Source organism: Cupressus sempervirens, chromosome 5 (assembly GCF_028749045.1).
Source record: "Cupressus sempervirens isolate cs-2001-9-10 chromosome 5, ASM2874904v1, whole genome shotgun sequence".
Taxonomy (NCBI): Eukaryota; Viridiplantae; Streptophyta; class Pinopsida; order Cupressales; family Cupressaceae; genus Cupressus; species Cupressus sempervirens.
This window is the reverse complement of record NC_143122.1, coordinates 889,143,976-889,216,064: the sequence shown is the minus strand read 5'-3', so window position 1 is coordinate 889,216,064 and position 72,089 is coordinate 889,143,976. Positions and strand designations below refer to the sequence as shown.

Genomic DNA, 72,089 nt, shown 5'->3' with positions numbered 1-72,089 from the left:
AAACATAAATACATTCAACATGAACATAACATGTACATCTACAAAATAGCACATCTATGAAATAATGGACCCATGTAAAATGTATCCAAAATACCACATCAATTGTCTCTAAAATGGCACATCACATGTATCCAAATAACATATAAACAACATCAAGGTCTCCAAATCAAAGTATCTGAAATAACATGTATATATATAATGTCCCAACAAATCAATGAAATAGACATCTAGAATGAGATTAACCACATTCCCCTCTAATCCATGATCCCAAGAGGCACTATGATTTGGGTCTGAACCCTGTGTCAAATGAACGAAATTTGTTATATTATATAAAATTATGTACGTGCATGTATTATATCATATATATATATATATGAATCAAATATATATTAAAAAATGCAACATACCTGTGACTCATGTTGTGCAGGATCTATTGGGGTCTGAAGATCTCAAAAATCCAACGCACTATCACTAAGACCCTATAGAACAAATGTATGTACACAAGTCAGATTTAATCACTTGAATATATGTATGTCTTTAAGTACATGCATAAAAGCTCAAGTACACGTTAAACTTATAAGTGTAAATTATAGTAACAAGTAAATTTAAACATATATAAATTTATATTTACCATAGCATCATGTAATGCTTTGCCAATCTGATTGATATCTGAATCATAAAGTGATAAAGTAGCTTGGTCCAGGTTGACTACCTCATCTGAAAGCATAGTGGTAAATAGACTTCGTTGTACTGTGGGGGCTCTATTATGGGGGGGTGCTTTAGGAGGTGGTACAAGATCCTGAGCAATAGGTGGGGGTGGGTGCTGTAGGGCCCTGTATAGAGCAGGTGTTGTAGAAGGCGCAAGGATATCCTCCTGTCTCTGTGAACCCAGTGATCTTGCTATGCGTGAGAGAATATGGCTGATGTGTCCACCAATGTCACTAAGAGTGATATAAACCAAGAAGATCAGATGTTAAATAGGATGCCATACAACACAATTCATCCACATCTAATATAGTAGAAACCTTCAGTGGAGATGTTATATCTGCTATCACATACACATCATCAACTCCTGTGCTAGAGGGTGTAGCTCTCAGAATGGTACCACGAGATCATAACATATATCTACCACATCGATCTAAAGACATCTCCTGTAACTGTGTAGTAACTGTGGCAATGCTAGAATAGATTTGAGTTGGATTGTATCATCTAGAATAGTCATACCTACAACAACCATCTGTGGAGCTCTTAGCATGACCAAAAGGTTTGGACCCATCATTGCTCGTTTACTAACGAGTGTAGGGGTGTCCGCAGGTCTAAATCTCTTTAATAATCTATCGAGGCCCTGTCCAACATGACCTGAAAAATTTGTATAATCTACATCATGATGTAAATAAAATTTTGCAAACAATTGTTTGCATAAATAAAGAGGAAACTCATCCATCTATAGCCACCTGTGATGAGTAACTAACCAACGAGGATATATAAATGGTGCAACAAGCTAATCCATACACTTCAAAGCCAAATAACCTCCAAGCCTAGACCTATTTGTATAAAAGGGAAACATACTCTTCACCATAGCGATGGAGACCTCTCTAACAATCTGTGTATACTTCACAGTGCCAGTGACACTGTGAGAAAGAGAAGAGTAAAAAGCCTCAATACTAATTTCATCATATGGGTTGTATGCCTCTATCGTCTAAATCATATGGCATAACTCATCTCTCATAGAAACAATTTTCTCCCTATTAGGGAGAGTGGTAGAAGCCAAAAGTGTAGAATCAAGAAACTCTACAGCATGAGATAATCTAGCAACTGTATCTCTAAATAAATGTTGTCTCTCCTTAGAGGATGATGTAGGTCTACATGTTGTACCTGACTCAACACTATGACCCCCTCCCTGAACACTAGCCTCCTTTGAGGATGTAGGTGCACCACTAGTACCAGATGTCATAATGATATGCAAAGAAGATCTATGCCGATAAATGCAGAGTTAAGATATATGTAAGTACATATAAAATTGAAAATTTAATTTAATTTAAAAGGTGTATAAAGTTGAATGTAACTAAAAAATATAGATCATTGTTTTATTTAACACACTTGTTAAATATATATCAACTTGATGTGTCTAGCTCATATATGTGAACAAAAAATATGCACATGTGTATGTGTGATAAAAAACTAATTTGAAATTAAGTCAACTTTCTTCTACCTAATTTTTGACTACATGTTAAAGTACATAGGTTTACTATGTTAATGCTTTCTAAAATGTAACTAATTTTTAGCTATCTTGAGGTCTGAACAAGATTTTTAAGTTTCATGTACATGTATGTTGAATTATAGTTTCCAAGTTTTCTAAATTTGAAATTGGTTAAATTTTAAGTTTTCAAGTTTGAACAACTATCTAAGTTATTATAGTTTAGTCCTACCTAATGTTTCACTGCATGTTAACTTTATCTATATAGGTTTCTACTATGTTAATTTTTTCTCAAATGTAATTAATTTAGTTATCTAGGTCTCAACTTGAGTTTTCTATGTTTGATGTAAAATCTACATTTATGAAATTAAGTAAATACTTAATTAAAAAATACTATATAGCTCTTTATCTAACATATGATCTAACTATATTAAAAAAATTAACTAATCTAAATAATCAACTACTAAAACACTTAAAATAATATTAATTTGATTACTAAAACACTTTAAAATAATTAATTTGATTACTAAAACACTTAAAAAACAATTAATTTAATTACTAAAATACTTAAAATACAATTAATTTAAGTAATACTCATGGTTGTGCAAAGATTTGGGATGGAAGATTGTCACAAAGTGTTAAGTGAATGCCGCCTTTGTCAAGGCTCTTTAAGCAATGATGTTGGGGTGATATTAGAGTGGATGCAAAACTCCATTAATGGGTCTTAAATATATCTTTATATATGTATTACTTATACTCTAAGATGTATGTGGGCATGTTTTGGAAGAGGGCAGCCAGATCATCTCACATGTTAATTTTGTAGTAGAATTTATAGGTAGTCTAAGGCCATCACTCTATTATCAAATTTATATTATGTTCTCCTTTTTTTCTTAATGTTGGGTATATTTTGTTGTTACAATACTTGGAGGATTCCACTCCAGTATTGTGTTTGGTCTATCATTTTGTACATTTTTTAGATATATCATATCTTTTTATCATTGAATATTTTGCCTAAATATAAACTGTAAGATCGTAATTCCAATGCAGCATTCACCTGAGTTTTTGGTTCTGCAGCTTTTTGTCTCCATTCCTCTCAAATTGCCTACACCAAACCCTGCATGGAATTATCCGAACTCTGTACAATTGAAGCTTTGGCATTATCGGTGGTCACAAGCATAACTATGACTGATTTTTATGATTTATCTATGCTCATCATACCTACTTAAATGCTTACCTTGTTATAAAAGATGGCATGCTAGGTTAGCTTCCTCCTGAGCTTTACTTAAGGTAGGGTGTTAGAGTAATTATTTGTTTCTCTTATTAATTTATAGATCATGTGTATTTAATTAATCAAGTTCTTTATTACTCTAGTTACTTAAGCTTTCTCTTAGGTGCATATAATTAATATTTTATATTAATTATAATGTGCAAACCTAGTTTTCTTTCCCTTTAGGGTTTCGTTCACCATTAAGGTTGAACTTTTGTACTTTTTGTTTTCATAACTTGGAATACAATTTTGCTCTCACACCATTGAGATTTTCCAAACTCTATTTTTTTCCTTTTCTGGCTTCTCTTCAGTACAGGTTATTTGCATGGAGGTGTTTTTTGTGATCTATGAAGTTGGTTTTCATAACTTCTACATGTGTAACATGCATGTATATATAATTTAAAAAAAATTAAATCTGTGTGTGTGGGTGTGTGCACGCGCACGTGTGTCTCTCTAGACATAATCTATACATGTATATATTCTATAAGTAGATCAAGAACACACTAAAAGTATGTACATATGTACCTACAAATTCATGTTGTTTAAGTGCGCACTTTATACATGCTCTTGCTCCATCGTGCTCCCCTTTTCCATGTCCACTTTCAAAGCAGTTCCACAAAAAACTAACATTGCTTCTAGCAAGTTGCATGGCTAACCAATTAAATCCTTTTGCAGATTTAAGTTGTCTTGTGAGTTCATGAAATGAGATTATTAAAAATAAAAATATATAGAAATCAAATTGAAATATGTGTACAAATCAATATAAGTTTTGAATTTAAAGTTAAATAAAAATTTACACATACATACACTAACCTACACAACCACCAGACCAGATCCATTGCTCTGAAACATTTATTCGACAATTTCTAAGATCTTGAGAGATCGTTGCAAAAAATGAGCAACATAGCTCCTATCATGAACTCTATCATCACTAATATAGAAATGAACCTCCTTGATGATAATGTGTTCATTTTTCTCTGAACTTTCTATCTCATCCACCTCAAATTTTGCATGTCTATAAACCACTTGCACAAATATTGCAACTTGTTCAAAATGAAAATATTTTCCTTGAAGCTCTGTTTGAGGTGAAAATGTATAGTTCTCAGAGAAATCTACAACTAGAATACAACCAAGTGGAAAACAATTTTTTGAATCACAAAATTGTCTAGCTTTCCATCGTGCACCGTGACAATGTTGGATATGTAGATATATCAATGGACGAAACTTGTTCGCAAACTCATCATACCGCATTTCACTCTCCTTCAATACATTTTTTTTGGATTCAACTCCTGTCTTATTTTGGTATGTCTCATATTCATATCTCATGCATGAAACTGTTGTTGATTCATCAATATTCTCAATTTGCGATGGAAATTTAGATAAATCTCCATAATCTGGACATTGATTTATGATGCACTGTACTTTGAACTCATCTAAATCTTCTAGTATATCACACAACATAGACTTCACAAATTGGGACGTACTGCTAAGGATGACCAAATTTGGATCAAGTACTGCCATAACTTTTTTTTATGATTACAAGTGTAGACCAAATTCAATATGGTTTTGACAACACCAAGTTTACGTTTCTTATTTATGCATACAAAGGAAGGATGTAGGCTCTCAAACATTCTCTAACATATTTTCACATTTGAAATTTTTTGCTTGAATATTTGAAATAATTCACTTTGTGTTATATCTATAAAATGTTTTGGATGTTCAATTTTTACCCCTGTCTCTTGATCTTTAATTTGTAGAGTATCATGTCTATTGGAAGAAACACGAGACAATGTGGTCCCAAATTCAATAATCTATATTTTTTTATATCTTCAAAAATTCTGTCTTTTCGAGGAGCTCTGCAAATATTCACCCAAATATTCTCAATGTTTTCATCTAACATATTTCTCCTCCTAATGTATCTCTGAATAGTTCTAGATATATGTAGTAAATCAGAAATTGCACGTACTTGTTTTCTATGTGTTAACTTTCTACTAGATATAATAGTCATCAACGCTCTATTTGTAGCACTCAAATCACCTCCTCGAGTTGTGTTGTCAATTTTGTTATAAGCAGTTTGCAAATTTTTAACTATTGTTTTATTAACATTATGTGCATGGTTTTTCCTGTTATCAACACCCAACAACTCCAAAACAGGCCTCATATATTTTCTCCTAAATAACTTGACAAATAATTGTGTCTTTCCAAATATACTTTTGTTTTTGAAATATTCATCCCACATGTTTTGACAATGCTTTTTAATAGTGTTCTCTTTTGCCATTTTTGTAGATGGAATTCGACTATAAAATAGGTCCTCATCCATATCCATCAAATTTCCTACACCTAATAATATGTTTCTATCATTAAAACTATCAATTTGTTCATCTTCATGAATCTCGTCCTCTTCATGAATCTCATCTTCTTCATTAACTTCAATAGGTTGGTTTTGATTACGTTTTGTATGACCCTTCATTTTGTCATCTCTTATTCTGTCGTATTTCCTTGATCTAGCCTTTTTATTACCTATTCAATACTTTGACGATCCTTTAATTTAGATTCCACTAGAAATATATTTCAATACTTCAATATAGAGTACATAAAAATAACTAGGTGAAAAAAAATACCTTATTGACGATCCTTTGTAATTGTCATTAAACTCCACGAAACAATTGATAAACACGGCTTCAAAAAAATATTTATTTTTGAAAATGCTCCTTTAAATTTTGCAATTTATTGTGCAATTATTATAAATGGAAATTAAAAGAAAATTATTTTATATGAAACCACCAATGTAACCAGTAGCGATTTTTTGGGGCCAATAAGGGTTACGGCCGAAACCGTTACAGCCAAAAGAGTTGCGGTCGAAAGGGGTTTGGTCATAACTGTCTATGTGTCATCCTAAGTGGCAGCCACACAAACAAAAGATGCAATTTCTCAAAACTTTTCACTTTCAATACTAATTTCTCCATACAAAATGAAGTTTTTCTAAAAACTAAAAATACCCTTTTGAAGAGCTTGGAGTCAAGATTATGTTCATATAAATTTTGTGGCATTTTGATTATTTTAAATATGTTATATTTATAAAATATTACGAGTAGGTCTTTTAAAATTCAACAAAATGTTGGTTCAAAAAAAGGAAAAAAATAGTAAATCATGTTCAAAAAATAAAAACTTTATGTGTACCTCTACAGGAGAGAGTCATCTTCAAGAATATGTAATTTTTTTTTTTAAAATGTGTATATTTGATAGAAAAAGTTTGGCGGGGAAAAAAACTGTCAATTTCTGACAAGTTCGACTTTGAACACTTATAACTTGAAACATATAAGTTTAAAATCTTTTTTTGTCCTCTAGGTATACAAGTCCACTATAACATAGTTTAAATTAGACCAACATATGATCATTTTCATATATTTGTTTGGTGCGAAGGAAACTGTATATTTTCAACATTTTAAAATAATTTAAAAATAGACTTAAAATTTTTTTTAAATGATAAAAATTTCACTCAATTAAAAAATAAAAAATTATAGGCATAAACTTCATCCAATTTTACACATTTCATTAGTTTACATCATCTTCAAATTTTAAACACAAATGTCCCTTTTTTGTCATTAAATTTGAACAGTTTAAATTTTGATATCATTTTCCTTTATAAAAGGGTGACACAGGTTTGTGCTTTTACCCTTAAGTCTAAGTAAACCCACAAAGGATCAAGAACAAGAAGGAACCAAGACTGGTAGGAAGTAATGATGATGTTATGAAGATGTTTTCATTGATGTCAAGGCATAAGAAGGAACCAAGATTGGTAGGAAGTAATGATGATGTTATGAAGATGTTTTCATTGATGTCAAGGCACAAAAAGGAACCAAGACTAGTAGGAAGTAATGGCCAAAAAGGCACATTAATCTTATAGGTGTGACTCTAGTTCACAGGGGTGATCAAAGAAAGATGAAGTACAAGCCTAGTAGAGGCAATGACAAAGGAGATCCACTTAGATGGAATTATGCTAAGTGAAGAGAGAATCTGTTGAAGGATGTCAAGCAGAAAGAATGTCAGATCAACTAGTGACTATGAAAGATGGCTTGGCCAAGTTAGCAAGAAAAACATGAAGCAAGATACCAATGACTGCGATGTCACCAAGTGGGTAGAACTGCACTCATCATTGCACTTAATGGTGATGGGGTTGACATATCAAGGAACGGTGGAAAGAATTCAAATTTGAATTCTTTCCAACAAAAGAAAGTCATCGAAGACACAAGACACCCATGACTCCTATACAAACGTACTACATCTAACAAGAGTGACACACTACTGCAACGAGATTGTTGATTGATTAGCCAAAGAGTCAAGATAAGTGTAATCTAAAAGTGTGAAGAAAGTGACAAAGTGAGGGAAGATCTTACACCTAAGAATGTGTTGAGGATAATGTAGTGAGCCAAAACAACACAAGTGTGATCATGTGCGAGAGTGAGCAGAGCCAAGTCCACAAGTGATCGTGTATGAAGTTGATTAGCCAAGAGAAGATGGAGCATAGTTCCAAATGTGTCAGAATGGCTGAAGAGGGATCTATTTCCAAGCTAAGTGTAGTAGCTATTTTATTAGATCAATCCCTATTGTTTACTAATCTCTATAACAGAAAATCTCATTGAGAGTGGACCCTAATAGGGTTCTTGCGTCAAATTCCCTAACAGGGTGACACATTAACTTGTGTTCCAAAGTCCTTTGACAGGGTTGCTCCTAATAGGGCAAGATTTTTATAGGCCTCATCAAAATCCCTTAACAATGTCTTTGTAATCTTTTAACACAGATAAGATTGACCAGGCGCACTTTAGGAGAGTGCAAGCTTTGTGAGGATCGACTTACACACTGTAGTTTTTACCCTAGCCAGATTTCCATGAGATAAATATTGTGTTATGTGTTGCTATGTTCATGTTCATTGTTTTTACTTAATTCTAACTAGTTAAGTTGTAGCAAGCACAAACCTGTAGACTAGTGTGAAGTGTGATATAAGCAAAAAAGTTGAAACTAGTATAGTATATTAATTCACCCCCCTCCCCCTCTCAGTATACTAATTTGTGTTTGGGCCAATTGTATTATCAGTTGATAAACTGATGTGGGCAAGAATAAAAATACAATTGTTAAAATACTTGATAAAGTAGTTAAGTATGGTATCTTAGTTCCTATTAAAGTGTAATCAATTGTCTAATGAAGAGGATAAAAGAAAGTTAGAGAAATGAGTTATTGATCAATTGATAAATTTTAGTAGAACCTTGGTTGAAATTGAAGATCAATTACTTGAGCATTGATATGGTATATTGGAGGAGAGATCGATTGCTTTAGACAAAAATTGGAAGATTAGTGAAGCATCACTACCTATAATGCTCCATTTAATCACTATTGATGAGATATGTAACATGTTGGAGCAAGCTAAAAGAAGAATAAGTATTTTCACAATTGAGAAGCAAAGGAAGTTACCGCAAAATTGATGATGTTATACATAGAATGATTGGGGAAGTTAGACCAGATGTTCCAAGGAAGAAAGAGCCAAGAACTAAGAGGAACAAAGACAATAAATTTGTTGATGATCAATTCTTTCACAGTTAGAGAATCAAATTTGTTTATAGCTAGAATCCTTGTTACAATTCATTCACATGAGGATATCAATTTTGAGATGAATGAGCTCAAAGATGTAGAAATTAATAAAGGCCAATCTTTAATTGACCCTATAAATATTGATTCTAGACCATAAAGTAATGTGCCTAATGTATTAGACAATTTGAGATCCATTTTAGTCATTTTAAATTGTCATTTTCAACTCAATGAAGTAGTATCTAATTCACCTTCTGCTAAAACCTTTTCAATCAAATATGAGCTTGAACCAAGTGGGTCCACTTTCCTTGGTGTAATCAAAGGATATAGCTCTATTTCCTAGTTCGCATAAATAAACTCAGGAACACATTATCCAACATTATAACTACTATCAACAATCATAATTAATCTTACATATAAACAAGATTTATTGGAAGAATAACACAACACATGAGCATAACACATTGCCTGAGAAATTGTATGTCATCTCTAAGTCCTATAAGTCTGAGCATACAATAAGAATCACCAACCAACAAATGACAAAATCACAATGAAGATAAGTGCAAGCATCCATGTTAGATCTCTTAAGATCATTACTCACTTTCAACTGAGAAATGTTGTCCTTGCTCAAACTTAGATGCAATGTGTGTAACCTCAATTGGATAGTCAACTGTGTAGTGGTTTGGGGCAACCTCTTAACACCGAGTTGCAACAAACTTTTCATTGGATTTGGGATTAGGGCAATCAATGACCACGTGCCTAATGGTGTAACATCACCAACAACAAATGTGTAGTTCTTTGCTGGTACATGAGAAACCTAATTTGGTCATCCACACTGGGCTTTAATTTTGTGGTAGATCCTTTTATATGTTTAAATCTACCAAAATATATGTAAATGTTGTGGATGAAATATGGAGTAATTGTCAATATCCAAATGTAACCTAATGCATCACCAATCACCTCAAAACAAGAATCACTACAATAATGTAGTGGGAGATGTTGAACCCAAACCAAATTGAATATAGAATGATTCTACAGAAAGATCAAAAAAATGGTCACAGTTTGACCAAAAGATATTGTTCCCATGCCTTTAGATTGTGGAGAATTGCATTACAGTCCTCAATATGATCACAAGACACAATTGAGAAGCCACTAACACAAGGATAAATTTCTAAGATTTCCTTCAAAATAAGCTTCTGGATATTAGTGATCCATTGATATATAGCAAAAAGAGAATGTCAAAAAATTAAGTGAACAAGAAAGTCATACAAGCCTTGGTCGATTAGCATCACCATTGTTGAGTCCCTTGCGTTATCTTTAAATATCAAGTATTCCCCAAGCTTTTCAAAAGAAATGATCACATAAGACTTTAGATACTATATCAACACAAATCCAGATCATATAGTAAATTTAAGATACTGTTAGATTACTTGAATAATTATATTGATGTGCTCTATAAAAACTTTAAAATAAAAACATCCTAAGAAAACAATCTTTTTACATATTGTTTTTAATACTTACATTATAGAAATTATTCAAATTTGATACTAATTATACTTGATAAAACAAATAAGAATTTATATCTATAAATGCAAGATAACTTTCCATTCTCCAACCATAGTAAAGAGATCCACTAAAGGACTAAAGGCGATGGGATGTCAACATCGGTCTTAATATGTACCTTTCTAAGATTAGGCAATCCAATCTTCCTTCGAATGGAAGAATTATTCAAAAATAAATATCTCGAGAAGGATAGATAAGTTCAAATAATGGAAGACATTATGACGTAGATAGAGATGAGGAAAATAACAATCCAATGAATACAAATTATTTAGGTGGATGACTTTATTAATTGAAAGGCGTATAAAAGAGAAATATTAGTTTTCCCATATTCAACGTGATTTTAGAGAAATTACTAAGAGTACAAATCTTAAATAAAAGAGTAAGGCACAAAACATAAAGCAGGTATATATGTACATCAATATATTTAAAAATATTGATGGTTATGGTACAATCCTTATTTTACTTTATTGATTTATGTGCGTCTGGTGTTTTATTATTAAATGATAATAATAAATTATTTAATTTAGGTTTGATTCTATTTGTACTTTTTTAAAATTTATATGTAAAATATCAATTATGTTTATATATATATATATATATGTATATTAATTAACTTATTTGGTAGTCACGAATTGATTGGCTTGTGAGAATATTTAAATTGTGTGCTATATTTATGGAGGAAAAAATTTATTTTATTTTAAACATTGAAATGAGAGAGCATAGGTCATTTATAATCCATTGCACAAGCCTACCTCATACTTCAATATGTAGGAGACATCTGATTGCACTTCCAATATTAGTTGTACAAACCCTATCTCTCATACATTTGAATTCGTGACTTCTCTTACAAGAACACAAGTTTCTCACCATCTAGAGTTGGAGTATTTAAATTGTATGCTATGTTTATGAAGGATGAACTTTATTTTATTTTGAACATTGAAATGGCATAGCACATAGGTCATTTATAATCCATTATACAAGACTGCCTCATACTTAAATATCTAGGAGACATGTTATTGCACCTCTAATATAAGGTGTGCAAACCCTATCTCCTATACATTTTAACTCGTGACCTCTCTTACAAGAACACAAGTTTCCCACCATCTAAAGATGAGTATTGAATCATTGTTTTAGCTTTTTTTAACATTCAAAGAATATGATATTAACATTATTTCATCACTTATGCTTCTTCCAATGTGTATAGCACCACTTATGCTCAGATCCTAGTTGAGGTCAACATCTCCAAAGGTCTCTCAGCGAAGATTTGTTTGGCCTCTCTAATTGGATCTTGGATCCAGTGTCTTGATTACGAAGGTATCCCTTTTCGATGCAGGAAGTGCCACAAGACCGGTCACCTTGCTGCTCCTCTGAAAAACCTAGACAGAAGAAGTCTCCTTGGTGGAAGAATGTGTCGAATGATCATTACACTATCCTCAAAGCCCCCTCTGTTGGGGATGGTGACTCTCCTTAGGACTCTTTGGTGGCTGCCATGACTGTTGTCTCAAATGGCTCTCTTGTGGCCCCTTCTTTGGAGACCTCCTCTGTTCTACCCTTGTCTACGAATGTCTCCCTTGCAGATGATTCTTCGGTGAAGGAGTTTGTTGTTCCTCGTGGTCCTATTGGGGGCCAGGACCCTGTTCCTTCTCTTGGCCCCGCCCTTGTTCTGGACTTTCCTCCTGTTTCAGTGGGGGGCCAACTGGCTTTGGGTTCTTCTAGGGAGATTGTTGTTTTCTCAAATTCTCTTGGGTTCCATTGTTCTGTTTCTTCTGGAGATCGGATTGCTGAAGCAACTAAGGTGGAGGATAGTTGGAATCCAGTAAAAAGAAAGAAAACTAGGCCATCTGCTCCTTAAAAATGAATCTTTGATCATGCAAGGGAGGCTCTAAATCAAAGGGCAAATCGTGATGTATCTGGCCCTGCCTCCTAGCTGGATCTTCTCTTTTGGCTGGTGACTGGCTTTTTGTCACCATGGTTACCCTTAGATTGGGGGGTGACTAGTTCTGCATTTATTTATTGTACCTTTTGTTTATGCACTCATTGAAAACTTTAGGCTTGTACAAGGTTTCAAGATCCCTTCAAACCCTATTTTAGTTAATCAAAAACATTATTTCATCACCCTAGGATAGTACTGTTTGGTCGATTGCTATTCTTATTGTGCTTATATTAATGCTTTTAATATAAGGTGTACAACCCCTCCCCACTACAGATTTGAACTTTTGACCTCTTACAAGAGCACAAGTTCTCTACCATCCACAATTGGCAAAGTATCAATTCATTTTTCACTTTCTGTATCATTCAAAGAATATGATATTAACATTATTTCATCATCCTAGGGCAAACAATTTGGATTATTATCATCCTTCATCTTTGCTCCAGGCCTTTAAATCTATTCATCTCAAGGTTTGATGAATGGAGAAACTAACCTTGCCTAGTTTTTGTATGTGCGTGTCATCATTTACAATTTGATGAAGCAAATTATGTCATGCCCTTACACATCAACAACAATGATTTTAAGTGATTGTCACTATTTTTGCACCAATAGACTCAACAAGACTTTGCATAAAAGCATGCAAATCAAAAGCCAACTAATGTTGTCAATCTTCAAATGTATAGCTATGGAAATAGCATGCAAATAAGCTCAAAATGTAAAATCATAAAGTTCACCCCACATGCAATATTCTGATATGTGCAGTTCTCTACCACTGAGTGGAACTTCGCTTCTTTGTGTAATGTGGAATACTATTGGTTATTGTCGTGATCGGCACTCATTGTATTCTCTAATAGCCACGGTGAATTGTAACTCCTTGCATGTGTGCCATACAGTGCCCATTGCTTATTTTACTGCACTTGAACTCCAAATTTAACATTAATCTAAATTGCAAAAAGTATAAAACATATAGTTACAATGAAAATTGACACCAATTGATTTAAACTTGAAAAGGATGCCATCCGTGCAGTGCAATGTGGTCTTCACCTGACAAAGAACTACATATTTAACTTTGATCTACATTACACATTATATAACACCATTACGTTAAAATGCCAAAAATAATACAATGATTGATTTCAGCATAAAAGGTGCCACACATGCAGTAACATACAGCCATTCAATTTATCACCAGCTCCTGATTATGGTTTCATGAGTTATATGTTACAGCACATTGCATTTTTATGTTGTGAAATCCATTCTTTAATTTTTTGCGACTTTAATGTAATTTTGTACTACCAACCTCATGTGTCAGTCACCTTGTTTGACAATTTGATGACATAATTCTTTATGATACAAGTAAAGATCGAGCACATTTTCTATATTACAGAAAAGTTAAATATGAGAAATGCCAAAATACATAATGTTCAGTAGAATCCAACTCCACTAAATAATGAGACATGCACTGATAGGCCATACAATTCACCTTCTATGTAAAATTATTTTGCAAGGCCCATTTAGATATAGCCTAAAATTTGATAAAATCTGGCGAATTTGCATGGCACCTGATGTAGATTCAGGTTTCTCAAAATTGACCTCAAGAAGGCAACTTCTAGAGGTGTATTAAAAAGATTAAATCATTAAGCAATTTTTTTCATATCTACTACAAAATTACATTGGCTTTACAACAAATAAAAGAATGCATAGATTGAGAGGACAAAATTAGAAAATTCTCTCTGCACTAAGTCTCATGCCAAGCCAACTTCCTAAAAATACATTTGATATATTCCCGAATAAAATATTCTGGTCAGCCACAGTTAGGGGTCAGAACGATCTTGGTGCTTGAAACTTGAAATGCGGCAGACGACCTTAGACATAAAGCAAACATTAACAAATCAGGAGAATGTGTTGCTATAAAGGATTTCCCAAAACATGCACCAAGTTCTCCTATACACTAATGTACATACCAGGCATATCACTGAGAGAAGCAACAAAGATATGATACGATAATTCCAATTTTCTCCTCATGCTCATCATGAAATATCTATAGGGTACAAAGCAACACCGTTGCGAGCAGCTTGAATGCGACCCCATCTACCTAACCGAGGCTCCTGTTTAAGAAATTTCCAATTAGATAATTAGTGCTTGCTCTAACTGTTGATTTTAATGATTGATAAAACAACTTGAATTGTAATATATGAAGGAATCCGTACAGAATTCAAAATGAAAAGATATGCAGATGAATGTGAAAAATTGTACATTTAGCATTGGTTTGTAGCTATAAATCAACAAGAAAGGAAGCAAAAGTATAGGAGCAAATAGGATTTATTGAAACCAGAGCCCTCCCTTTCCCAAAGACATGTAACACCATATCCAGTACATTTAGTTTGGATATGTATTAACTTGTTAAATGTATTGGATATAGTATCACCAAAAAAATCAAGCCATGAACTAATTAACAATAGTGCAATGCAGTCTTTTATAACAAGGTAAGCATTTAAGTAGGTACGATGAGCATAGATAAATCAAAAAAATCAGTCATAATTATGCTTGTGACCACCGATAATGCTAAAGCTTGAAATGTACAGAGTTTGGATAATTCCATGCAGGGTCTGGTGCAGGCAATTTTAGAGGAATGGAGACAAAAAGCTGCAGAACCAAAAACTCAGGTGAATGCTGCATTGGAATTACGATCTTACAGTTTCTATTTAAGCAAAATATTCAATGATAAACAGATATGATATATCTAAAAAATGTACAAAATGATAGACCAAACGCAATACTGGAGTGGAATCCTCCAAGTATTGTAACAACAAAATATACTCAACATTAAGAAAAAAAGGAGAACAAAATATAAATTTGATAATAGAGTGATGGCCTTAGACTACCTATAAATTCTACTACAAAATTAACATGTGAGATGAGCTGGCTACCCTCTTCCAAAACATGCCCACATACATCTTAGAGTATAAGTAATACATATATAAAGATATATTTAAGACCCATTAATGGAGTTTTGCATCCACTCTAATATCACCCCAACATCATTGCTTAAAGAGCCTTGACAAAGGCGGCACTCACTTAACACTTTGTGACAATCTTCCATCCCAAAACTTTGCACAGCCATGAGTACTACTCCCTTGCACTAATTACAAAAAACAAGTTGCAATGAAAGATGTCCCAATAGAAATGCGGTTAAATTAGCATATAAAGGTAGAATCATATAAAGCGATTGGGAAGCATGAAACTATTGGAAGTAACCTAGAACCCTAATAAAAACACTTATATATTGTATGCAGAACTTCGCAGAGAATTATGTATCCTCTTTGCCATAAGTCACAACATGAATGAATGCATGTCTCAAGGTTCGCCTTTTTAAGCTTATTATTTGAGTCTGTAAGACATGATTAAACTCTCCTTTCGAAACAGTACAACAACTTAAGGACAATGAATTAGTGAACAGTAACCAGCCAGGAAGAATGGCACACATTAAAGTAATTTAAGCATAAGAAGAAGTTTCGTGCAGTAAAACTGAAACACAAAATAGTAATGCGTAACAGAGGAGTATATGTCCGTCAATGGAAGGGTGGTTTTTAGGCCTTATTTCTAGATCTGAAATCCTTTGACCTCTTTGCCGTTTCAAATTTCTTGTAGTGTTACTTTTAATATTTTATTGATCTGTGTTAGTATTTCTTTATTTAGTTATTAAATTTTATTTTTATTTCTATTGAATTGACCCACAAATCAGTCAGCAACCTTGGTTAAAAGCCAGCAACAATTCTTTCCAGCATATAATCTGATAGAAACTTATCTTCAAAATCAGACACGGTAGCTGAATGCAGAACATTAATTGAACCTTTGTGCAGATGCACAAGGTAATTGCAAGCATTTCTATCATTGGTTAAAATGAAGCTTCTGTACAGTAATACTTACAAATGTTTAACAGGATAAACTCAACCTTAATGTGTATTGATTTCAGCATCTGTGTAATTAGTAGACATGTATTAAAGAGCTCAGGAAATATTGAACTCAACCGCAGTGTTTTCAGAATTACAAATTTTATGGTAAAATTGTCAGTGTAGCATAAAACTTCCAAAAGATTCTACAAAAAAAAATGGTTTGACGGTGAAATGTTTGCAAATTAATGATAGACTACTTAATTTGGTACAAGCAGTTCTATGTCTTGTCTGAGATGCATGAGTTGATTTCTAGCACCACAATGCACAACATGGAAAAAAATTATCCTGTTTTTTGAGACAATTTGGTACGTATTGCCATCTCACATCAGAGTTAGGCAGTGAAAATGTCTTAAGGTTGTTCGATCCCAGTGATCTCTGCCCTTTTTTTTTTCTGGCATTGGTACTAACCAGTAATTGCTATTGGTGTGTGATGGGTACGCCAAAGAGGAGTGGAAGGTGAAATGGGGAAAATTTTGGTCTATTTTTGACATACGTTTTTGATGTCCATGAGAGAGAGAGAGAGAGATACAGAGGTTGAGGAAGAGGAAGCTAGAGAGGGAGAGAAAGAGATGAGAGGAGAGATGAATGGGCAAAGAGACTATGACATGTCTAGAAGTAGATGCAGATAGAGCGAGAGAGGAAAAGAGAGACAAATAGATAGATGTAGAGAGAGAGATAGAAAGAGAGAAGGGGAAAAGGGAGATAGAGAGGGAGAGGGAGAGCATAATGTTCCCTATTAGAACTTCACTTAATTTTCACTAGGACCCCTAAACGAGGTCTGGATTAATACCTTGGTTTAAGGCCCGCACCAAGTTAGTTATCAATAGCTAAACAAACACATACTTCAACAATGTTCCAAAGAAAATTCTAATCATTATTATATAATCCTAATGTACACGAGATTTCCTTAAGGCTTTTTCAAAGAACCCATCCTCATTATGAAGCACCATGGGAGATCGTACAGGGCACATGGAACCTATCCATCAAGCCCAAGAGCGAGAAAGTGACAGCCACCATTCAACCTCCCTGCCCCACTCAGGGTTACCACTCTCAAATGGATCTTATACTACTTACAATCCCTATATGTACACTCCCCTCCATGATGGAATGGTAGATTAAGCTTATTGGAATCTTCATTATTAATTATACATTAGAAGCAATAGAATATCGGCACACATTCCCACTTCCCATCAAATGAACGTCCAATAACAAAAATTAGCCAATTGATATTGTAAACCATTCTTGCTTACTTTGAGTGGATACTCATACATTCCCATAGATGATCAGAAATCGTGACCTCTTGTATGGTTATAACTGTTATACAGGCGTGATTGGGCTATTTGCATTGTTTTGAATATTGGATTCATAATACATCTTTGATCCATTGTTGGCAGAATTCGTGATCAAGTTACCGATTCACAAAATGGGCAGCGTGATGGGCATTATATTTACCCCATGCTTGATTTGTTTCAAGGTCACTGTTTTAGCAAAATTATTCTAGAATCACAACTAAAAATGAGATCCATAAATATGATGCAATGGACAAATTTTATGGCATTTAATTGACAAATGTTGGAGTCCATTATGAATAGCCCTATGATCGACTATGCAAAGAACATTGGGAAGTAGGAGAAACACTTCTTTCTTATAATCCTTGGTTAATTTATGATGTAGATATTATTGGGTGGCTAGTGAGTTTCAAAGAAAAGCCCGACAAGAACGCCCAAAGTTATATTTTCTCCCGAAAGTTTATAAAGGCTTTGGAATAGCTGAGATAAGCAGAGGATCGGGCTCTTTCTTAAGTTCAAAAAAAATGCATGCAACTCCAATGCCGAGCTCCAGCTCTTACGGTCAATCTCCGAAGTTGCAAAAACAGAGGATTATGAGGCAAAATAGTGGTTGAATTATCTATGCATGTGACTGTATCATGGTTACTCTAGAGAGAGCTCAAGAAATGGTGGTTGCTGCAATTGGAATGTCTGAAGCACATCATCAAACCATTCTGTTGTGACTTCTCTATTGGAACATTTCCCAGTTGGCTATACTGCACCGGTAGATTGGACTTCGTGACACAGTGATAGATATTCACTGTGTCTTCAGTACCTTTGAAGAGAATGTCACATGTCATAAAAGAATGCTTATTGATTTTGAAGCCCAAGGGGATGCTGTTTTTCAGAGACTGTGGTCTTTATGACATGGCAATGCTATGATTTCCTTCTGTTCAAAACATTGCAGATCGTCATTATGTACAAGGTGACAGTGTAAGGCCTATGGATACTCTACATGTTTTATTTTCTGACATTTATCAAGCAATTCATGAAATTGTGACGCTGAATGGGAAGACTGGGGCAGATCATACAAATTGCCAATGTCTGGTTGAACGATTGAAGCTTTTGAAGCCTCTGTTGGATGATGGTAAGGACTCAAAGATAGCTTTGATGGGATCAGTTGTCAGGGTATTTGAAGAACTATATTCTTCTTTGAAGAAGGCTCGAGAACTTATAGAAAGATGTAGTACAAAAGGGAGTCAAGTTTATAGGGTACTTTGCAGCCAGCAGAATATCACTAAATTTCAAGAAAAATCTTTGGATATCTATCATGTCCTGAATTCCTTGCCTCTTCTCTACATACTCCAGACCAGTTACAACTTCAAGTTGAAATTTGTGCTGAGGAATTGCGCAGGTTAAGATACACTATCTCAAACATAATGCCATTATAGGAATTGACACAGTTGGTAAAGGAGAAGCTCCATGAATGGTTATTCAAGGTTAGGGCGCAACTTCTGCGGGAGATGCAGGATACAAGTTTTGAGTTTGTTCTTCAAGATATAAATAAGGCAAAGAAGGCAATGGATAAGGCTCCTTCTGGGAGTATTATCAAAGTTATTGAAAACATGCTAAATACTGGAAATCTCAATACTCAATCTGGTCTTGATCTTCAATAGAGTTCTGTAATGACTGTCATTGCAGAGAAGCTCAACTTTTTCCATTTTCTTTCACATTTCCGATCTTTTCACAGGGGAGCATAGTTTGCACAAATGCAACCAGTACAGTGTGCAAGATGCTTCCAGAGTCATGGGGCTTTATGTGTCTTGTGCACACACACCAGATGATCACACTCCAAACCGAAGTGTTAATAATGTTAACCTGATCACCTACAGGTCTGATAGTACATACCATAAATGTTCTTCTCAATATAATATATCTCTAAATTAGCATTTTATATAGGACTCTAAGGGCCAGAGACTTCTTAGGAAACAATATTATAATGTTTAACCAAACTAACAATTAGTTTGTTAAGTGCTATTAATTATATCTTCATGAATCGCCGACTAGGAAGGAGTTTGATTAGTGCTCATTTAGGAAAGGTTATGTCCCTCTAAGGGACATATCCTTTAGAAAGGATATATAGTAGTTTGTAAATGTAGTTTATATGACACACAGTTACAGCAGTCTGCTCCTCCAAGCATTTTACATCTAGCGTATTCTAAATCAGAGATATTCTAATTCAATCAAGATCGATTGTAGAGTACTGGATCTGCATTTAGGATAAGTGTTAAATTCCTCAACAATCTGAATATTCATAATATTTAGAAGACCATTCTCAGCAATTCAAGACTGAACTAATAGTCTGATCCAAAGAACAAAGAATTAGCAGAAACTTTACATGGTATCAGAGCCAAGTTATCAGTTCTAGGGCTCTGCAAAACTCAGTTATCAAACTTCATATATATTTAGTAGCTTTCTCCTATCTTCAGTGGCATACACAATCAGACTTGAGGACAAGTTTGATGGAAAAGAACACTTTGAAGCCTGGAAATTCAGAATCTTGATGATTCTTGAAGAGAACAATGTTAAACAATTCGTTGACGGAGCATCCAAACAACCCCCAGTTGAACCTCACAAATCTATATGGCGAAAAGAAAATAGAAAAGCTATTCAAATCATCTTGGATGGAGTTAAAAATGATATTGTACCTATGCTTACAAAACATCAAACTGCCTTTGATATGATGAACGTATTACAAAATGCATATGAAATAAAAAATGCAACCAGGGTTCTTGCACTAAAAAGGCAACTAAATCACATTCAAATAAAGAAAGGAGAATCGATAAATTCTTATTTCCTAAGAGTTTCTGGCATTAGAGATGAACTATCAAGCATAGGAACCATCATTAGTGACACAAAATTAATACTTATGGCTATACATGGATTGCCAAATTCATGGGAGACATTCGCACAAAGAATAAGTGCGAGAGATCAGCTTCTGGACTTTAACAAACTCAAGAATAGTTGTCTTCAAGAGGAATCTAGAAAACTAAAGAAAAGAGGGAAACCAAAAGTAGAAGATGAAGAACTTTACGTTCTTAATACAAACTCTTATAAGGGCAAGAAGAAGCATTTCAAGAAGAAAAAGGGAAATCAAAAAAATGTGAAGCCCAAGAAAGATCTATCTAAAATAAATAGTTTCAAATGCGAAAAATTTGGACACTATAGATCTAATTGTCTTAAAAATTCCAAACAACAGGCAAATTGTACATATGTCACTAAAGAAGAAGATACTAATGATCCTGAGAACCGTGTTTTGTATTCCTCTCTATCAAATGAAATTTCAAATAAAGCATGGGTAATTGATAGTGGATCTTCTAGACATATAACGAGATATAAAGAAACTCTAGATTTTTTATCAGAGAAGGTTAATAGTGAAGCTAACATTGGTGATAACTCAGCACACCCCGTTGAAGGAATTGGAAATTGTACTTTGAAACTAAGATCAAGAAATACTCTTCTTCTTAAAGGTGTACTCTATGTACCAGGGATTAAAAGAAACCTAATCTCAATTACAGCACTTGAAGATGATGGACATAATGTTGCATTCATAGATGGAAAAGTATTAACTTGGGCTAATAACTCTTCTATCAAAAAAGCAAAGTTAATTGGTCAAAGAAAAGAATATTTGTATGAATTAAATACAGAATCTAGTCAATCCACTCAAGCCCTAGTCCATGAAGCTATAGATACAAATGAAATATGGCACAGAAGATTAGGGCATCTAAATTTTAAAACCTTATCAACTATGGAGAAGATGGTTACTGGATTACCCAAATTAAATAAAGACCATCCTAGTATTTGCAAAGGGCGTGCTCTGGGTAAAAGCACCAGAAGTCCCTTTCATTATAGTACTAGAAAAACAAATAATGTACTAGAATTAATTCATTCCAATTTATATGGACCTATGTCTATTCCTTCTCTTGGAGAATTTTGGTATTATATCTTGTTCATATATGACTTCTCTAGGAAAACATGGATTTACTTTTTAAAATGCAAGGAATTAGAAAAAATCCTACAAAGATTTAAAGAATTCAAAGCATTAACTAAAAAAATTTCAAGACATAAAATTAAAACCCTTAGAACTGATAACGGAGGAGAATATACCTCAGACTTGTTTAAAAGTTTTGTAACGAATCAGGAATTAAGAGGGAGTACATTGTTCCTTATAACCCAGAGCAAAATAGGGTAGCAGAAAGAAAGAATAGGACAATTATAGAAGCTGCTAGGGCTATGATTTTTGACCAAAATCTAGAATACTATCTTTGGGCAGAAGCCTCTTGTACTGCAAAACAGAAGCCCTCACTCCTATCTTTAAGATAAAATCCCTGAAAAAGTATTTACTAAAGTAAAACCCAATATAAGTCCTCTTAGAATTTTTGGACGTCCTGTATATATCCATATTCCAAAAGAAAATAGAACCAAGTTAGAACCCTCTGGGAGGAAAGGTATTTTTGTAGGGTATAGTGAAACTTCTAAAGCATATAGGATTTTCATACCTGGACAAAAAACTATTGAACTTAGCAGAGATGTAATCTTTGACGAAGATCTTGCATTCAAAAGAGTCATAAGTTCTGATGAACCTTCTTCTTTATCTATTTTTGAAAGAAATAGTGACTTTGGGTCCCAGAGGGAGAACTTAGAAGAAATCAAAGATGACATTCAAAATATGAACCTTAAAGAAAATTCAAAGAAAAGACCACTTTGGGCCATTAAAACAATTGAAGCAGCCCAAGACTTTGTTGCACCTTCCGAAACAGTCAGAGAAAGCAAAAGACCTAAAAGATTCTCTGGTTATACAGCTAACATGAGTGACTTATCCAAAACAAAGCCAACCAATCCCTCTGATGCTATTAAACAGATAGCTTGGAAAGAAGCTATGACAGAAGAATACCAATCTATCATAAAAAATGATGTTTGGGAAATTGTTCCAAGACCTAAAGAAAAACCTGTTGTTTCTTCTAAGTGGATATTTAGAATAAAGCATGTTGTTGACAGTAGTATTGAGAAGTATAAAGTCATATTTGTAGCCAGAGGATTTTCTCAGAAAGAAGGGATTGATTATGAAGAAACCTTTGCTCCTATTGCCAAATATACCTCCGTAAGAGCAGTCTTAGCAATTGCCGCATCAAAGGGATGGAAGGTACATCAGATGGATGTAAAAACAACATTCCTAAATGGAAAGATTTAAGAAGAAGTCTATCTAGAGCAACCGGAAGGATTTGAAACTCATGATCCTAACGCTTTTGTTTGCAAGCTCAAGAAAGCTCTTTATGGGCTTAAACAAGCTCCCAGGGCCTGGTATGAAATAATTGATAAATATCTCACCGGCTTAGGATTCTCCAAGAATGAAGCCGATTCAAACTTGTATTATAAAAGAGATAAAAATGATATGGTAATTCTGATATTGTATGTTGATGAATTATTAATCAAGGTGATGATCATCTTATAGATCAATGCAAGAAAGATCTAACTAGAGAATTCGAGATGAAAGACTTGGGGCTTCTCCATTACTTCCTAGGATTAGAAGTACGACAGTATTCTGACAGTATCATACTTAATCAAGGGAAGTACACATCAGACATTTTGAACAGATTTAGAATGTGGAATTGCAAGTCTATGTCTTCTGTAATGGAGACTAATTTACATAAACTTAAAGAAGTAGTAGCAGAATCACCTTCCATAGATTCTACTCTCTACATACAGATGATTGGATCACTTATGTACTTCGTAAATACAAGACCAGATATTTGCTATGCAGTTAATGCCTTAAATCAGTTTATGTGTGAACCAAAGGAGATTCACCTAGTTGCGATTAAACACACTATGAGATACTTACAAGGCACCCTTAATTTTGGACTCAAATATGAGAAAGTTGCTTTAGATTTGCATGGATTCACCGATTCAGATTGGGGTGGAAGTGTTAAAGACGGGAAAAGCACTTCAAGATGCTGTTTCAATTTAGGATCAACTCTAATATCTTGGATATGCAAAAAGCAGTCTTTAGTTGCTCAGAGCTCCATAGAAGCAGAATACATTGCAACAGCAATGGCCTCTCATGAAGCAGTCTGGCTGAGGAAGTTACTTGTAGGATTATTAATTTACTTGGGCAAGCCATGAATCCTACGATTATTCATTGTGATAATCAGAGTTCCATCAAACTCTTAGTGAATCCAGTTTTCCATGACAGGTTTTAACATATTGAAATTTCTTACCATTATGTAAGAGATATGATAGACAGGAATTCTGTAAAATTGGAATACATTTGTACTGCAAATCAGATAGCAAACATACTCACCAAACCTCTATCTAGAGTAAAGATAGAACATTTCGAGAGGAGACTTGGTATGGTTGAGTTGTAATCCATTTGTACTCTTTTGATTATTAATAAAATAATTTTATTTTTGTCAAGCTATCGACTGTTATGGCTCCACCATTTGTATTCATTATTTTAAGAGGTGATGATCTCTGAAAAATAATGGACACTTGTACAAAACATTATGAGAGATGACTATCTCTTAGATAATGTGTTAAACATAAGAGTTCTACTGTAAGATCTAGATGAGTTCAAGATCATATTGTGATGTAGACATTGCTATGTTTATGAGTCACAAATTGGATAAAGGGAGAATTTTATTCTTCTCTGAGGTTATCCTGTTTTTTGATAGATCTTAAACTCTAGATATTGTTGTGATACTAGTTTCTATGAAATCACAATTTGGATAAACGAAGAGATTACTCTTCAGATTTATCCTGTATAATATCACTAGTAGTAGTGATTTGTCATACCACAGGTTTAGTAATATGACTTTGTATCATGTGTTCTATGATACCATATACTAAGAAGAATCAAACAGATAGAGAGTATTAATTCTTCTGTATTGGTGTTGCTAGATATAATATCCCTCTATAGGATTATCAGTTTAAGAGGGAGTGTTAATAATGTTAACCTGATCACCTACAGGTTTGATAGTACAGACCATAAATGTTCTTCTCAGTATAATATATCTCTAAATTAGCATTTTATATATGACTCTAAGGGCCAGCGACTTCTTAGGAAACAAGATTATAATGTTTAACCAAACTAACAATTAGTTTGTTAAGTGCTATTAATTATATCTTCATGAATCGCAGACTAGGAAGGAGTTTGATTAGTGCTCATTTAGGAAGGGTTATGTCCCTCTAAGGGACATACCCTTTAGAAAGGATATATAGTAGGTTGTAAATGTAATTTATAGGACACACAATTACAGCAGTCTGCTCCTCTAAGCATTTTACATCCAACGAATTCTAAATCAGAGATATTCTAATTCAATCAAGATCGATTGTAGATTATTGGATCTACATTTAAGATAAGTGTTAAATTCCTCAACAATTTGAATATTCATAATATTTAGAAGACCATTCTCAGCAATTCAAGACTGAACTAATAGTTTGATCAAAAGAACAAAGAATTAGCAGAAACTTTACACAAAGTGGGTTCAACTTTCCTAAATTTACCCTTGAATGGCAAAGGTACATCAAAAAATTAAAAATTATACCCATTTCCAGAAGTAAAGGGAATTAAAGGCAAAATTTTACATGAAGTATGGTATTGAGAATTAAAAAATTATAGTTCTCTCTAGGCCCAACAATATGCCAAGTGAGTATTGCTACTCAATTGAAAATATTTACACAAAGTTCTGAAAGATGAAATTCACTGTACAGGAAACCTGGATATATATTTGCGATCTCAAGTGAAACTATATTCACCCAGATTAGCAATTTTTAATATCTATTAAGAGATTAAATCTTTTCATTAAAGGTGAAAATTATGTTCACGGGAGAGTTAACGTAAGTGTTAGCCATTTTTGCCTCCCATTCAACCCACCATCAATAACCGATCAGGGATATCTTCAATGGACTATTTTCTTTTTGTGGGTTAACACATAATTAGGTTGGGGTTAACATTTTGTGTTAACTCGGTCTCTTCATGAACCAAATTGACTCGATTCCTTCATCAATCGAGCTAGTTCAGTGTGTTCTTTGACCTAGTGAACTAGGTCGTCTCATTTGTCAAGTTGCGGGTTAACACACGTTTTCTGTCAGGGTTAACCATTTTCGCCATTTTAGAGAATGACTTTGCTCCTCTTTCCAAAATAACGAAATTTGCTATTTCGGAAGGCTTACCCTTTTGCTTTCATGAAATCGCATGCTGCCTCCTCCACCGTGCAATTGGGAATGTGTTGACCAACTGATTCATGCCACATGGAAAATTCTTCTTATGTTGGGTTGCTTTTGATCCAATGGTTTTTGTATTTTTGCATAGCTGCCTTAGATCTAGACGCATCTTTTAAAATTTATGTATGCATCTCAGCCATCCATTTGTTATGAAGATCTTGATCTACAGTTGGGTTTTATTCACTTGTTGAGGAGATTTCTTGCAGCATTTGGGCCGTCTATTTCAAAATGAAGATCTACATCGAGGATTCATCTTTTTTGGGGCAAATCAGATTTATTCCACGCGGGTTAACTCTACAATTTTGCTGCAGGTTAACAGTGCATGTTATTCCATCACGCGTTTTCTAACAGTGGTGTGAATTCATTTGTTGCGGCCATGACACATTACAAGGATTGTTCTTTAATGCTAAACTACACTCTTAGGCCTTGTTTGCACAACACCTTTGCATCTCCATGCCTCTTTATTGAATGTAATGATCAAATCTCATGGGATTTGATTTCTTACGGCTGGGTGCATTTGTTTTGCCCTTCTTGTCACTTCACTACACCAAGCTGATTTTAAGATCAGATTTTACTTTGATATTCATTTATTGCTCTCTGCAATTCAACTCCACTTAAGTTGGGGTTTGAACTCCATAGTTTAGATCCGAGTTATGCCTGCTCTATAAAGACAAGTTGTAAATACTTTTTCTGAGTTCTTCTCTGTTCTTCTCTGGTTCATGACAACAGCCTTGTGCACTATTATTGTAACTGCAACTTTGCCTTCCATTAATAAAACTTGTCATTTTCTTACCTATTCTTACCATTCTGCTCTCTAGTGCATGTATTTGCCTTGTAGTGAATAGTTCCTTTCTGTTTTCTTGATTCATATGTTGTGTTAAGTCTATTAGTAATTGTTGCATAGTGAAATATCTTTCCTTTCAGCACTTCAATCAGTTCCAAACCTGCATGTGGTTCCTTTGACATAGAATAGAGTCAAGACTAGAGTATTCCGGATTTTCATTGTTGTGTAGTGCAGTCATAGGCAGAGCTGTGACCACACTTCTATCTCGGAGCATCACCCCCTTTCCCTTTCTACATTCTCTTTCAGTTCTCCTTCTCCCTTTTCCTTGCCAGTTTTAGTTTGGGTGCATAATAGTAAGGAAGCCAGCCTTCTCCGAAGATTCAGCCTCAGAGCGCAAGTCACACTTTTGAAGGTTGTTTCCATGTTACACAAGGTCGCTTGAGGGTCATACCTCAAGCAAGGGTGCAGACTTTTTTTTCAATAGTAAAGAAATTGGTAAAAATAAAATGATATTTCCTTACAGCAAAGGTAAACATAAGGGTCAGATATTTTAAAATAGGGAAAAGTGAGAAACCAATGAAGAGGGACCTTTTCAAGATTCAGTTGCAAAACTGAATAATGTTTTCCAGGGGAATCTGTTTATTGAAAAAGATGGGCCAGAAAAGGTTGCTTCTTTCTCGAAAGTCTGTAGGCTACAGGGAAGAGAAGATGGTTTTCGAAGTTCTGATTATAACAGAGAGAAAGGGGAATTATATTTGTGTTTTCTGCAGCTAGATTTTAATGGCAGGGTTAAAAGTGATCCAAGGATCATTTTTGTTGTGTATTGAAAATAAAAGAGAAGTTTGTATCCTAGATGTTTTGGTCCAGATATTTACTTCTCTGATTGAAATAAATCAGTTGGTTGTTTCTTTCATGTTTTTTAATATTATCCTGGATCATCTTGTCAAGTAGATGTTTGCAATGTGAATCTGTTGGTTTATGTATACATGTTTTGCAGATAGAGATATTAAATTCCCTTTTGATTTCTCTGTAATAGGGAAGATTGAATATGTGATCTGTTGATCATTTGTTTATTTTTCTCTGAATCTTTCATGTAATCACATTCATTTCGTATTGATGAATGAATGTTAGTTGCCTTCGTGTCTTCTAGTTAAAGAAATAATCAGTAACTAATTCGTTGAATATCTTTTAGGAGGGAGCTGTAGCTCTCAATTCAGAGGAAAGCTAGCAATTCCATGATAGTCTTTCCAACTGTTGGTTGAGTTTGTTCTTCTGTTAGGGCATTCTGAGTCTTTCTGTATCATTCATTTTGAAGGATAAATCTGTCAACCAACATATGGTATACCTTCTCCCGAATGTACTGTGACTGTTTCCAACTAATTGTTGGCCTTGATCACTTGTCTTAATTAGGTGGTTGCTCTTAACTATGACTATCTCTAACATCTATTCACAACACAACTAGTAATATTCTTAATACATAATCGATTGCGTACTGCTGCTTGACAAAAATGTATCATCAATATCCATCGTCTGTTGTAGACGATGAACTACCATCACCACCTTCACTGGAGGAGAGTAACAGTTTTTTGGGTGGAATACATATATCTTCATTATCAATTTAAATATTTGTTTTTACTTTAGGTTATTGCGGGGCCATGACAGTCTGCCCTTCCCAATATTGCTTATCCTCGAGCAATCTCAAATTCAGACAATTGATGATCTTCTCTTTCCCATGTAGCATCTTCTATAGGCAGGCCTTTCTCCACTGAACCAATAATTTGGGAGTCTTATTCTTTTATCTTTTCTTCCCCATAGCTCGGAAGTCTTATTCTATAATCTTTTCTCCCGCATAGCAAGGAAGATTTCAAGTTTCAAAAATAAATTTGCCTTCGATGGAAACATGAAATATATTGTGGATTCTAATATTTCCAGACAATTCCAATTCCAAAGCTATCACATCTCTCTAATAATCTTGTATTATCCGAAAAATCGAGCTTCCACTCCACTAGCCTTGATTGAAAATTATTTGTGGTTGTAACCTAGGATACCAATGTAGGCATTGTAGGCTTCCGTCCACATTTGGATGCCTGTGGGTGGCATCCGGGAAATTCCAGTCACATCCACGTGCGTCAGCCCAGAAAAACAAAAAAACAATGAATTTTCACTTTTACAAGAAAATTAAAACATGTACGTTTTAGCACTTTAATAACATTTTATTTGCCAAACCCTAAAACGGCCCTAATAGAGGCCTTTCAACCATTCAACTATCATTTTGTTGCAGCTGGGTTTGCTCTTCTCATTTGGCTTCCATTTTGGCCTTTTGAAGGCAACTTAATTATATTTTCAAAGAGGAATCATCGTAGGGCGAGAGTTGACTTCCACAAGTTCATTAAAACACAAAGAGGTAAGCATTTTATCCTATTCTTGAGTGTCTCAATGAAATTTTTTGAGATTTTGATGAATCTTTGGAAGTTTGTGAAGAAATCTTCCATGTTTGTTTCAATTTATTTTTTCTAAAGAAATTTAGAAACAAGTTTAGGTATCTATTCGAATGGTTTTGTATCATTGTTTTTTACTTGTATGCTTGATAATTGATATTCATAGTTTTTTTATTTATTTAAATTTATTTAATTTCTTATTATAGAAAGAAACTACATTGTATTGTGCAAGAATGGTTGCCACCGGTAGTTAGGGCCACTAGTAGTCAAAGTTCAGTGGGAGGGAGGGCAAGGTCAGAGTTCAATGGCAGGGGAAGGAGGGGATAATTTCAAAATTAATTTAGGGTCTCCTCTATGAAGACATGCAACAAGAATATCACAGGTTTCAAGTGGTGGCTCCTATAGTTGGAGTTGTAGTTATTATCAAAGTAACAAAAGAAAGCCTTTTAATAGCTCTTATTCCCGAGTAAAACTTCATTTTATGGGCCCAGTTCGTAGAGCTTTTGGAATATGCAAAGGTGCAGAGGGGAAGGGGTTGTTTGATGCACAGATAGCTTCGTTCATAAAAGAACAAGAAGTTGTCGATCGTTTGGTTAAAAGATCAAAAAAAAGTTATTATCAACCTCCTTCCTCAAAAATGAACAAAATGCAATCACCCATTGAACCGGAACCAATTGTATCCTCCAAACGTTCATTCATGCAAGTACTTGTATTGGGAGAGGAGGAAGAAGTAGAAAATAGTGCATCAGCCCAAAAAAGAGGCCCATTGCACTCTACATTTAAAATGAAGGCAAGAGACCACGCTAATGAAGCCATTGCACGTTGCCTCTATGCTAATGGCCTTGCGTTCAACCTGGTAAGATCACCACATTGGAAGGAAATGGAAAGAGTCATCAAAGAAGCACCAAATGATTACACAAGTCCTGGGTATGAAAACGTGTGTACCATACTCTTGCAAAAGGAGAGAGTTTCTATAGAGAAAGAACTTCAACCCATTAGAAGTGCTTGGAAAACTTTGGGTGTGACAATTATGTTTGATGGTTGGGAAGATACAAGAAACAGGTCATTAATTAATGTGATTGCAGTGTCCCCCAAACGGGAAATGTTTCTAAAGGCAATTGATTGTTAGATGGAGGTGAAGGATTCAAAATTCATCTCTAATATTTTCATTAAGGCCATAGATATGGTGGGTAGTGAGAATATGGTCCAAGTTGTTACAAACAGTGCCAAAAATTGTAGGGGAGTTGGTGCTTTGGTTGAGGGTCGGTATAGCCATATTTTTTGGACACCATGCACTATACACTCCCTCAACTTGATCATGCAAGAGATTGGCACTCAAATAGATTAGGTGAAGCAAATATACAAAAAGGGAGAGGACACACAAATGTTTGGAAAAAAATCACAATCCATTTTTAGAACGTACTCAAAATTGGAGTTGCTGAAGGTAAATTAATTTTTTGTAATTATTAAATTTCATGGATTTGCAATTTAGTTAATATTTACACTTTTATTGTCAATTGACATATTGTTCACTTGCTTAGGTTGTTAAGACCCATTTTGCATCTCATACTATTGTTATGAGACGACTTCTTAAGGTGCAAAACGCTTTGAGCCAAATGGTCATTTGTCCTCAATGGGGTATGTGGAAGGCTTCAAATACAGAAAGAGCCCTAAAGATTAGGAGTATGATCTTGGATGATTGTTGGTGGACTCGTGTGCAATACGTACTAGATATCACCGAGCCCATCATGACTATGCTTCACTTTGCCGATACAGATACACCTTTCTTGGCAGATGTGTACAATGGCATGGACACCATGATTGAGATGGTAAAACATTCTATACAAGCACATGAGAGTGACCCTACAGAATGTCAAGCCTTATGCATTAAAGCAGAAGCAGTAATTCTTCATCATTGGGAGAAGATGACTACCCCATTGCACCCCCTTGCATATGCTTTATCTCTCAGGTATTATAGTGAGGCGATACTTTCAATGCCAGATAGAATTGCACCATATGGTGATGAAGAGTTTGCTAATGGGTGCTCCAAAGCTTTTGCAAGAATCTTCGAAGATGATGAGATGCATGAAAAGGTGAGGCTAGAGTTTAACTATTTGCTTTCGGAGCAACACTTACTCCATTTCCAATTAAGGACCAAAATGAAATGGGAGCAATCACATGGTGGTACATGTATGATCAGCCATACCAACATCTACAACATCTTGCAATCAAAATCATCTCACAAGTAAGTTTTGATTTTTGTTTTTAGAATACAACTTGTATTCTACAATCTAGTGTTTAACATCTATCATATTGTCATTTGCTTTTCGTTTGTATGTTTAAAAATTAATTTTGTGAACACAATGTGAGTTGTGAATTCTTATGCTGCTGAAAGGAATTGGGCTACATACTCTTATATCCATTCAGTGAAGCGCAACCAATTGGGGTCAAAGAAAGCTGAGGACTTGGTCTACATTCATACCAGCTTGCATCTTTTGTCACATAAGGATGATGAATACTTGGATGGGGCAGCCAAAATTTGGGATGTACTCCCTCAGTGTGCAAACTTGGATGAAACACTTCATGATCTTACTAAGATGGTGGATGATGGTGATGATAGGTCTATGACATAGGGTGCATCTAGTGCAAGTGGAACCATTCTTGGTTCAAATGATATGGAGCTTGCAAATGTTGGAGATGAGGAGGATCCAGAATTTTTTGAGAATCCTTATGATTCTGATTAGTGAACATTGAATCGTGAACTATGTTTTTGATTTTGTAGTTTGGACATGGAGTCTAGAACATGAATAATTGTGGCTATGAAGTTAAATTTGAAGTTTGAACTATTTAATTGACATATAAATAATCTTGAATCTTGATCAATGGTAAAGCATCATACGATACTATCAAATGATGTATGTTTGTCTATTTCTATGTTTCTAACTCTAAGTTCTTGTATTTATAAATTTCTTAAATTCTTTGCATATTTATTAATATGCAAAGAATTTAAACACATCCGTACCCAAAAAAATCCTACATCCTATATCCGCATCTGAATCGATAACTTAGGTTGTAACCATAAGAAAGCCAAACCTCCAACTTCAAGCGTTCTCTCAATGCAATTCCAATTGGTATAGATCTTTTGTTAGTTCCAGGTACGATGCTAGATGCCCTTGAGAGTCTTCGCGATATCCATATTTTGTTGTGCAAAGTCCTTGGCCCTTGGTACTCAACTTTCTTGGATGAACAATGACATGTGGTTGGAGGTATTATAACAATGATCACCAAGGTGCAACCATCTTGTCCATTCATTTTCTTGTCTAGAGACATAGTTCCTCAAGTATCCTTGTATCACTTGTTTACAATCTTTGTTTGTACATCTATTTGGGGATGGTAGCTTGTATTGGGTGTAAGTTTAGTACCTATTAAATGGAAGAGAACTTACCAAGATAGGCTCAAGAACTATCTTTACCACTGATAACTTGCAAGGTCATGCGGTTAGAAGTTTCAACTATTTGCAGAGCTTGACAATCCACCACTACATACATACAATCCTTTCCTTCAACCTTGAGTAACCAGATTATGAATTCCATAAAGATAATTCCCATTTTTCATTTGGATTGGATGAAGGTTGTAGGAACATGACTGGATGACTTTCTTCAGTTTTGTTTCTTTGATAGTCATACATTTTTGTACACATCAAAGGACATCTTTTTTTAAGTCCCTTCCAAAAGTATTTTCCCCTTTTTTGTAAGTTTTGTCAAATCCATGGTGACCGGCTAACGAGTTGCCACAATATTCCTTAATAATCGTGTCCTTCATTTTAGAATTGGGTACCAAGAAAGCCTATTCTTGTACAAGAAAAGTTTTTCTACTACTTTGTATTCTTCATTGAGCATATTTCCTTCTAGAATATTATCATCTTGTGTGTCTTTAACATATTTCGCAATGATGTCATTCCTCTAATTGGCTCCAATGTTTTTCATGGAGTTAAGGTGGGATCCTTATGATAGGGCATCTGGGGACAAACATAATCAAGATCAAAAGTTATAGGCTTGTATATTGTTTTTCATTTAGGTGCTTTGATTAATAAAGAATCTCAAGCTATTATGATCTATTTTGACATGGAACTTCCCACAAACCAAATAGTCTTGACTAGGTTATAGGGTATGCATGATGGCTAACTTCTTCTTGTCATAGATGGAGTACCAATTTGAAAGAACGTAAAATCAAGGATGGCTATGAAAGAACGTAAAATTAAGCATGGATAAGATAGGGCATAAGCTCCTATACCTCTTTTAATTTCTTAGAAGCCTATTGAGTCGCTTATTCCATACAAAAGCGCCCTTTTTAGTTAAGCCTGTGAGTGGAGTGGCCAGTTCAAAAAAATCCATTTACAAACCATCAATAATAATTGCATATTCCCACAAATCCCCATAAATGTGTTAGGGTTCTTAGTTGACCATTTATTGATGGCTTTAATTTTATCCTCATCGACACTCACTCCACGTGCATTGATTTGATGACTACGGTACAAAATCTCCTCTAGCCCATATTCAAATCTGCAAGTCTTGGTGTATAGTGGTTCTTGTCACAAAATGCTTAGAACTCGCTTAATATAATTCCTATGTTCCCCGGGGATGCATACCCGGCCTAAAACCTGACATTTTGAGGACAGGAACGTCCTAGGGACGAGGGGGACAAGTAGGGGACGTCCCCTAGCCGTCCCCAAAAAGTGAAAAAATGCAGGGGACATCTCGAAAACTTGGGGATGCTAGAGGGAAAAAATGGGGGACGGCTAGCTGTACCCAGTACGAAAAGGGAACGTCCAAACGTTCCCTTTCCGAACATTCCCTTTCCGTACTAGGTATGGCTGGCCGTCCCCCTTTTTTGTTTACATAAAATTAAAAAAGTTTTAACATAAAAAAATATTTTAAAGCCTCCAACTTGGTCGGCTAGGTTGGCCCCACCCGTCCAAATGCCCTAAAAGGCAATAGAGGCAAAATAGGAGCACCAAGCTGCTTCATTTTTCTATGTTTTGTTTTTTAAGTTCAAAAAAAACATGATTATGATACATTGATACTTATTACTTTATGGCAGCCCTCTATCCTTTGGGCCTATAGCTTTGGGCATATTTTGATTTTGATTTTCAGATTTATCATGTTTATCATTATGACATTTTGATATTGACAATTGTTAATGTTTATTGTTCAGCGTTCACTGATATTGTTATGCATTTTGACAATTGGGTACTAAAATCGGATATTATTTCCTAGATGGCATTCAAATGTTGTATGTTATGGTTCTATAATGTTTAAATGACATGCTCATATGAATGATGTGTATATTTGCAAATTTGAACATATATTTTTAATTTTTCTATATATATATATATATAGCCATCCCCGTTTGCCATCCCCCCCATCCCCAAAATCACCATAAAAATTTGCCGTCCTGAAAACCCATCCTGCCATCGAACACCGTCCCTGTACAGGAAACTTGGGGGAACATAGTATAAATCATATGTTCTTTGCATGTCCTATTGTAATGAAGGATATTATCGGAGATCAATAGAAACCTCCTTAGTTGTTTCCTCAATATATTATTTGTGCACAATTCAAATGTTGCAGGGGCATTGGTCAAGCCAAAGGGTAGGACCAAAAATTCAAGTGTCCAACCTAAAAGTCGTCTTGGGAATATCTTCTTTTCTCATTTTTATTTGATGGTACCTAGACCTTAAATCGATCTTGGAAAAATATTTTGATTTGTGTAATTCATTAATTAATCTATTAATTCTTGGGATAAAGTACGGGAGTTTTTCTTGTCTTTTTGTTTTAACACCCTTTTATTTATGCACATCTTCATAGTGCCATTGACTTTCTCAACTAGCACCAGGATGGATGCAAAAGGTTCAAATCCTCTCTTTGGGGGTAGTCCTAGAGGAATATCACCAAATACCTTCCTATGTTCTTTTTACATGGGTTGGATATCAATGTGAACTATCTTCCCTTGGGAAAAAGTCTTGTTAATAGTCATACATTGCACAAACCATGTTAATAGTCCCTCACTGGATTTGCGACATGGTTTAACAACCTCATGTGTCTTCAATAAGTCTAGTAGTTTGTATCAGGCATTGACAAGTCGATCACTTGGTGCAACGGCACCCCTAGCAGTTAACAAGTGATACCAGAACTTGGTCACAAGTTTGAATCCTTGCAGGTCGCAATGAGCAATGTTGGGAGGGGGATTACTAGCAATTGCATGCATGTGCTTGCAACGATAATTTGATAGGTGCTCAATAATAAAATTATTTTTTAAAACACAATCTTACGTGAACAAATTAGATTATTAATAATTTTTAATTTAAATAACATAACATTTTACTAAAATCTTTTAAATAGATAAATAATTATTATTTATTTAAATTCAATTTATCAAATATGAAGGCAAGAGCCTACAACATAACGGTAAATTGTGAGCCTCTTAATTGGGAGGTTTTGGGTTCAAATCTACTCAAGCTTAACTAATAATAAAAAATCTTTAACCACAAATAATAATAATTAACCGATAAATTTTTTGTAATCAAATATGAAAAAAAATTAAAATTAAAAAAAATCAAAAAATCTATTATGAAAAATTAATAAGAGAAATAAAAAAATAATAATATGAAAAACTAACATCTCTAACAAATATTCTATTGACTAAATAAAATATAGAAACTAAAAAAACTACACTAATATAAATATAATTTAAAAACTAAAATCAAAATCAATTTTAAAAATCAAAAGCTAAATAAATAGAGATCACAACATGAGCTAATGTGGAGATCACAAGTAATTATTTTTAAAATAAATAGGAAAAGAAAAACAATAGTTAAAAATGGAGATTTAAAATATAATCTTCTGTGAACAAATTAGATTATTAATAATTTTCAATTTAAATAACATAATATTTATTAAAAATCTTTTAAATAGATTAATAAATATTATTTATTTAAATTCAATTTATCAAATATGAAAAAAAATCATTTTAAAAAACCCCTTCAAAAAATCTATTATGAAAAATTAATAAAAGGAATACAAAAAAATAATATGAAAAAATAGCAACATCTCTAACAAATATTTTATTGACTAAATAAATTATAGAAACTTAAAAATAATATTTAAAGAAAAAAATAAACTAATATAAAAAACAAAATAAAATAATTTAAAAGCTAAAACCGAAATCAATTTTGAAAATCAAAAGTTAAATACATAGAGATCACAACATGAGCTAATGTGAGATCACAAGTAATTTTTTTTTTTAAATATATAGAAAAAGAAAAATGATATTTAAAAGTGGATACAACAACTAATAGATATCTAAACAAGAGTAAAAAGTGGAGTGAGATAAAAACTGGTCGGTAAATAATTAACGGGAAATATCTACAATTTTTCGGCTAAACTGACAACTTTTTAGTCAAAAATTTAATTTCTGGGAACAAAGTTCCCACAAATAGCCTATCAGCTAAATTAGCAATAGGCCAACATCCCTCATTGGATTCGCGACATGGTTTGACTGACTTATGTGTCTTTTATAAGTCGAGTGGTTGTATCAGGTATACACAGGTCGATCTTTTGGGACAACCCTAGTGGTTAACAAACCACTCTTCTTCCTTTGAGATGAGACTACTTTTGGTAACTACTACTCCATTATGTTGGAAACAAATCTCCAAATTTGGAAGGTCAAAAATGAAACATCCCAAGGAGTGTATCCGAGTACCCAATCTGTCATTGGCATCTAATGTTACACAGAAATCCTCTTTGATGGGGTGTTTTCCTGGGGTAATTTCTAGTCAGGGAATTATCTTGGTAAGTTGACCCATTGTAAAATCATTGAAGTCCTTATCTCCAATTTCAATTTTGCAACTAAATCTTTATTGATCAGGTTGTAGAATGCCCCACTATCCAAGATCTGGAGGCTTGTGAGATGGTGGCTAAGTTCCCATGATCTTCCCTTCTTCACCCCATCTTCATTTGCTAGGGTCTTCTTTCCCTCCTTTCTATGTTACTTTGCCAGATAATGCTTCCATATAGCATGCTTGACTTTCCTTTCCACACATGTGCCTAGTATCGATTCTTATTGGTAGCTAAACACAAATTTTGATCTTCTCATTGTCTTTTACAAATGTATCCTACTTCCCTTTCTTCCTTGCACTTAAAACACAATTTGTTTTTCATAGACTCTTTCCTTTCTTTGTAAGGCATCAATGTTTTTTCCATTTGTCTTTATAAAAACTAAAAGGTTTAGGAGATTTTGAGTCTTTGTATGGTTCTTGTCCTTTGTAAGCATGATGACTACATTAAGTTCTTTTTGAATAGCATAGTTAACAGGTGTAGGCTTAAGTGCACTTACCAAGCTCCGAATACAATCTTTTAACTTTGGACAAATAGCTAGGTCAGTCTTCTATGAGATACTTTTGGTACTATTATCAAAAGGCACAAAGAAGGGTTGTGACCCAATTCTTATGAAAGGAGGTGACTCTTTCACCAATGAAGTATAAATGAGAAATTGTTTCAAGCATTCAATGTTCGATCATTAGAACAAAATAAAATAATTTAAAAGCTAAAACCAAAATCAATTTTGAGAATCAAAAATTAAATAAATAGAGATCACAACATGAACTAATATGAGATCACAAGTAATAGTTTTTTTTTAAAAATATATAGAAAAAGAAAAACAATATTTAAAAGTGAATATAACAACTAATAAATATCAAAACAAGAGTTAAAAGTGGAGTGAGATAAAAACTGGTCGATAATAATTAATGGGAAAGATTTACAATTTTTCGGCCAAACTGACAACTTTTATTGTCAAAAATTTAATTTCTGGAAACAAAGCTCCCACAAATAGCCTATCGGCTAAATTAGCAATAGGCCAACATCCCTCACTGGATTCGCAACATGGTTTAACTGACTCATGTGTCTTCTATAAGTCTAGTGGTTGTATCGGGTATTCGCAGGTCGACCTTTTGGTACAACCCTAGTGGTTAAAAAACCACTTCTTCATTTGAGATGAGACTACTTTTGGTGATCTATCAAGTAACCCTCTCAAAGTGACTACTACTCCATTATGTTGGAAAAATATCTCCAAATTTGGAAGGTCAAAAATGAAGCATCCCCAGGAGCGTATCCGAGTACCCAATCTCTCACTGGCATCTAATGTTACACGGAAATCCTCTTCGCTAGGGTGTTTCCCTGGAGTAATTTCTACTCAGGGAATTATCTTGGTAAATTGACCCATTGTAAAACCATTGAAGTCCTTAATCTCCAATTTCAATTTTGCAACTAAGTCTTTGTTGATCAAGTTGTAGAATGCCCCACTACCCAAGATCTGGAGGCTTGTGAGATGGTGGCTAAGTTCCCATGATCTTCCCTTCTTCACCCCATCTTCATTTGCTAGGGTTTTCTTTCCCTCCTTTCTATACTACTTTGCCAGATAATGCTTCCATATAGCATGCTCGACTTTCCTTTCCACACGTGCCTAGTATCAATTGTTATTGGTAGCTAAAATACAAATTTTGGTCTTCGCATTGTCTTTTACAAATATATCCTATTCCCTTTCTTCCTTGCACTTAAAACACAATTTGTTTTTCATAGACTCTTTCCTTTCTTTGTAAGGCATCAATGGTTTTTTCATTTGTCTTTATAAAAACTAAAAGGCTTAGGAGATTTTGAGTCTTTGTACAGTTCTTGTCCTTCGTAAGCATGATGACTACATTAAGTTCTTTTTGAATTGCATCGTTAACAGGTGTAGGGTTGAGTGCACTTACCAAGCCCCAAATACAATCTTCTAACCTTGGATAAATAGCTAGGTCAATTTTCTATTAGATATTTTTGGTACTATTATCAAAAGGCACAAAGAAGGGTTGTGACCCAATTCTTATGAAAGGAGGTGACTCTTTCACCAATGAAGTATAAATGAGAAATCGTTTCAAGCATTCAATGTTCAATCATCACTCCAAAATCCAACAAAACAAATCCTCCATTCATCCATCAATCAACAATCCCTAAAGAAATCAAGCAAACAAACAATCAGTTAGGTCAATCAAATCATCATCAATCATCACTTCATCTTGTGAATAAGATAAAAACAATCCAGCAATCAACCATCACTTTACTAAATCAACAATCTTAGATCATCATCCACCAATACCTCAAATCAACAAATCAAAGGAATTCATTCAATCAATCATCACAGACATCAATTTGGAAATACAAATAGAGAGCAGCAACTTGTGTGTGTGCGTGCGTGCATAGGGGTGTGTGAGTGTGTGTGTGTGTACTTGTTACATCTATTTGAGAATAAATCTATTAATTCATCAAGAGATATTTTGCTGGCAATGATAAAGAAATTTCCTTTAGGAACATATTTTGAAGTTCATGAGACCCAAGCATGCCCACCAAGATGACTGTTATGCTTGTAGGCCAGAGGCATTAAGTGCCCCTAAGTTTGAGGCCCCATCAAGTATGCCACTCTAAGATGGTTGGAGCCATTCTCATGGGTTGAGGCGAGTTGCATGCCCCCAAGTCAGAACAAGGACAGCAACCTCCAGGGTGGACTGAGGGATGGAGGAGACCTTACGCTTGTCATACATATGGACCAAGGGCATTGAGTGCCCTTGGGGTTGAGAGTCTTATCAAGTAGGCCACCTGGGATGGATGGATGTGAGCTCCGCGCATGCTCTCAGAATACAAAAACAATTATCCTTGGGATTGCAGTATGCAAGCTATTCCTAATACATTCCTAATATGATTAAATATTGGAATATAATTGCTCAAAATGAAATTGATGTGGAATTAGATATTAATATGGATTTATGTAATTAAAAGCTATTATGGATTATTAATATTTATTGTAGTAATATAAGTTTCTAGTGACTATTGACAAGTGCAGATCCTAAACCAAAAATAATTCCAATTAGGATCTTTAGAGTGGGCAACTTTATTACAAGTTTATGTCACTGAGCATTATGCATTCTCATCTTGAAGTTGATTTTTTATTTTTGGGCTTAATCCAAGTAAATCCCAAAAGGGACAGACATCACATGTTCACCTAAACGTGTAGGTCGACTTGCATTTACCTTGGATATCTGCATGTCCATAAGATATCTAGTGTTGCTGTTGCTCAAGAAAGGTATAAAAATGGTCCAACATTGCATTCAAAATTTTAATCAATTGAGAAAGGTTCATAAAAATACCAAATAACAAGTTGTGCAAACAATTATGAATTTGTGTTCACAAAAAGGGTTATTTATCATTCACGGTCATCCAATACTTGAGCTTAATGAAATGGTAAATCAAGATACAAGGTATATGGGTACGTGAATCTTTATCAGAAAAGAAACCTTGAGCTAGGGAGATAGAGGCATGATGCACATTTAATCTAGCAATTAAACAAATAGACTACCCCTTATAAATCAATGTTTCAGCAGTAGGAGAATAGGAAGTATTAGGTGCAACCACATAAATGCAAGACCATGTTTATCATTAAAGAAGAATGCTCCTACCAAAAAAATGCAATGTCAATGCATGTATGTTAGAAATTTTGGCATTCTTCTAGATTGTTGAATATTAGAAGTTAGAACAAAAACAGACAAGAATTCAACCTTGGTTGTTGCCCACCATAGAAACAACAAATAAAAACCTTCAATATAAGCTGAAAATAAAAAATACAATGGTTTTGAATCATACTGAACTCAGATTGCGTATAAAAATAAAAAGCGTACCTGCCCAACTCCAGCAATAAGAAATCGTCCAGACTGTGCAAACGTAAGTGAATTAACAAATCCGGTCTGTTTTCCACATAGCACAACAAGGCATCTATACAGATAACTAACATAACATGAACATAGGCTTAATATTTGAAACAAAATAAAGTATAGCCTCAGAGCATATGAAATGCACAAAACAAGAAATATAGCATAAAACATAATACTAATGGAATCGTGATTGTGTACCAGCCTGAAGACCCAAAAATTTAAAATAAGAATATAATTAAATATCAATCTGAGAGAGAGAGAGAGAGAGAGAGAGAGAGAGAGAGAGAGAGAGAGAGAGAGAGAGAGAGAGAGAGATAAAAAGACGATGGAGCGGAAAAATGCAGAGAAATGACAAAAAGATTGGGAACACAAAAAAATGGAGCAATAAAGCAGAATAATATATCAATTGAAGGAAAGTCTCAGGAGGCAAGAAGAGGAAGGGCAAGAGGTGAAAGTCCAAAATCTGCAAAAGGCTTCTTCCAAGTTGAGTGTGAATCAAAGATTCAAAAAAAATCAATAAGGGACACCTTGGCTAATGGATCGAGCTGGATTTTACATCAAGGATTAGGAGCCAAACTTTGACCCTTCTAACCACAATGTTTTGAATACACAATTGTGGATTAGAATGTATAACCGAACTCTAAAACTGGAGCTCTTTGCTCCTGGTAGGACTAGACAATTACCTATACACTTTCATAATGGCTGATAAAATAAAATCATGGTTATATGTGCACATTTGTGCCTTCCTAAACCTACCACACAATGCCATATTCAATTGGAATCCGGACCTAAGAAAGGAGCTGAATACAAAAGGATGAAGTCAAGGGTTGTCAGAGTTCTACCCTAACTGCTCAAAATGTGGTCAAATCAAAGAGAATTGCTAAAGAATTCAAAACAACTGCTAGCCTTGGAAGAACCGAGTCTCTCGAGAAATAAGAAACAAAATCAAACCCCAAAACCTGGCAATAATTAGGTAGAAATGGAGATTTGCAAATAATATTGCATACAAATCATACTTTGTTAGGGGGATATTTGGATATATAAGGACAATCTACCTTTGATATCACCTTGAATCTTTTTGGAGGTGCAAAAAAAGTAGGGGAATATTCACCCCTAGGGAGAAATGAGAAAAGGACAAGGAATCGATCAGCAAACAGCCCACCCAATTCCAAATGAAAGATAAGCGGATGCAATACAAGGAGAAGAATAGGAACAAGTGCAACAAGAGATCCTCAATTATCAAACATGAAATCACTTGGAAAGAACGACACTAGTGATGAGTAAAATTAGTAGTATTACCTATATCTTTGCTCAAATTGAATATTTTTCTTGATCAAATGTATATGGCCCAACTATATGCACTAATAAAAAGAGTTCGGGAACAAATTATCATCTTTATTGATACCATTCATGTAATGTCCCCTTTCAGAACTAATATTATATCAAATCGAATATTTTTCCACAATTAAAAAAGGATTCGAGAAAATAATTATCATATTTATTGATACTATTCACGTGATGTCCTTTTTCAGAACCAACTTATAGTTTGCTCTGAATTCACAAATCCAAAATGAAGCAAGAGCAAAAATGCAGTTAGAGTTGTAATTCTTAGCAGTTAGAGTCACAATTCTTACTTAAATAAGATGAAATAAGTTGTATGAATACCGAAAGTCCAATTTTTCATATCAGCTTGATCTCTTAAATCAATCTCCTTTATCAAATGTTATTCTTCTACTCAGTCTACTCTCAAAATCTGCATAACACTCTTTTACTGTTATTCCTCCATTTTGGCTTGGAATGATAACTCTTGTATACTTTATTGGTAAAAGGGTCACCACATTTCATTAGAATTGAGTCAACACTTATCAATGCTGCCTTTGAGAATAATATAATATTCCCCAAATTGCTCTCCCTAAATGTCCTCAAATGAAACACTTGCCCCTTCATATCTTGCAATGTGAGCTTGAACCACACCTCTTCATCGTGGCTCCCTTTGCAAAGGTTTACCCCTCTTTGGATGAGACAACCCTTAATAATTATGCCTTTGGAAAGAGTCACAACCCTTGAAAATTGGCCCTCTTTCAAAGAGTAACAAACCTACAAAATCACCATGTTTTCAAAGAGTCACAACCCTTCAAGACTTTTGACCTTTGAAGGAATCACTTCCTTATTTTCTTCTCATTTCTATTTATCCTCTTCAATTAATCTTCCTTGCTTCACACCTTCCATTTTATACTCTCTCCCCCTTTCAAATGAAGTTCTCCTCCCACTATATATCACATGTTTGATCGAGTTGCACCTTTTCATTTCATGCCTTTTGACCCTTCACCAACTTAACTAAAATTAATTATATTATATATTAATATTTATTTTATTACTTTATATTTTATTTTTATCCTTTTATATTTTGATTTAATTATGTTAAATCCTATTTCAAAAAGGGGACATTACATGCCCTTCCCAAATTTGCTCATCCTCAAGCAATGATTAAATGATCATGGAATCTCATCCATATCCACCTTCCACTGCACAATTATTATCATATGTGTTCTCTCCCTTATTTTGAAAGTGAATTATGATCAATAGTAGAAACTTGACAAAGCTTGAGAGAATTTTTTCTCTCTTCTTCTAGAAAAAAGATCAAGCCCATCTCATAATGGTGTCAATTGAATTTGCAAATGCCAATGTTCGCATGATAGCATACCACAAATTCATATCTTTTTGTTCACTCTTAGTTATTCTCTTCTTCTAGATCAACTAAAAACATAAAGCAAAGCATGGATCGTACACTTGAAAACATGATGCATACACATGAATGCGTGAAGACATGGAGCATTCACAAAGAAAACAAGTGAATATATCGAAACAGAAAGCATAACATTAAAACACAAAACATACACATAAAAAAAATGGAGGGAACACATGAATATAATGTAGCCAAAGTTAACTTGGTCCACAAAATAGGTAGGAAAGTCCAACCAAGACTAGAACCATCTCTTAGGGTAATCAATTCACCACTTAGGCCACATGAGGCAATAACATAAAATCGGGACCAAAACCATCCCTTGGGGTAATCAATTCATCATTTGGCCCACAGGAGGCAAGGACGCCCAACCAAAACCAAATCCATCCCTTAGGGTAATTAATTTATCATTTAAGTTTTTAACCCACAAGAGGCAAGAATATTCAATCAAGACTAGATCCATCTTGTAATGTCCCTATCATAGATCACCACAAGTTGCAAAGAACATTAGCCTATCAATTAATATAACAACCCTTCATCATTTATGCCCTTTAAAAGAGTCACAACCCTTCATAATTGACCTCTTTCAAAGAGTCACAAGCCTTCGTAATTAGTACCTTTTCAAAGCGTCCCAACCCTTCAAAACTTTTGCCCTTTGAAGGAGTCACATCCTTATCTTTTAATTTCCTTTTTTTTCTTCTATTAATTCTTCCTTTCTTCATACCTTTCCCTTTTTACTCCTTTCTCTCCCCTTTATAATGAAGTTCTCTTCTCTATTTATATATGTCATGTTTGAAGGAGTCACAACTTTTCATTTAATGCCTTTTGAACCTTTATTGACTTAATTTTGTATTGTTATATTTTAATATTATTAAATTTTTATATATAAATTATTTTTGATTCTCTTATAATTTTATTTTATTATTACTTATTATTAGGTCCTATTTCAAAAAGGGGACATTAGAATTCAACAAAAATATATTATTAATGAGATAATTTAGCGGTTGTTAAGAAGGTGAAGCAATCATAACTGGACTTTATATTATTTGTAAATGGAGCAAGTTTACCAAACACTAAACTAAAAGACGCACCCTTAACTTGGATAAATCGTCATTTGAGTTTTTTTAATATAACTAAAGATACTGGATCAGTAGCAACTGGAAATCTTTCCCACTTGTGCATAAAGTATGCTTGTTATTCTTGGATCTGACCACTTCTCAATTTAGCTACTACACAAAGAAGATCAAAACCTAGATCAATGCCCGTTTGAATTAGAAAATAAGTGGTTCAAAGATCCAAATTTCAATTCCAGTATGGAATAACAACGAGCTGACGCTAAGTCACAAGGTTCTAATTTGGGTTTGTAATAATAAAACTAAGATTATGCAAGGGTAAAAATTTGAAAAAACAAAATCAACATTACAATCGCCTTATATAAATTTAATTATTTTGAAGTAATATATCCACAAAATTATCAAAATAGTTTAACATTACCTATAAGAGTTTCTGGATTAAATTGTGTCGAATAATTTTGCATCAATGTTCCAAATCACACTCAATTATCCATCATCAAGATGAAAATAAGAAAGCATAAGAAAAATAGGATAAAGTTACAAACCTAAACAAGTGAAATAGAGTGGGAGAGGTGGAAAAATACAATTGTAGAGAACTTGTGATGCAGGAGCATCCTGGGTTTCTTTATAATCCTGCAAATTAGTTCATTCTGCCTAGTTCCAATTGGGCCAACTTCGCTCACATTTAATTTTGGTATAGTCAAATTATATTTGATGAGGGCCGACTTGTGGTTTCTCCATGTTCTAGAATTATCCGTAAGCCATTTTGGCAAGTATAAGTAGGGTGTTTAGGTTTAGGGTTAAGGTAGACTTTTGGGGAGAGTTCAATAGAAAAGAGATATAAGGATTTAAAAAGCTGATTTGAAGATCTGGAAGTTGTACATTTGTAATTGGTCGTAACCCAAAAGGCCTTACAGCTGGGCATGTATGCTAAATATTTGATGAATCAATAAATATATCCTTGTTCTCCCTCTCCTTGGTGTTGTTCCTCGTGTTTGCTTCCGTTGTGTTAACTCTTGTAGGGTGGTTTTGATAGTTGGGTGTGCCTTTGGCCCTAGTTATTCATCCCTTGCCTGCATCAGTTGGTATCAGAGCCCGAAGTTCATCCTTGTGGAGATTGGATCGTGTAGAACCCTGATTTGGATCTGGTTGTAGGGTGGCAGATCTGTGGATTTGACCTATAACTTGCAGAGGGTTACGATCTTGCAGGAACCTAATTTGTAAAGATGGTTCGTGGTAGAGGAAATAATGTTGATAACGCTATATTGGATCAGTTAAGATAAATTGCACCCAGATTAGATGATGTGGAGACAGCCCAGAGGAGAGGAGTGCATCTTGAAGATGTAAGTGATGATGAAGCAGCAACACCAGACCATAATCCAGAACCTGAAGAAGATCGAGATGAGGAAAGATTGTTGCGATTATTGTCTAGGGCAAATTCAAAGCCTGCTGTAGAAGTTGTCCCTTATGATGGGAAATTGGATACAAATACTGTGCTAGATTGGATCTCTGATATGGAGAAGTTCTTTTGGTATGAAAACACTCCTGATAACAGAAAGGTGAAGATTGCAGTCACTAGGCTGAAAGGTCATGCATCATTATGGTGGGAGCACTTGCAAACTAATAGAAAAAGGAGAGGAAAGGAGAAGATAAGAACTTGGCCAAAGATGGTGAACAAGGTAAAGAACAAATCCCTTTCTACTGATTACCAAGTTAGCTTATTGAGAAAGATGCAAAATTTGAAACAAAGGGACATGACTGTGAAAGAATATACTGAGGAATTCTATAGATTGGACATCAGATCTGGACATGTGGATGATGATGTTGAGAAAATTGCAAGGTACATTAATGGATTGAGACTCTGTATCATATGAAAAGTTCTAGTAACACTATGAGGTGTTCAAGTCATTTCAGATTGACAGGTCTAGAAAATGTGTAACTGCTATTGAAAACATCCCCAAATCCATCATAAGCCTCCATGCATGATACAAGTATTATGGTGAATGGTCATATCCCCCCCATAATATTGATGTAGCCCCTCTATCATATGGTGCGATAGTGAACATTGTTCCAAATATGCAGATTTTTCCAAATTTGACTTTATGATAGATATATTCTAGAAGTGTTTAATGATATTTGTCTCTTCTGAAGATGAACATGATTGTTACCATCCCTATTAACAAAACATTGTTCAACTGGATCACGTATTTCCTATCTCAGCTACCGCTGTGATGACCCCTTCCTTTTGGTAAGTTTTCTCTCAATTTGTTTAGGGTGATAATATAATTATCTTATTTTGACAATAGACGTTACACTCTTACACTCTTACTCATTGAATCAACATTCCCATTTCATACTTCCTTATCACTAAAATTATGCTATCAATTTCTTATACTTCCTATGAGACCCCCATCATTGTTTGTTTATATGTGGCAAAAATACTGACCGTATGTTCTAAGTGATGAATCGATTCCCTTTTCTCCAATTCGGTGATTATATCAATAATAAGCATCACAAAATTCTTCTGTGTCTTCACCTTTCAGCAAATACCCAAAATAGTTGATTTAATATTATTCCTTGGGTCGATACTTATGCTTTGTTAGCATGTTATTTGTATATAATGATCATCAGTAGTTTCTGACATATGCTGAATAGACACAAAGTCTGAATCTTCATTTGTACCATTGACTATGTATTCTTCCATGTGTATTCCCTGGTTGGATATTCATTGTCTGATTATATTCCAATAATATTAAATATTATTCGATTTATAAATTGTAATCCCTCTTTTTCCATCATAGTCATCTGCGACTAATGAATTTACCCTAGAGTTGAATTTCTGTCTGATAGCTAAAAGAGAAACTGAGATTTTTTATGATATATAATTGTGAGGTTCTATACTAGTCGCTGATTCTGACTGGACCTGACTTATGTGATTCCTTCCTTCTTGATTATTTCTATCAATCATTTTTATTAATTGATTGAGGTGTCATCCTAAGCTATAGAAAACTGGATAATATATATTGATGTCTGAATTGAGTCTAATCATTGATGCTTATAGTACCAACACTGCCAATAGAGAATATTGCTGGAGCATTCGAATGAATCTCTGAGATAACTTCTATTAATATTCATCTTCCTTTACAATTCAGCAATGGTAGGTTTTTGTGTGAAGAGAATTTTGTTCAATTCTAGTTTCTGCACTGTGTATTTAAAATATGGTCTGTAGAACAAGTCTTCAAATGATAGTAGACCTGATTCTCTTCCATAGTGTGGATGCTCAATAATAGGTATCAATGTAAGTCTTGTTTGATGAGTCAATCCTTATATTCCATTGACTCGAGTATACGTGGTAGTAGGTTAATTGTGATACCTTATCTTCTTTCATTCCCATAGCTGAGATGAAGTTTGTTTTTCCGGCAGATACCTTCCATTTTTGTTGTTTCATAATCCTCTATGCACTATACATATATAATCTTTATTATATCAACATTGTATCTTATGATTAAATCAATCCGACTGTAGCTATAATCTTAACAATATGCACTCAAATGCAAGGAAAGTTTTACATCAGAAGTTAAAAAGGCAGAAAAGCAAGCCCTTAATGTAACATATATTTGCAATATGCAATAGTGCAAGACAATCATCTTTTAATGAGTCTAATTAGATAACCTTAGCATTTAACTTCAGCAATATGAACTTCCCACTAAAAATATGCTCACTGGTGCTATTTAAATTTTAATTAGGCCTTTTCTCATCTGACATTGACTTCAGAACAGAAAAAGGTGATCTCATTTCTTACCAAAGGTATATCATGCACAACTTTAAGGCTTTTATTGCTGTTCTCAATAGCCCACAATCGCACAATTCCATCACTAGCCCCTGATGCAGCAAGATCACTCCCTCTACACACTGCAAGAACTCCAACCCAGGACTCTATAGAAGAGCTACTTCCCATTTTATGTGTTACGTTACCATTTCCTGCATCCAAGCAAAAAATTCAACACAATGTTTTAAACACATAAACTAGAGAAGAAAAGAAAGAGAAACAAATGAACCAAAACAAAAGCGTGTTAAAAACATAGACATCCAAAAAGCAGTAACAAGGTCCAAACTTGCAGGTCGTGTAATGTCTCCATTTTGGATTTTTTTTACAATGCAATTGGTGTTGGCTTTGCAGGTTAGTGTCAGCCTGATCAGAGGAATAATTTACCAATGAGCTTAGATGGTTTAAAGGAGTCATTAGTACTTTCACATGTTATTTACGACTTCTGGTTGTTAATGTTTTCGAACCAGAATACAGGAATGCGATAACAAATGACACAATAACTTATCCTGAGAAAACCCTCCTACTCAGGGGTGGAAAATCCAGCCCCACAAAATATAGACCCTTTTATAGAAAGCTAAAACAAATACACAGGGCTCTTAAACTTCTGATTATCAATACCAAACAATTGATCAGTCAGTAGTATACGAAGTTCAATCACTTCAACTATGCAGATACAGAATATAAAAGTTCTTCAAATGAGATTAACTAACTCACTCAAATCTGGTTTATCACAGATCACATACATACAAATACAATATCATAAGATGCGCTTGATACAGAAGATTTACTCATATTTCAGACCAGTAAATATCTATGCAGAAAAATGATCAAACACCCAATACTCTCTCTCAACCCAATTTCTCTCCAACTGAACAGTATAATAAAGGCACCAATGATTTATCAATTAATTATATCTCTTTGAATAAATGACATTATTTCTCTTGCAACAAATTTGGCTAGTTACAGGGGTTGTCTTTACAGTCCACTCATCCTTGATTTTTAAAAAAATATCTACCATAGAGATTCCGGAATAGTATAGAGAGAGAGAGAGAGACTTCAAGTTTGAAGAGCTGCAGTTGTGACACTTATTTTGCCTAGCATAATTGCTAATTGCACCTTCCTATGCAAATTAATTCATTTTGTTCAATGTTGTCTTTTTTAACCTTTCTCAATAGATCAATTATTTTTGTTCAATGTTGGCATTTTAATCAAACAGTGGCATGACATTAAACCCAAATTTCCAATTATCATTTACAAATTGCTTACCAATATCATTGCCATCATCAACTTGTGATGATGTCATTTCTTCTGGCTTTTCCTCAGCGCCATGATTCTCTGAGAGATGTTGAATACCCGCATGCCCATGTGCACCTTTTGCAATAAAAACCGGTTTTTTCCGCATCATGCTCCAAAGTTCTATGCTTCCATCATCAGAACCTGATATAAACTCTTCATTGTTGACAAAACAACAACATTCTAAAGATGCTGCAGGTCCTCTAAACACTAACTGTGTCTCCTCAGGAATCTGCACACCAAAGTTAGTCATTGGGGAGAATCTATTAAATAATCAGTAAACCATAACCATCACACAAGCACTCTAAAGAAAAAAGGCCATAAATAGATTTCATCATAAAAGTTGAAGCCACTGAATGGATGGTGATGGGAATTTCTAGTCTATCTGCCTTGAACATCATTAGTAATAAATGATCCATCATTTTATATAATGTCAACAAATAAAATACTAAAACTATACAGGGAAGCTAGAAAAAAGGGGTTAAATATTGTGAAAGATAAAACGAACTTTTCACAACCACGGGAATGCTCCATAATATAGACACTAGATTGGGAGAATGATATGATGAGCTAAGCACCTACACCATAAGATCATTCAGATTTTCTAGACAAGAAGTTTCAAAGCAAATTACAGTAGATCTTGGTATTTGTTTCATGACACACAACACATACTGATAGCAAAAATTTCAGAATACTATCATCAAACACCTCAAAAGAAGTGACATTATTTTTTAATGTAAACTTGAGCTGCTATATAAAAAATTATATATGAAACAGGATATCTCTAAGTGCCTAAATCCTTCCACCAATACATTAAAAGATACCTTCCATAAACGCAATGTGTGATCATGTCCAACAGAAAGAACTCGTTCTTTTCGCAAGCAATCTACCATTAGGATTTCACTTTGATGACCGTAGAGAGTATCCATGTACAATCTATCTTCTGCACTCCACAATTTGATTGTGCGATCAAATGATCCAGATATGAGTTGCTGTGTACCTTGCCGAAAAGCTAAACAAGACACAGCTCCCCTGTGACCTGGAAAGGCCTGCAGTAAATAGAGAAGATTAAAAATTGAATGATTGCTCTGCCCAGATTAATAATGGATAAGCACTAGAGGTTATGAAATTTGTACTTGAATATGTTCCCGTGTGCGGGTATCCCATAGATGAACAAAATGATCTAATCCTCCAGTAGCCATGTACCGGCCATCAGAACTGATAGCCATTGATAGAATATGTTTGTTGCGCTGCTTCCTATTTAAACTTTTTGTAGAGGCTTCCTTGCTGGGCCAGTCATATTTCTCACTTGCACCTATTTCAACATCCCAATGAAAAATAGTACCATCTTTTGATGCTGAGAAACCCTTTGAATCATCTTCTCTTAGAGCTACAGTTGTTACAGACTGCTTGTGTCTTTTAACAACTCGCCACTCTACCTGATTGGAAGGCTTCACAACCCTGTTGAGAATTGACCTTTAGTATTCATTTATTATACGGAACCAAACTAACATACCACAACATATTGTCTTGAATTTCCATTTACTAAATGAATTCTTTTCAAAATTCTGAAGGGCTAATCAATAATTTCCTGTGGCACTTATTAGAGAAATTTGGAATTTGGAATAATTGTCCACTCAATTACTTACTACTTCAAACCATCATACGAGGCTATGCATTGAACTCTTTTACAAAACTCAGCACCAACCACACTATCAACATTTCTTTAGCAAAAAAAAAATATTACCAATAGGCTGGATAGCTATTCAAAATTCATGATATAAACATCAAAAAAAGAAACTAAAACAGCTATAAACATTCATGCGCATAGACTTGTTCCTTGAATGAAGTATGCACACATGTAACAGAATCAAACGACTAGGCAGTTCAGTTGAATACAATGCCTTTTCTGGAAGTAGAGAAAAGATAAATGCACCAGCAAGCTATCATAACATCTACAAAAAAATTATCTTTAAATTGTATTTTGTTAATATTTCATTGACAATCAAGTAAACAAGCAAGTATTTTTAGATTAACAATCTTCTGTTAATATTTCAGATTATCATAACTACTAATTTTAAGTGTTTGAACCATTCTCTGGTGAATGAAACTCAAAAACTTTAAAATAAAAGCCCTGGTCTAAATAAACACAAAGAATCACCTCAAGAAAAAAAGTTCTTATAATAAAAAATTTAAACACAAGAGGTTTGAATCTCCAGGCCATCAAGTTGCTCTTATTTGTCGCATCAATAATAATACACAACTAAACCAATATACAGTTGAGAACTCCAGACACCAATAAAAATAACTAAAAGATCATTGTAATTTGACGGCATACAGTTAACTGTGACTTATTTCTGGTGCAAAAGCTTAAGCATCATTTAGAGTTGGATCCACACCCAAAAGAAAAACGTGCAGAACTTGTCCCAAAAAGATAATTTCTGCAATGTCCCTAAATTTAAGTTCCACTAAGGCCATAGCTAAAATAAAAAATGTATAGTACTGCAAAAATGCGAAGTACTATAACAAAAATTTAGGTACTATAAAATCATAACTTCAACTTGCAATGTATAAACTTACTGATAACCAAAGCAGAGTATATCATGGTTTAGAGCCCCATAAAAGCATAAATCGTTTGGGGAGTAAATCCACAAACCAGAGGAGTGGGATTTTTAAATCCGCAAACCAGAGGAGTGGAATTTTGGAAAAAATTGACAAAAATCAGATATAGACAAAAAAATGTGAAAAACTCAAGAAAAGCAGTCAAGAACTGCGCTTCTTTTTTAATTAAAGGACATTTCCATAGAATGGATGAAAAGGGACATACATAATGATTCAAAGCACTTGCACAACCTCCTGATATATTTTAAACTTGGAGTACTCAAAGTTTTAACCGTGATATTGTTTGTTTAGAATTCAATCAAGCTATGATTTGAACAACAAAATATGATGTGGCCTTTCTTATTTTTCAAAATCAGAATGAAGCTACGAAAAATCTTCATATTCATTTAAGTAGAATTCATTTGTGATATTGCTATCAAGATTCGTCTGTGTAGTTTTTGAGTCAAACTCATTGACCCAAGTTTCATGAGTAGTAGTTTACAATATTCCATCTCACATAAGAATGAATGGAACACTATGCACTCATTACATCCAAGTGGTGCTCACAAACGTGAACCACTAGGGCTTCCCAAAAGGTCACTCATCCCAGTACTACTCCAAGCATAAGTGCAATTAACCATGATTGTACCTTAAGAATCATTCTTTAGAAAGCCTCTTAAACTCATCAATTGATAAGTGGGAGATGTTTTCCACAGAAAATCTAATCGTTATATTTACTATCAGGATTCATCTATGTAGTTTTTTAGTCGAACTCATTGACCTAAGTTTCATTAGTGGTTCGCAAGAACCCATCTCTTATGAGATTGAATGGAACAATTAGCATTCATTGCATCTAAGTGATAAAGAGTGAAGCACCAAGACTTCCCAAGTCGTCACCCATCCTAATAGCGGTCTAGCTCAAGTGTGTTTAACAACGAAGTTTCCTCCAAAGTTAATCCCACTTGGCTTGCAACCCCATTTACATAACCTTCAATATGTGTTGTGCCTTATGAACCATTTATTGGAAAGCCCCTTATACAAATCAAATAATAAGTAGGCCATATTTTCCACAACAAGTCAAACTATGATATCTCTATCAAAATTCATCAGTGTAATTTTTGAGTCAAACTCATTGATCCAAGTTTCTTGAGTAATGGTTCTCAAGAATCCATCTCTCATGAGAATGAATGGAACACTTAACACTCATTGAATCTAGGTGATGAGCAGAGGTGAAGCATCGGGACTTTCCAAAACATCACCCATCCTAGTACTATTCCAACTCAAAGTGCACTTAACCACAAAGTTTCCTCCAAGGTTAGGCCCACTTTGTTTGCAACCCCATTCACAAAACCTTCAGCAAGTGTTCTGCCCTATGAAACATTCATTATAAAGCCCCTTAAGCTCATCAAATGATAAGTTGGAGATATTTTCCATAAGTTAAATTTTGATATTGCTAATAATTTTTGAGTTAAACTCGTTGACCCATGTTTTGTGAGTAGTGGTTCACAAGAGCCCATCCCTCATGAAAATGAATGGAGCACTAACCACTCATTGCATCTAGGTGAAGCTCGTAGAGGTGAAGCATTAGGAATTCTCGAGAGGTCATTCATCCTAGTATTATAGCTTTGACATGCTTAACCATGGAGTTTCGTCCAAGGTTAAGGCTACTTTGCTTGAAACCCTGTTTGCAAAACCTTTAACAAGTATTGTGCCTTATGAAGCATTCATTAGGAAGCCCCTTAATCTCATCAATTGATAAGAAGGAAAATTCATTATTTAGAACTCTCTCAAGTTCCTTTCATTATATACACTCAACAAACAATTGTATACAAAGTTGGCATGACATACACATATGTGAAGTGATACATACACGTGTATATAACAAAACAATTCTATATATGTTGAACATAAAGACTGAGCTGCGTGAATTATAAATTTAATTTAAGTTATAAATATTGAGCAATTTCATAAATCATAAGAACTTATATGTCATAATTGACAAGCCTAAAGTGATTTATATAATTATCGACGGGTTCTTTGTTTTCTCTAAAATAGATAGTGAAAAACAATGTTACCCTGCTCTTTTAGATATATTGCAACAAATAAGGAAGCTTTGTTATGATCTTCTTTTGCTTCATATTGCAACAATTTAAATATTTGAAATTCACATAAACAAAATCAATGTTAGAAAAGAAATATTATCAATCAAGTTATACAATATATTCAATGCTGAGAGGAAAAATTTCTTTGTAATTGCCTATCTCTCATGCCACTTCCCGAATCTACAATACTTCGCGACTATGCAAAACTTTCAACCCCACTTTCCCAATTGCATCTTGAACACCACGCATCAATTTCGTAGAGAAACACGTCATATTTTTGCAAGTTTTTCCCATCACAATTGCTATTAGAGTTTTTGCTAGTTTCCCGTAATTATTTTGCTTATCAAATTGTCACTTTTTGCCAATTAATCATCTAATAAATTGCAAAAAAAGTTGAAAGTCGTTGACCAAAAATCCTTGATTTTTGGGAGAATGAATCACTGCACATGCCAACTAATGATTAATCACACATAATCGTGATTTTTTGTCATTTTTTTCTTCTATGCTATTAATATTTATTAATAGACAATAACAATTAATATTTTGAAACTACTTTGTAATATTAATTATAAACTATAAGAGTTTGTTGCTTCTTGTAAAAGGGCAATCTATAATAGTCATAGTTACACCGCCTTCGGGGACAGGGGGATGGCAGAATTGGGGGGCAAGTTCCTAGGACGGGCTTACAGAGGGGCCTCAATTTGGGGACAACGGGGAGACGGTGGCAGGGGATGGGGCGTTGTATATACTATACATACGATACTTAAAATGCTAGTTATGAAAAGATGTATTGCAATAGAAGATATAAAGATGTAAAAGTGTCAATACTTGAACATTGCATTGAGTTGGAACATCGAACATTGAACATAAATAGTCAAATCAGCACATAGTAAACATTGGACATCCCCCCATCCTCAGTGAAGGTGGCAGAAATTGACGGTGTCGCTTGGGATAGGGGGACAAAGTCCCCAAGTACCTGGTGCATCCCCTTCTTCGAGATGTGGGGCAAAAGGGGAGGGACGTGTCTCCATGTTACTATGATAATAGTGCATAATAATTATAGTTTCATAGCCCAAGTCCCTGGTGCATCCCCATCTCTTCATAGCCTTTGCTCATTATAAATTAGAGGTTGCTGGCATTTGGAACACAAATACCAATCTGGCAGCGCTTAGTACATTTGCAGCGATCCTTCGCAAAAACCAACAAATAATGCTCCTCAACCAAAAGCCAACTACTCTACAATTATTGGTGTTGTCTATTATTATAATGGTCAAGATAAAGATGTAATCAACACATGCACCATCCTTCATCTCCCCCTTAAAATCCACTATTATTAGATGCATTTTCCTTTTACAAGTCACTTCAATGACTTTGATTGATCAACAACTAAAGGTTTCCATTATTCCATCCATGATATGGATACCTCTACCTCATCCCACAAATTACTTATGGGCTTCAATGGATCCCTTACGAGGTTCGTCTTTTGCAATTAGTTGTCACATACCTCAAAACCTAGGCACTTGTACCCTTTTCAATCTTCATTAATTTATCTGAGCATTTTTTGCCAACATGGTGAGAAGAAAATGTTGAAAGTCAATCCCTTTGCATAGATACATCTATGAATGTGATAATTGGCAATCTCTCGAAACTCTTGTAAAATATCATTTCCAGCTATTTGATTTGGTCTCGTGTAAGAACCATGGATTGTTCTTTAAGTGTGGCCAAAAGTGGGCAATTCCTCTACCAAAAGTTCAAGATCAGATGGAGCAAGGGGGCTCATTTCTTGAGGCCCTCTCCACAACCCAAAACACATGTTACATCACCAAATGTAAAGAACTAGCCTATAGAGATTACTATAACAGTGTGTCGTGGTCCCCAAGAAATTGAAGATGAGGATATTCCTTCCAAATGTCCATTTAGCTCTTCTAGAACCCATATGACTACCATTTCCCCATGTATATAAATCACCAAAAAGTGTTATACAGCACAGCTAAGATATTCCCCACATGCTAAAAGCTCACCACTAGTATTAACGAGAGCCTCAACATGTTTTGGATGTGAAACATTGACATCTACAGCATGGCCAAGTCTACCTCCACAAGCAATGCTCCTATACATCAAGCACTACAGCTGACTTCTATCACAGACTTCTGTAACTATTTATCTACCCCCTTTTACCTCATTTCACAGTTCTTGTATGATTTCTGCATGTTTTCCTCTATAGAATCATATGCGACTATATTTGAGGATTGTTTTAGGTTTGAAAGTTGCCTTTTAATGAATACAGTTTTGATTTTAACTATGAAAACTCTTCATTCCTATGACTATATAATTGCATTCTTGTATGTATTACTCATCTTGACAGATTCAAAGGAACAAAAAGTTTCCATATTTCTGAAGGAATTTAGGCAACTACTACAACCAACCATATGATACAACTTTACGTTTGCAATATATCATGCCCATGCTAGAGATCATGTTCTTAATAAATAAACCTAGGATATACAATAAAATATAATGGCAATTCATTATAATAGGCCACCGCCAACCATATCTACAAGAATTAAACAAAAGAAATTTATTTTAAAAGGGAAAGTAGAGTTAGAAGAAATTATAAAGCAATTTAATTTTTAATAGGGTTGACTGGAATATTTTTTATCATTAAATAGCGGCTAGGGGCAGCACCCTTGTAGTAATATCTAAAAAATCACATCATTGGGCAAGAGACTGTATTCAAAATGTCCTGATTATTACTTCTATCTGTAATTCATCTACCCCTCAACTGAACATCTTCTATAAATCCTACTAAACAACAACCCATCCAGGCATTTCCTTGGCAGCACAAACCTTGACTAGGCATCCAGGGCCACACTTAGAATGAATGGCCAAATCCTCTTTCACAAGTAGCTCCACACTAGAGGAGGCAACACTAATATCTTTGACCTGAACACTCTCCTCATCCCTAGCAAGACCTTCCAAAATGAATTACTTCTGCAACCAACCAGGCCACACTCCTTTAGTAGGTCTGTCAATTTCTTCAGAAAGGTATTGCATCTTGCCACCATCCACCGCTACACAATTCTAGAACCATCCACCCAGCAAAGGGGATATCTCTTCACTTCCTTCCCTCATTGACATATCACATAGTAGACTTTTAGCAAAGTGATCATCTTCTTTTCATCAATGTTCTCCTGCATATGGTCTAATTCATCAAGGAAATTTTCTTGAAAAGCTTCGTACACAATGCAACCATATCCTTCGCTTCACCAACATTGTTCAAGACTGCAACAAACATTGTCGTAATATCCATATTCACACAACAACAATGCTCAGATGAGAGAAAATCCCCGCCCAAAAGCCTATGTACTGCACAGACAACCAGCCCATGGCTGTAGATCAGAAGCTTTTCAGCCATTTCTCTAATTAAAAAGCAGTGCCCCATTATGGAAAGGTGTGAGTCCCCCAACTCTGGAAGCTACAAGGGTGAGAAAAATGCATTTGTAGATGGGAGCATTCAAGACATTTTTGGAATGGAAATCGAATAAGCAGATCAGCAATTTGGATTATATATGAGGACCTATTAAGGAGTGAAAGACAAGTCAATATTAAGGAAGAGAACTGCAATCAGCAATGACACAGCAGAAAACTCAGATGAGTTTTCTTTTCAGAATTATTGAGTTGAATGATAATTAAATTTCATCATTTTTTAATATTTAAGATACAATACAGTTTTCAACCTAAATAGGAACTATTGTTCTAGGGCAAAAATAAGAAATGTCCCTAAAGAGAAAACTACACAATATTGCCCATGTAAACTGACACTAGTTCTGTTGCTCCTTGCAATGTCTATCTTGCTTCTTTGAAATGCTGTCGTGCTCAATTTCTACCTTTAGGACTGTCTCTTAACCAAAACAAAAATCAAGTGATTTCATGAACTCCATTGCTCCATGTTCTTATCAAGAAAAAGTTTTCTCGCACGTGATACCTTCAAAATCATCCTCCCAATTATTACCTTAGCCAAAAAGAGAATTTTATCAATCCGATAAATAAATTTAAATGAAGAAGGGAAATACCTCGAAGCAAGAAGACGCTGCACACGGCCGCTCTCTTCGAGCTGCTCCTGCTGAAGAATCTCGGCAACAAGCGAATCCCGTTTACCCCTCCGTCCTTCTTCATCTTCATCTTCTTCGTTTTCCTCATCCTAATCTTTTGTTATTTCCCTAATTTTGTCCAGATAAGCTTTGGCCAACTTAAGTCGCTTATCATCAGCAGTCTCTGTATCTTCCAAGGCAACATCTTCATCTTCTTCCTCCCCATTTCTGTCAACAAAATCGTCGTCATCTTCTTCGCTGTTGTGAATCTCCTCCCCCTTCCCTCTTTTTCGTTTAAAGGTTTTATCGTTGAAAAATGGGTCATTGCCAATTGCAGGAGTTTTTCTTTTTCTGTTACTTCCTCCTCCTCGTCCTCCTCTTCCTCCTCCTCTGGATACATTGCTCTTATGGCGCTGCTGGTTTTTCTTCATATTAAACATTGTCGGAAATCTTGATCCTTTCAGCTTTAACAATGGCGGCACCTTCCTTCAAAAACTCTGTGACTGCCACTGCATTTTTTCATCGGCTTAAACCTCTGAAAATAAATTTTAGGTTTTGGGGGACTGAATCTTGCCTATGCGACCGAAAAGAATTAAATTGGATGGAAGGAATATTTTTTTTTTATAATTATTTAACATATACTTTTACAAATCTACATAACTATATAAATTTTACAAATTTACATAACTATATAAATATTGGTAGACATATTACAATACTTTTCAGATTAATTTGAAGTTGTTTTCATTTAATTTTTGATAACTAGTTTTAAAAATAGTTTCACATATAAATAAGAAATCTATTGGTTGTAAGTTGAGTATGATCTTCAAGTAGGCCTTCCTTGTGTGTAGAAGGTCATTTTCTATTAATAGCATTTATTTCCTTATCCAACCTTTTTTTCTATAGGGTCTTTATTTCCCAATGGCCAACCATAATCAAAGTGTTCAATGTCTCCAAAAATCGTTGGTGGTCGAACATGCATCTTTCAAGGAAGCATTACAAGAAACCCTCTCAATCCTAGATGGAGCACGCTTCTACAAGTAGTGATCAACCACATCCACCTCTACGAAGGACTTCAATGGGTGTAAGGAACTACCTACCAACACTTAAACCTAACCAACAAATGGTCATGGCTATTGATGTAGAAAAATCTAAATTAAAGAGCTCTATTGTATTTCTATCAACCCAGGAACTAACTAATCTGCCTTCTCAAACTTTTTAAAATGAGTGGCTTCATAAAGTGTGGGGAAAAATATTAGTTTTTCACTTTTCATGCTTTCGTATGTTACAGCAAGCATTGTTTTGGGGTTTTCAATAAACAATAATAGCGAAAAGAAAAGTATTAAGACAGTTTTGGAGGATAGGTGCCTATAACTTTTGGGTCATCTCATGGTCTCCATAACCTATACAAGAGGAGATTTTTGCCCTATCCTGCCCTTGGTGGCTCTCTAATGAAAACGTTCCTCCATTTTTGTTCAATATTGTACCTCGTGCTCTTTAACTCATTATAAATGTTATAAGGGTTGATAAAAACTAATTATCTTCTCCTCCATACTAATGCAAGGGTCCTTATATCTCTCAACCCTAGTCTAGACATCGCCAAGGGGGGGGAAATGATTTGGATGATCAATTGGTTTCTTGTTTTGTTACATTCCTTGGAGGAATCAATGTGTGCTTCTTGTGTAGGACAAGACGTATGTGAAGCTCTTGTCCACTAATCAAAAGAAGCTTATTGCTAACCCTAAATCATTAGAGACTTGCAATGGTAATTCTTACCTTAATAATCTTGCCAAGAATACTCCAAATACATAGCCCTTTAAATTTGCTTCTCATACCCCCTCTAATACATCTTCCATCAAACTTTATGGTCATTTCTAAAAAACTTTACCACCTCAAAGTTGCTTTCTCGAAAAAGGTGAACCTGTCGCTTTGTACACCAGCTAGACTCTCCCTAGGGGTCAAAACCTACTTAAGGCCAACTCTTGAAATTTTGGTTTGAAGCCCTATGATCCTCATCCTAAACACGGGACTAAGAATGCTCAAAAAAATTCTATTGAAAAAATCACAAGGGTCCTTGATCCTATGTTTATTAGTAACAGATCCTCCAAAGGTGAAGGTTCCTCACCCCACAATCCTACCTCCATGGACTAGGGATCTTTGGAAAAACATGTCATTTCACCCTTAGTCCTAGATAAGAATGGTAGCAAGGTTGGAAGTGTCCACAAGGTGACTAAGAACGAATCTAGGATTTTGGGTAGGGTTAAGAATTTAAACAGCGATACTAATATTGTAGTTTCTTGTGATGGCTTGGAAGCCCTTCAAAATATGTATGCTAAAGAGAAAAAGCTCTCTAATTTCTCCCTTGTGATCATCTTGAATCTTCCTCCCCCACCTCCCCTTTGCAAGCATTTCATTTTTGCATTTCCCCTTTATGTCTCTTCTAACCCTGGTACCATTAAGATTCAAGAGGTAGAGCCAAGTGATGCTCCTTAAGAGATGTTTCATGCACTAAAATTAGGTAAAGAAGATATTAATGAGATCATTATTGTTCTCGTCAATGCCACTCAAGATGAACCTAGCATTTTTATTTTTAATGCTCTAAAAAAGAAGGGGAGGGAAAGGATCAAAAGGTTAAGAAACACTTTAGAAACCCCTACTCAATACTTGGACCCCTAAGAGGTTGTGATTAAGAAGAAGAGAGGGGGATTGAAGGACTCCTTTAATAACAATAAAGGGAATAAATACCAAGGAAACAACTCCCAAGCTACTATAAGAGCTTTTATAACACTCATGGATATTGATTTTTAAGGTTGCCTATGGACTTGAAATGTATGTCATGGAATGTCATGGCCCTTGATTCCCCTAATAGGAAATATATTATTAAAAGATTTCTTATGATGAATAGAGGAAAAGATGTTATCCTTCTCCAAGAAATTAAAGTTGTTGATTTTTATCAAGATGTATCCCTAAAATGCATCTCAAAAGATCTCAAATACTTCACCACATCTCACCATAAAGGAAAAGTGGGGTTGTCATTTTAGTTGGCCCTTAGTGGAGCAAACATATTACCAATTGGGAATTTCCTCCTTGTCATAGATTAATCTAAATAATTTGGATCATTTTTAGATATAGTCATGAAAAGATTGGCACCTATAATGTATATGCAGAAAATGACCACATAGAAAGAACTGAGTTGTGGAAATGGATTTTCCAACTAAGAAACAATTCATGGATTTTTGGAAATGACATTAATATGATTGAACCCCCTTAAAATGAGGTTAAAGGGTGTCATTTTGACTAGAATGGTGCAGACAGATACTTTTGGTATAAAAAGATCAATAAACACAAGCTCTTTGGCAATTTGGATAGCAATAAGACTAACAACAAAGCTATATTGTATACTGAGTCCAATCTTTAACTAGGGGATAAAACAATCTTTTGCAAATTGGATAGATTCTATGTTGATGAAGATAAATTCAAAAGGTTAGAAGTGAATGGCACTAGATCCTATTATTTTAAACTTCTTGGGTCCATTACACAAGGTTGTGACAGAGGACCATCGTGGGTGTAAGACCAATCTTGCATCACCCAAAAATATTTCCTTTCTATTTATTGAATAAGGGTTGTCTTACTGCAGAGTTGTTGTTTCTAGAGATTTTCTACTTAGTAAATTAGTCATACAAGCTCGAAATGTCCTAATTTTAGAGGTGGATGTTCATCTTGGATATATCAGCCTATCAATTAAGGCTTAGTGCCATATGATAAGTATTTGTGGATTTATTAGGTATTTTTGGTGTGTAATTTTGGTATAAAAAATTCAAGCTCACCGTTGAAGCCCTCGGAGACACTAGATGAGCTTTGAAATGGGGTCAATTGGACCTTCTGTGTGTAAAGCCTTGCAAATCTTAAGCCAAGGATTATGAAAAGTGGTTATAATAGCCAATTAGAGCAACGGTTCAAAAATTATGGCCTTCTGAAGTAGGGTTGACCAAAATTTCCAAAATAAGTGTCAAAAGTGTATCGGGCCTATTCTATATGGAATTTTAAAGTTAGTTAGTCTCAAGGGTTAGGGTTTGATGTTTAGAAACTTATAATTTTTGCTTATGGATTTGATTGTGTTTGTTTTGTTTAGCATCAACGTTTCGGATCACACTCCATGACCCATCATCAGGATGAGAGAATGCAAGAATGGAATTGTAATCATACGATTCCATTCTTGCATTCTCTCATCCTGATGATGGGTCACGGAGTGTGATCCGAAACATTGATGCTAAACAAAACAAACACAATCAAATCTAGAACTATTCCATTCTTGCATTCTCTCATCCTGATGATGGATCACAGAGTGTGATATGAAATGTTGATGCTAAAAAAAGCAAACACAACCAAATCCAAAAGCAAAAATTATATGTTTAATGGATTGTGGAAATCTAATAAGATTGGTCTAGAAACTTCTCGGTTGGTGTAAATATGTCTATTTAAAGAATGTTTGTACATTATCTAGGACAACTCTGGGTGATAGTTCATAGCTCTATGTTGCAAATTACTAAAAGGAAAGTGCCCATGTGGGTTTGCATATTGTATTTCAAAATTTTGTAATTATGCATTTGCGGTGACAATAAGAAGCATGTTGGTCATTTTTGCCTTCTCGCCAGAATCACCACATTTGAATTCAACGTAGTAACGTTCACAAGTTTTAAATATTCAAATATTCAAAAGGGCGCAAAATACTTTAGGCTAACATTATGATATTTCTTCCTTGCGCATTTTAATATTTCTACGGGCCCGCAAGTCCCCATCGTCAAATCTAAGGAAGATCAACAGTTGGCGCTATCTCGCTATGGGAAGTTGCACGTTGTTTTTCCATAGGAACATAGTGCCTTTTGGCCGTGTGTCGGGTGGGTCCTCCCTTTCCTTGTTGTTTCTCCAGCGCTGAGTTTTGATAGATCCACGGTGGGTGCTATAGCACTATCAAAAAATTTGTGTTCCTCGCCGTTAGCGACATAGCGCTCGGACGAAAAATGATATTACAGCAACATCAGAAGCAAGGCGAGTCCCAAGCATGCCCCGTTGGATATCAGTGATGAAATTTAGCGCAAACGGTGGGACCTCAGGCAACATGGAAGGATGACTGTGCTTGGAACAAGGCTTTGATTCATCACCAGTTGGGCAGTTCGTTGATGTCAACAGTTACCTGGACCCACGCCCCTTTTGAATGCATGAAGATTTCCTCACCCTCAGATCAGTTTGGATCAATGGTGGGTGTTATCTCGCTATGGAAAACTGCGAGGAAATTATCCATAGCGATATAGCGCCTCGACAACGCGTGGCACAGACAACATCATGGGCATGCCCTTCTCCAAAGTAATATTATGGCTCGTCCTTGATGGCAATTGTCAGGTGGGTCATAGTACAATGGTGATATTTCATTGGTCCACTCAGCCAACAGGAGGTTGCCAAGTGGTTCGTGGGCCTAGGTTTTCAAGTTTCTTTTAAGGAGATAGCGCAATAATATGGCGAGTCTTCATGATCGTCAGATCAGTCTAAATCCATAGTGGGCGCTATCTCACTATGGAAAATTGCTTGGAGGATATGTATAGCAACATAGCACCTCAGTGACATGTGTCCTAGTGGGTCTGGTGGAGGCAATAACGGTTAGATGCGTTGGCAGTTAATGTGACCATCGTAGTTGGAGTTTGAGGAATTGGCGCAATTAGTAAAGAAAGATTGGTGAACCTCGGGAAGACCTTGTGGGGTGGCAAAGTGAAAAGAGATTGTTGGTCCGTGTGGCTCATTTCAGTGCCAAGGTTATGTTGACCTGCTGACCACGCTGGTTCATGAACTAGGAACAGGGGATATCAAAGTTTTTTGCATAATCTGATCTTATGATCGATTCCAACCACCCTGGAGTAAATATGAAACAAAGAGGAACACTCTACCCCCCAATCCAACTTATCTACCTGGTCAAAGCACAATTATGGTGTCATTTCTATCTTTTTGAGGCCCTATTTTAGTTAAAAATCAGATTTCATGGTACCAAAAAGCTATATTCAGATCGGATTTTCCTTTGGATCCCCATGATTGTTCTATGTAGGACTTTAATGTAGTGGTTGGGGAGTAACTTCAGTTGGAGGACATCTCAGTTATGCCTGAGCTATAAAGGCAACTTCTAAAAAATTTTAAGGGGTCAACCTTTCTCTGTTTTCTCTGTTATTGCTCTGCAGATTCTTAGTGTAAATTCCCCTGTGCCTCTGAACTGCATGATTTTCTGCCTTATATCTTTCATCCATTGTTATGAAAGTGCAAGAACTCTTTGCCTCTTACTGATGTTTTGTATCTCTTTCCTTGAGACATTCATCTTGGTCTTTTGATCTGTATCTGATTATTATATTAAAGCAAGTCTGAATGTGTATGTCCTTAGTTTCATTCTGGTTCAATAGTGCATATATCGGCAGAGATTGGTCTGAACACTCTATTTTGGTGCATCACCTCTTTAGATTAGATTAGATAGATTCACTTTCATGTTCTCCTTCTCCCTTTTCCTCTCCAAGAGTAGTTAGGTGCACCCTGATAGTAAGAGGAAGCCGACCTTCTCCAGAGACTCAACCTCATAGTTCAAGTCCCACAGCTTGGAGGTTGTTTCCATGTTTCACTAGGTTGTCCTCATGCATAGGCTTTGGACAAGGGTTCAAACCTCAGTGACAAAAAAGCCCATGTTTTGTTCTCACAAATTGTTGTTTTTTTTTGTTTCTATTATATGTTTATGGTATTAAGAGGAGCACCCTTCATCAAGTGGTATCAGAGCTGGAGTTCCTAAGTGTGTAAATAGATCACTGACTGTGAGGCGATTGCACCAAGACCATGGTTTGGGCTGAGCATGTAGATAGATCGCCAATTGTGAGGCAATTTGCACTAGGATTTCTGTGAAAGTGCAAAAATGCCTCCATGAAGAGAGTGTGGTGGAAGAGTCACATGTGTTACACCTAAGGGTTTTAGAATCCTTTAGAGACAAATGCAAGCATTGACAAAACATATGCATAGAGGCATAAATCTTATTGTAAGAGATAAAATCAATGATGAAGGCAAAGAAGAAGAGCCAGTTATGAACCCTCAGGAAGAAAGATTTTCTAAAGCCATCTAAAATATTAGTAAAAGACCTAAGTTTGAGGTTCTCGCATTTTTGAGAAACCTTAACCCAGATGAGTTGATCAATTAGATCAATGAATTGGAGGAATAGTTTGAGTATGAAGATATTGAGGATCCTAATAGGGTCAAGTTTTTGAAGGTGAAATTGAAGGGACATGCAAAGATCTGGTGGCAGGATATTCAGTTGGAGAGAAATAGAAAAGGAGAGGAAAAAATCACGAAATGGTAGTTAAATTGAAGTGACAATTCATTCCCATGGCTTATGAGCTTGATCTGCTAAAGAAAATGCAAGGGTTGAAGCAAGCGGAAAGATTTGTTCAAGACTATACTAAAGAGTTCTATTGGGCCATCCAAAAGTTGACAAGGAGAATTTTTTTGTTATCTTAATGGGTTAAGGCCAAGCATTCAGGAGGAGTTGAGTCTAGTTTGAATAAATAATATTCAAGAGGCATACTACTTTTCCCTAAGAGTTGAGGAAAAGATAAACAAAAATTTTGATAACAAGAATAGTAGAAGAGGTTGCAATGGAAGATTTGGTAGATGGTCTTATGGAGGCCGAAATGATGATCAAAAGAACAAGGACGAGGCGAGTAGTAGTAGTCAGAACTAGAGGGGAAATAATTACAATCACTTCCATGACTAGAATAACAAAGATCAGAGAGGAAGAGGAAGAGGGCAAGGAGCTGGAAGAGGAGGTTTTTGCGGCAAATGTTTTCACATGGAGAAGAAGGGCATAGAACATTTGAATGTTCCCAGTGCCAAGGAAGAATAGATAGAACAACTAAAGGCTAGGCCAGAGTTGTGCATGTTGATGAAGATGCCAAATCATTGCATTATGAAGATGTTGAAAGAGGAGAAGTCCTAGTTAATCAAAGAGTCTTATTGAGTGGTGAGAATTAACCTAAATCAAAGGAGAAATTTGTTTCGCACAAGGTGCAAATGTGAATATAAGTGTTGTGATGTGACCATTGATGGTGGAAGTACTGACAATATAGTATTAGACAAGATGATGATCATGAAGTTAAATCTCAAGAGGCATAAAAATTTGTGTCTGTATCATATTGCCTAGGTGCAGGATGACCACAAGGTCATGGTCAATGAGCAGTGCTTAGTGAAGTTCAAGATTGGAAGCTACCAGGATAAGTTGTTGTGTGATATCATACATATGGACATATATCATATGTTGTTGGACATGTCATGGCAGTTTGACAGACATGTTGTACATGATGGGCAAGCAAATACCTACACTCTAACAAAGGATGGAGTGAACCATAGGTCAAAGTTGTTTAAGGAGAAAGAAGAAAAGGTAGGTAGTGCTACTAGAACATGTTTTGTTGATAGAATGGATTTTCTCAAAGTCATAAAGCATAAGCAGATGTATTTTGTTGTAATCCCGAAAGATGGTAAAGAAGAAGTAGAGGAGATACCTGCAAAAGTTGAAAATTTATTGGGAGAGTTTCCTAATATTGAGTCAGATAATGTACCTAGTGGATTAACCCTAGTGAGGAAAATCAGTCACCGAATGGATTTGATTCTAGGAGCTAGGTTGTCAAACAAGGCAGCGCACAAAATGACAACAACAAAAAGTGAAAAATTAAATAGACAAGTTCATGAGTTGTAGAAGAAGGGATTGAGTCTAAGATAGTCTAAGTCCATGTGTTGTACTAGTAATATTAGCACCAAAGAAGAATGGATAATGGAGGATGTGCACAGATTCACATGCTATTAACAAGATCACAATAAAGTATAGATTTTCATTTCCAAGAATGGATGATATTATGGACTGTTTGAGTGGAGCTATGTATTTCACAAACATGGATCTGAAGAGTGGGTAGCATCAGAGAAGGAGATGAGTGGAAGATTGCCTTCAAGACAAGGGAAGGATTGTATGAGTGGTTAGTCATGCCTTTTGGGCTAACCAATGTATTGAGTACTTTCATGAGGCTCATGAAAGAGGTATTGAAGGAGTTTGTCATTATTTGTCTAGATGATATTTTGATCTTTAGCAAGACATTAGAAGAGCATTTGACACATATTCATGAGGCGTTTGATAAGTTGAGGGAAGAAAATATGCTAATAACTCTACAGAAGTGTAGTTTTGTGAAGGAGGAGTTGGTGTACTTGGTATTTTTCATATCAACAAAAGGTTTGAAAATGGACCATGAGAAAGTGAAGGCAATCCTTGACTGACCTACTTCAAGGAGTGCAAGTGAGGTAAGATCTTTTCATGGACTAGCTAGTTTTTACAAAAAACTTATTAGAGGTTTTAATAGCATTTGTGAGCCTTTTTCTGAAATAATGAGACAAAATAGGAAAGACTTTAAGTGGATTGTAGGAGCATATAAAATTTGTAATATGTTGAAATAGAAAGTTACAAAGCATCCTATTTTAGCGCTTCCAGATTTTAACAAGGTGTTTCAAGTAGATTGTGATGCTAATGGTACTGCAATATGAGTTGTTTTGAGCCAATAAGATAGACATGTTTCTTATTTCAATGAGAAGTTGAATGGCATCAAAAGAAAATATTATGTTTATGATCAAAAACTTAATGTTATAGTTTAGGCATTGAAGAACTAGAGACACCATCTTCTTCCTAAGGAGTTTGTTTTGTATCCTAATTATCAATCTTTGCAATATTTGAATAGTCGAGGGAAATTGAACCAAAGGCATTTGAAGTGGGTTGAGTGTTTGTAGAGTTATCCATTTTTTTTGAATTACTATAGTGGGAATTCTAACAAATTTAAAAATGCTCAAAGTAGAAGACAATGTTTGCTGATAGAGAAGCAGATTGAGGTGGTTGGGTTCAAGGAACTCAAGACTTTATATCCAACATATCTTGATTTTTGCGAAGCTTGGGAGGCTTGTACAAAACTTTTTACACTTGAAAGGACAAAGTGGTTGGATTTCATTATCCAAGATGGTATGTTGTTCAAAGGATGTCAATCGTGCATTTCTAGAAGTTCTACAAGAGAGAATCTCACCAAGGAGAAGCATAGTGGAGGATTAAATGGACATTTTGGGAGAGATAAGACCATTTCTTTGGTTGCTAAGAATTATTACTAGCCATACTTGCAGCAAGATGTGATGAAGTTTTTAAAGAAATGCAGATTATGTTAGATGGCAAAAGGCATGAAGAAAATACTGAGTTGTATCAGCCGTTACCTGTACCAAAGAAGTCCCGAGAGGATGTGAGCATGGATTTTGTTCTTAGTTTACCAAGGACCCAGCGAGGGCATGATTCAATATTTGTGGTGGTTGAAAGATTTTCAAAGATGACACATTTCATTCCCTACAAGAAGACTAGTGATGTTGTTCATGTAGCAGAGTTATTTTTCAAAGAAGTGGTAATACTACATGGTTTTCCAAAGAGTAAAGTTTTAGATTGAGATACCAAGTTTGTTAGGTATTTCTAGCAAAAATTGTGAAAGAAATTGAAGATAGATTTGAAGTTCAGTTCATCACATCATCCACAGGATGATGCACAAAGAAAAGTTGTGAACTGGAGTTTGGGTAGTTTTTTGAGATGCTTCGTTGGAGATAAACCAAAGGGTTGGGATCTAATTTTATCAGAGGTAGAATTTGCATGCATTAATTTTATCAACATGAGTACTTTTAAATCACCATTCCAAATTGTATATGGGAATAGTCCTAGAAATGCTTATGAATTGCAACAATTGAATAAAGGTTAAATAAGCAGTGCTAAAGCAAAAGAATTTGTTGAACATTTGAAGAATATCCATGAGCAGGTGAGGAAGCACATTATCAAGATGAGTACACATTGTAAAGCTAAGGTAGATATGAAAAGGAGGTATAAGGAATTTCATATTGGAGATGAAGTCATTGTTCATTTGAGAAAGATGCATTTTTTAGTAGGTACATATAATAAACTGAAAATGAAGAAGTTTGGACTATGCAAGATAGTAAAGTGACATGATTCTAGAAATGCCTATGAAGCAGAGTTTCCTGTTGAATTGAATATTCCACCAGTATTTAACATTTTAGATTTGATAGAGTATTATGAAGGAGGTGATGGAGATGAAGTTGCAGAAGCGCAGTGGAGTATTCCAGCAACTAGTTCAACTAGAAAAGAGATTGAAGAGATATTAGACAACTGTATTGGCAAGAGTACAAGGAACAAAACTTATGAAGAGTACATGGTCAAGTGGAAAGGTATGCTAGTAGAAGATTCATCATGACTAGCAAGGGAGGAGGTTAATCGTCTTGGCTTTTCTCTGAACACCTGAGACGTGAAGGGGTCACTTCTCAAATTACCCTAGGTGTCTAATGCATGAGCATCCTAAGTGTAAGAGTAATCTTGCATCACCCAAAAATTGTCCTTTTTGTTTCTTGAATAATGGTTGTCTTAGCATAGAGTTATTGTTTCTTGAGGCTTGCTACTTAGTAAGTAAGTCATACGAGCTCAAAATGTCCTAATTTTAGAGGTGGATGTTTATCTTGGATATATTAGCCTACCAGTTGAGGCTGAGTGCCATATCATGAGTATTCATGGATTTATAACATAAGCGTTGGTGTACAATTTAGTATAAAAACTTCAGGCTCACCGTTAAAGACCTTAGAGGCCCTGAATATGCTTTGAAATGGGGTCACCTTCGCTAATCAAGACTTGTAGATTAAAGCAGAGGGTTCTAAAAAGTGGTTATAATAGCCAACCAAAGAAATAGTTTGAAAGTTGTGCCCTTCCAAAGTTGGGCCAACCAAACTTATCAAAATAAGTGTCAAAGGTGTATTAGGTTGACTCTATATGGAAATTTTGAGTTAGTTGGTCTCAAGGGTTAGGGTTTGATGTCTAGAAACTTTGCAGGTGGTATAAAAATGTCTATTGAATGAATGCTCATACATTATCTAGGATAGCTCTGGGTGATATTTTGCAGCTCTGTGTTGCAAATTATTGTAAGGCACTCATGTGGGTTTGCATATTATATTTCAAATTTTTGTAATTTTTCTTTTGTGGAGATAATTAGAAGCCCATATTTTGTTCTCAAAAATTGTTGTTATTTCTTTGTCTTAGTTATGTCTTTGTGGTATTAAAAGGAGCACCCTTGATCAAGCTGTATCAAAGTTCCTAAGTGGGTAAACAGATTGCTGACTATGAGGCAATTGCACTAGGACCATCGTTTAGGCTAAGTGTGTAGACATATTGCCAATTGTGAGGTAGTTTACACTAGGGTTTCCACAAGAGTATAAAAATACCTCAATGAAAAGAGTGTGGTGGAAGAGTCGCATGTGTTACACTTGAGGGTTTTAAAGCCCTTTAGAGACAAATTCTATCATGTGCCCTTTTCAAATAATTAAAAATAATAATCTCTGCTAAGGCAGGCAGGCCCAAAAAGGTGAAGTTTCAGCAAAAGGGGCTAATATTTGGAAACCAATGGACTAATAAATGAAAATTATTATTAAAATATATTTTATTAAACCCTCTTGGACGTGAGTTAGGGTTATGCCCTCTTTTAAGGGATTTGGAGACATTTTGGGCTCATTCCAGAACTTGATTTTTGTTCATTGCTTTGTTGTTCTTCAGAGGCTGCCAAACCTGTGGAGAAGGAGACCCAAGGACGGGAGTTTGTAGGTTTAAAGGAAGGCTAAGGATGGGATTTTAAATCCATTCCATGTGCAAGCTCATGCAGAGTTTTCCCTTGTGTTGAACAGTGCAAATTTGTGGGTTTTCGGGTGTGTTTTTGTAAGAGTTTGGTGTTTTCGGTTGAGTATTTATTATCAGTTTGGGTTGCTGCTATATTTCAGACATTTAGATGTTAAAAAAGAGATGAATATATGTATTTGGTCATTTTTATACTTCTGTGATAGATTATTAGTGTTTTTGTGGTGTTTTCAAGCTATTTTGTGTTATTTTTGGGAGCCCGATGAGCATTGTTTTTGTCCTCCGTTTGGGAGCTGTTGTGTAAATGCTATACAAATTGAGAAATGTCATTTTGTAGGCCGTTATGCTGGTGAATTTTTTGTAAAAATGTCCACTTTCAAATTTATTAATAATATGTGAAGCTGTGAAGTTTTTGGCACTATTTTGGGCATACTCGATTTGGGTTTTATTGAGAAATTGGTGGATCTTTGAAATATTGGTTGTTTGATTTTAAAAACCTTATTAGAGGTTTTAAATATCAAATAAAAT

General features: G+C 35.0%; 1 pseudogene; it reads right to left on the bottom strand.

Moving 5' to 3' along the window:
* Positions 1–13,776: 13,776 nt before the first annotated feature.
* Positions 13,777–59,253, bottom strand: LOC149558777 (U3 snoRNP-associated protein-like EMB2271; annotated as a pseudogene).
* Between the last annotated feature and the right edge of the window lie 12,836 nt (positions 59,254–72,089).